At 35.2% G+C, this 72,089-nt stretch overlaps 1 protein-coding gene across 1 annotated transcript; it reads left to right on the top strand.

Moving 5' to 3' along the window:
• Positions 1 to 22,818: 22,818 nt before the first annotated feature.
• On the top strand, positions 22,819 to 23,673 carry LOC131876213 (uncharacterized). Its single transcript, XM_059221061.1, has one exon. It carries the CDS (start codon positions 22,819 to 22,821, stop codon positions 23,671 to 23,673), a length of 855 nt encoding a protein of 284 aa, XP_059077044.1.
• Positions 23,674 to 72,089: the final 48,416 nt, after the last annotated feature.

Raw genomic sequence — 72,089 nt, forward strand, 5'->3', positions numbered from 1 at the left:
TGTCTTTTGGCAGGCCTCTCTTAAAAAGATAAAAATTTTGAGTGTTACTAACACTTTTCTCTTGCACCTAGGACCATGAAAGCCAAAGGAGAGGATAGTGTGTGTTAGAAGTAGGACCACTCGACCAATTTTTTGCACAAGTGTGCCAAGCACGAAAACACTTGTTCTTTTTAACTTGCCATTGCAATGTGATCTAACTATTTGGAGATGTTGCTCCAACATTCATGGTGTTCTTTTTAACTTCAAATGCAAAGGTTTGAGTAAACTAGAATTTTGAAAATCCTAGTCTATTGAAATTGAAGCACGTATGCATGAAGGAAAATCGCTTTGCAAAATTTTAAACAAGTTGATTGTGTATTTTATTTGCACCAAAAATTGAAGTGTGGATTGTAAATTCTTTAGTTTGATGCAAGAAAGAAATTTGCCTTGTTGATTTTAAGCACCAAATAAAGTGTGTTTCCTAACTTGCAAGAAAACAAATTTTGTTTTGTTCAGTTTTAAGGCACCAAAAACAAGTGATCCTAACTGGAAAGCAAGGGAAAGTTTGTTTGTTCAATTTTTAAAACACCAAAATAAAGTTTTTGATTTTAAAGAGGTGAGTTTTTAAACCTGCACAAACAATAACCAGTTAGTAAAATTCATACCTAAGGGGGGCTTCCACAAGCCTAAAATATTTTAATTTTTTTTATTACAAGGCCTTCCTTACAACATTATGTTATAATAGCGCTAGTCTGTGTGAAAACAGAAGCGCTATTTAACACAAAACACACTTAAAGAAGAAAAATGACAGGGAAGGGAAAAGCGCTCAAACATGATCAGTAGCGCCAAAACAGGGTCAAAAGCGCTCAAACAATGTCAATAGTTCTAAACTTGATACAATAGCACTATTGTAAGAACAATAGCGCTAGAACAACAAGTTTCAATAGAGCTACAATGTGATCAATAGTGCTAAAGCGCAACCTGTGTGACAATTTCAACATTCAAACATGTTATTGGTCAAAAATAAATAGTTTTTTGGGTGTTTGGATTCACGTCGGGTTCACCAAATGATGCTCTACAAAAAGGGAAGGTTAGTCAATGATAAATAACACACAACACACAAGAAACCGTTAGTGTTAATCAACCAAAAACTAATCTAAACAGACATATCAAAAGAGATATCAAAAGCATGACAAAATATCTAACTAAGAAGATAAATATGATGAGGCATCTCCAAATGCCTCCTAACATGCTCTTGGTTTCTTCTCTTTTGCTCCTCTCCTCTCCAAGTTCCAAAATAGTGTAGCTCTCAGCAACTTTTTGCACTGTGGATGCTTATGGAGAATTGAGATTGAAGTATTTTGCTCTAAATGTGAATAAAAAAGCTAATACTAAATGCGATTGATGCTAAAATGATTTATTTTATCCAAGATGACAAGATATTAGTGGTTTATGCTAAATGCTCTCTAGAATTCACTATAGCTTAAATGCATACAAGTTTTCAGGATCCAGATTATGAAGAAATGGGCTCTATTTATAGGAAAAATGGAGCAATGGATGGTTGAGATTGAGCAATCTCAACAAGGGGCAGGATTGAATGATTTTCAATCCATGTGAGGGCTTTCAACCCAATCCCAGGATGACAAGTGTCAATGTGAGATAGGTTGAGAGGAGAGGGAATAAGCACTAAATGCTTGACATGACCTTGAGAGTTAAGGTCAAGGTTAGTTGAATGAATAAACTCTTTATTCAAAGAATAAAGCTTTTATCCAATGGATAAACTCTTGTGCAAAGGCAAAAGGGATAAACATGGTCAAAGCAATAAATGCTTGAGGAGACAAGTTGAATTAACCATAAATGGTTATGTAAGAGCCATTAATGGTCATGTAAGAGCCATTAGTGGTTTTGGAAGACTGTGGAGGTTAAATTGTTGAACACACAAAGCATTAAATGCTTTTCAAAGACTTTGAAGTTTTTGAGAAGTGACTCCATGTTGCTTAGGAATGTGACAATAATTAGGGAATGGATTAGGCTAATTAGGAAGGGGTTAGAAGAATCTAGAAGGAGATTAGAATTGCAAGTGGGTTTGGTGGGTGAGGGAAAATAGGATTTTTATTAAAATAAAATTCATTTATTTCAATAAATGTGTGCAAGTTGCATTTGTAGGAAAATGCAAGTGGGGGGATACATTATTTAAATAAATGTTAATTTATTTAAAAGAGGAAAAAAGGGGATTTAATTAAATAAATAGATTTTATTCATTTAATTGATTTGAATTTGGTTTAATGAATTAATTAAAATAAATTGAATAATTTATTTAATTAATAGGAGAATGTTTGAAGATGAATTAATTAAATATTAATTTAATTAACTATTGGCTAGTGGATTTTTAATCAAATAAATAGCAATTATTTATTTAATTAAGCTGGACAGATTTATGTGACTACACATGCCAACCTTCATTCTTCAACAAAATCATTCCTACCTCAGTTCAACCAACATTAGAGTCATGTCACCCTTCTTTCAACCCAACATATCTATCATACCAATCATATCAACCAAAATCAAACCCCTTTGAACCAAAACCAAACCTTTTTCAACCAAAATCAAATCTCTTTCAACCAAAATCAAACCCCATTCAACCAAAGTCCAAATCAAATTCCATTCAACCAAAATCAAATATCTTTCACCCAAAATCATACTCCTTTCAACCAAAATCAAATCTCTTTCAACCAAAGTCCAAATAAACCATATTCATCCACCATTTCATCATCCCCTGAAGTCGCACAAGACGAATCCACGCCATCTCTATCTAATAACACAATCTCCCAAGGGCTATCCATCGTACAAATCCAATTCAATTCAAGTCATGATTAAGAGGATCTCATTCACAATCCTTCCTCATCATGCCAAAGTTTTGGAACCTTCCAAAAATCTCCCATGCAAACTCCTCTATGTCAGGAGGACAATCCAAAATCAAAAGAAATCAGTCATGAAACAAATCAAGATCAGGAACAAACCCTTCCATCCCACCCAAATTTTGATCAAGATCCCACCAACCAAGAGTCTTATGATGATCCCCTCATTCTCTTCTATTTCACTCATATTGATCCCTTTCTATCTCAAGAGAAAAGTGTTCTTTCAAGTCCCATCCAACATCCACCTCCTAAGCAAGATCAGGATAGCCCTTCTATCCTTCATAATAATCCCTTTCCAAGCCAAGATCAAAGCATACATTTACCTTCATGTCCTAAACAAGATCTCATTATTTCTCCAAATTCTTGTCAAGATCCCTCCATCCCATCATTTACATGTCATAATCCTCTATGTCTCTCACAAGATTCCATCTCAGCAAATGAATCTACCATATCTCCTAGTCTCCCTCATGATCCCAATGTCTCTATATAAGTTGTTCATGAACCCCTTACCAATGGAATCACCAATCCAGATCATACTACACAAGACAACTTGTCAACAATTGTATATGCACCATTATGATATGTCAAAGTGGTGTCAGAAACAAGCATGGCACTAGCTAATGAAATCAACACCCAAATTGTTACATCATCTTCTTCAAGCACAAGCATAACATCAACTAATGAGATCAACACCTAGTTGGCTTCATCATCCTCTTCAAGTGCATTAATCAAAACAAGCATAACACCCGCTCATGTCACAACTTCGAAACCAAAATCTATTTTCCTCATACATCCACACTTGAAAGACTGGGGGTAAGAAGATTTACCACAACTGAATTGGTTTGAAAATAAGGAGGCTATAGCGGAAATTGTACATGAAATACTCCCAGCTGAATATCCTATTGAAAAAGACAAGTTCATCCAACTCTTCAAGCAAAGACCAATGAATTATCTACACAAAGTTCATACCAACTCAATAACAACATGCACCTAAAAAGATACTACATCTAAGGGTGGGTTCATTTCAATTTTCAGTTCTGCATTGCATATCTCCATTTTCGAGTGCATCATAGTTGCTTGCATATCACCATTGCACAACATATAGCTGCATATCATTATTGCTTTCTCATATAGTTGCATCAATAAAACATGACGATTGTCTGAGTTATTCACTTATATGCACTGAAAGGAATGAAGGTTGTCTCATTTCCTAGATACTCGTTCATGAAGTCTTTAGGAGGCCTTTAGTCATTCATCTTCAATGTCACATTGTGATTAAGCTTTATCCTTGGTTGGGTAGAAGTTTCACTATCAAGTCTTGTTACCCAAAATCTATCAATTGATATATCTCACACATTAATCAAAATCTCTAAGTCATTATAGATACCTAGTTGGTCATGTGGCTAGTGAAAAATCCAATATTCTGCTTTAGTGTTGCTGTAATTGTCATACCCAAGTACGTTTCATTACTTACAAGTCAAGGCAAGAAAATAAAAGAAAAAAGTGTTATGTCAATCTCAAGTCAAAACAAAAAAAATGATATATTACTGAAATATCACGCATACAAGTGCGACAAAAACGGCTTGACTATGGGAACATGCAAGTAAGTCCATTAGGGCTATGGATGTCTACTGGCAATGGAGCAATGTTTGAGAGATTATAGTGCATAACCTGGCTGAAGCCCTAAAAGCTTGTTGGCAATGAGGCTCTATCCAGGTTGCTTTTGAAGTCAGAATAACTCACATAGCTAGCCACATAGGATTCCAAGGGTCTTTGATGGTTATAAATGTTGGATGAACTCAATTACACACACATGGGCAAAAGAAGATCAAAGTTTCAAGAATTGATCGAGAAGTTTTCTATGCCTCCATTCATAAATCTTGGTTACATAGTGTGTTAGGTTGGATGGTCAAAGGTTTTCTAATAACGGATTGAACTCCTATCTCTGAAACATTTCCTACCTTCAATTCAATTAATGCATTTCAGAATGAATGACACCCACACTCATCCTTGTTCGAATAGAATCTACATTTTTGTCATGCATCCTGCATTAGCATAACTCATATCAAAAATTCATTGTCTCCATACGCATCGCCTAAATCATGATGTCATCATAGGTCTGCATACTGGGGACATAACTGAAAAAGTAAAAAAATCACAAAATGTCTTTAAAAAGCCATAAAAATCAAAATCACAAAATTGAAAAATTGAAAATCAAAGCAAGAAAGCATGGACCATCCATCAAATCAGATCAACAACAGGTAAACTCTCAAAGTTTACAATCAAACTGATCACATGTCTTGTTAATCAATCTATCGATCAAACTCTATCAAACATCAAAATGTCTTATACAAGGAAGGGCACACTCAAAATTAGACAGATGGGTCTTACATGGGGTACTCACTCTTTGAAACCAGACATTCCTATCAATGAACATACAAATCAAAACAATGACATATATTAGTATGACTCAAGGATTTTGTCCAAGTTAGTCTTATCTTTATCAATTAATGGTAGGTCATGTTACATAAAAAAAAAAACATCAAAAAATTCAAAATCAAATAAAAACATTCAAATATCAAAATCAAATAAAAAACATCAAAAAACATCAAAATTAAATTAAAAACATTCAAATACCAATCCACAAAATCCAAAAACATTCAAATATTAATTAAAAAACTTGCAATAAATTGTCTTACAAGAATCCAACACCCTATCAGATATCCATCAAACACTTCGCATGAAGTTAAACAAAGAATACAACTATCTTGTCGAAACATTTACAATCAAGTTGATCAATTGTCTAATTAATCGTATCAACTATCCATATCAATGTGATCATTATCTTGTCTTAAACATAAGAGGATACACTCGAAACTAGTCAGATCAGTCTTAAGCGGGGTCCGCAACTTTCTGAAACCAGACATATCAACCATCATATCAAGCAATGACACGAAGACACAAATCATTATGGCTGTTGCATTTTGTTTTAGTTGGTTTTATCTTTTATCAATTGGTGAAGATCATGTTTCTAGCTACTCAAGGATGTCCAAAAGTGACTAGAGGAGCCGTGATGGGCATGATCCTTTTCTTTGTTTGCTATTTTTGGGTGTGAACCAATGAAGTTTTGGGGCAATAGTTCCCATGGGTGTCTGTGATTGGTACGTTCATTTGGCAAGTGTCCCATGAAGGATAACTATTTTTGTGACTACCGCACATACCTTGACCTCTGGTGCTATTCCCATAATGGAGGGTTCATTCCTTGTATGCTACATGTTTGTTTCTTTGCAATGAGATATATTTACATCTTGGTTCCTCATACCCTGATGTACAAAGCTTCATTATTGCATAGTAAGACTCAGTGATGAAAAAGTGTTGCACTATGAATAAAGACAAGAAGACTATTCATCATCAATCATATAATTTCATTTCTCTAATCTCATCATGTTGATTGTTTTAATCAAGATCATTCTCTCATCAAGCATCTTTTTGAATCGACCTTTTCAATTCTTCCAATCATTCTAACATGATCTCTCTCATCACTTAAGTCCAATCTTTTCATCTATAATTCTTTCATTTTCTCGCATCAACTATTCTATCATTTCCTCACCTTCATCATATTTTATCATTCATCCAATCTTGATCTATCATTTGTCTTGTACAGGATTTATCCTTCTTGAAACTAGACCTGCTCATCTATCTTTGTCTTATATAGGATGTATCCTTCCTGAAACCAGACATGATCATCTATCTTTGTTTTATATAGGATGTATCCTTCTTGAAACCAGACGTTTTGATCATTTTTTTCTTATACAAGATGCGTCCTTCCTGAAACCAGACTTTATCTTTATTAGATCAATCAGATCAATCCTATCAAATCATTCAATCTACAAATCACTTCAACCATTTCTTTTCTATAATCAAACTCATTCCTATCATCATGTTAACCATTCTTCCATCTCTCATCTAACATCCTTCTTCTTTCAAGAGATCGTTCATGTCGTCAATGCACAAACAATCTCTCGAGTGGGCATTATACCCTAGTGTCACCGAGGCATATTGGGGCAGAAATTTTTTTCGTTTTCTTTGAAACAACGTCGCTTCGACATTGTCTCAAAGAGGGGCAAATGTAGACACCTAAAAATGTCTCTTTCATCCTACAGTAATTTTTCATCTATTTAATTAAGTAATTCTTTAATTATTTGATTAAATTAATTATTTCTTCTAATCATCACATTCAACATTGCTAATCATTCAATTTCTATTCTCAAATCATTTTATTCAATTAACCCTATCTTTAATATTAATTAAATATTATTTATTTAATTAATTATGACTTATTCCTTAGTTAAATAATCTTTATTATTTAAATTTTTTTTTTTTGATTAAATAATTTTATTTAAATTATTTAATTAGTTAATTAAATTCTTCCAAATCCCCAAATTAAAATTCCAATTAATTTCATCTAATGTCATTTCCTATTTTCTGAAATTCGAATTTCACCTAATTCCAATTAATTTCATTTCAAATTAACATTTCACCAAATGTGAATTTCATTGAATCTCATGTGCATTTCAGCATTCGAAAACCCAAATTCAAATGCAAATCAAAATGAAATTGAATTTCAAGTCAATCTCCTTCAACACATGTTGAAAATCTCAACTGGTTCATCAAATTAGTTAACTCAATGAACTCTCCAATCTCCTATTTTCACTCTCAATCATCTTTTCTGACTAACCAGTTATCTCTCAATCAATTTAGTCATCTAATTCATCATCTCAGTCAACTAGCTAATCTATTCAGTTCACTAGCCTATCTATTTAGTTGACTCCCCAATCAAATGAGTTAACAAATCAATCAACTCTGTTAACCGATCAATCTAAATTAGTTGACTATCAATCAACACTTGAGTTCTATTTCTCACCTCCTTTGTGTTGAAAATATATAAATTCAACCTCTTTTCTCAATTCAATCTAGAATCACAGAATCCAGAATAGAGAATCACAGTCTTCAAAATTGTTGTCCATCTTATGCAGGAAATCAAGTGCAATCCCTAAGAGCCACCTACATCAACAACAATGGAGAAGAGCAATGGAAGACTTGCTATGTCAATTGGGGGAGTTTTAGATAGATCTTCATTTCATTTCAATTGATTTTGCATTATTCCATTGTAATTTAGGAGTAATATTAATTAGATTAAAGTTGTGATTCTCTCTTATAATCTAATTAATTATGATGATTTTAACCCTCAGTACATAAAGATTCTTCAAAGATGCATTCATTTTATAGCTCAGATGCAAGTACATGGACCATTTGGACACAAGAATTGGTTTATTTTTGCTAGAGTTGTGTTCAGTGTGATTGGGATCAGTGCGAGTCAAGTGAGTGGGTTTGTTGGATATTAGAGTTGTTGGAATGTGTTGTTGTCATTGATGTCAACATAGTCATGTATTCTTGTGCTTCGGTGTTGCAAAGAGTTGGTTTGGTTGCAGATGTCCTGATGCAGATTAATGGGTTTTGAGATAGTTATCTCTAGTTGATTCAGTATGAGTTTTAGTGTTTCAAAAGGTGATTTGATCGAGTTATGTGATCCGGTGTGATGATTGGTTTTTCTGTTGGTTTTGTATTGCAGAATTGTGATTTCTGGTTTGTACTACTCCAAAATTGATTCTTTATGTTGTGCGGATTTTGGAGAGTGTTTGGGATGTTCATGTGTGTCCTCAGTTGAGTAGACATATGAAACCAAGATCTCCTTGGTGGGAAATAAGGACAATTTATTAATTTTCCTATGCCAATAAACAACTGTATCAATTCTTGCTCAAGAGTCATGAAGAGGACCAAATTTGGTTTCCATGCAAGATGCAAGCCCAAAATAATGGCTCAACATATTAAGGCATTGGAATAGTTTAAAGCCAAATATTCCAAATACAAAGTATAGTTGAACCGGTTATGGTTTTAATTTTATTTTATTTCCAATAATAAGCATATCTTTCTACAAAATGAGAAGGCATAAATAAAAATAAAATTTATCATCATTGAAGAAGGCATTACTTTACATAGAAAGCACCAGAAGGGAAAAGTAAAATTACAGTCTAAATACTACCTATATCAGTTTGATTCTTCAGTAACCTCTCTTTAATGTGCAACCACAAGGTTGTTTCAGAGCAGTTGTAGTAGTGACAAAGATGATAGTCATCAGCATCTTTCAGACATGGTTTTCCTTCAACCAAGAGAAAGCCTTCCAAGGCAACAATAGAGTCAAAAGGCTTCTTCAACACATCAAGAGCTTCACAGAACTGCCCAAACTAATTCATGGATCAATACTAACCCCAAACAACCACTCCCTGAGGGAGAGAACAATCCAAATTTCCCGCTGCAAACAAATTATGCGCTACTCCAACATGAGTGACTTAACAAATAAATTGTTCTTTTTCTTAGTATCGAATCCTCAACAAACACTTTCTCAAGCTTCATCCTATCAAGACACCACCATTATGAGAGATTTCAGCATGGAAACCTTTCAGAAAGGAAAAAATGCTTCAATTTAAACCAAGAAAATACATGGACAACTAGCTGATAGGGGGAACTTGCTTGTTAAAAAATAATACCGAGTCGTGCCTGAAGATAAGATGCCTCCCCCTTAAAAAAATAGATTTCCCATCAAATGTAAAAGAATTCCGACCCCCCCCCCCCCAAAAAAAAAAAAAAACTCTTTGCTTTCCCCAACTCCCAAAACATATATGTGGTGTGTCTTTTTTAATCTTTGCCTCCATTCAATGTTAAATGGTAATGACACGATAGACATGCATGCAAATGTGAAAGCATTTCTAAGGCACGTGGGATGTGGAAGGACTGACATCCTTATTGTTTTTTATTTTATTTTGTTCCTTATAAATATATATTATATATCTTTTTAATCCTTGTGTTTTATCAAATAAATAAAATATAACAATAGCATTACATACGCATATACATATATTAAGCATGATAATAAGAATTTTATTTCTTACTATATAAAATTAACATTAAAATAAAAAGTTATCTACTATTATCATTTATATTTTATTATTATAACAACAACACATTGGCTTATTACCCAATGTTTATTCGAGCTCTCCATATTACTTATTTAATATAGATTTAGATAAGGAAGTTTTACTTCTGTGCAATCAATTATTGCCTTTACTTAAGGTTTCAACATTTTGGACATGGAACCATACACATAGCATCAATGGTGTTTTCTAGCACAACCTAACTACATAATTATAAGTGTGTGTATACTTGATTCCATCATGACAAGTTGCCTCTGTCATCTAGAGCCTTCTCCTTGATGATACTCTCTCTTACCTAAGAAACTAGTTCCTATAAGACTAGCATAATCAACTATCACCATCATGATGATTCCTCAAAAGATAATTACATAATCAAAACATCTTGCCTAATTATTCTCTATTAAACAATTAATACACAATAATTGAGCAATCAAGCTAAGCTATTAAATGGGATGTGACAGTATTCTTGGTGTTATATGACTTTCTGGCTGACCCGATGGTTGTTGCGTGTTGCGGATGATCTTGGTGAGATATTTGATGGTGTTGCATTTTCGAGGTTTTGATTTGGGTCCATGCTATGTCCTTGCTAACATTGTATTGGTCCGCATATTGATTTATGTATCATGTGATATAATTTTGTAATTAGGTCTTATGTGTTGAGCCAACCTTGAGGTTAATGTTGATGAATTGTATAAATACATGTAATATTCATTTGAGAGAGGTATTTGCATGTGCGAATATTGTTTTGATCCTTCACTAGCAGAGGAGATAAGAAAAGAAGTGGGAAGGAGTGTGAAAAAGTGTGAAGAGCAGAGTTTGAGTACATGTTCTTAACAAGAACCGTGATCAGGCATTTGGAGATGCTATTCTTTCAATTCATGTAATCTGGATTGTTGTCTGATCTTTGTAAGGCAATGAGCCTTCCCAAGGTTGTAGCCCTTTGTTGATTTTGAGCCGTGAGCTCTAGATAGTGTACCTAAATGCATGTGCATTCCCCATTGTAAATTTACACATACTACTACAGAGTATCATCATATTGTTATTAGGTTCCCACCGCGGTTTTTGCCTTAACTAGGTTTTCCACGTCAAAAAATTGTGTGTTATGTGTGTTGTTGATGTGGTGTTTATCTTTGCTATTGTTGTTCTTGATCAGATCTGAAGTTGAGATTAAATTATTTAAGTTTGGTGAAAACTGATTCACCCCCCTCTCTCAGTTTTCTAGTATTGTTGTTGCCAATAGGGTTGATACGTGGGTTCCACAATATCTAACTCCTTTATCTCAAACAATATCCATGTCAAATGATGACATGGAAAGTTCAGTTGAGTATGACCGTCTTTCATATCTTATACAACCAGGACATGTTTTTGTGGTGGTTGAACCATAGGGTAATGACGAGAGATCAGACTGTTGGTTGGCACAGTGTGTATAGGGAAAGCAAAAGCTAACACACCCGATGACAGATGATGATGGGCTTGCGTATCCTACAAGTTCAGTTGTTGTTGCAGGAACTTGGTTGCGAACATACATGATTAGAAAGAATGGCATACCTGCATTTGAAGACTACGAGAGGCACAAAACCATTCTCATGTATTCACACCTTATTATAGATACAAATGTCAAGTTGTTGAAGCATCAATCAAGACTGAAGACAAAAGAACTATGGACAGTGACTAGTGTTGATCATGAAGCAATGATGGATACTCTTAAGCTAAGAGATGACCCTTCCGACACACTTGAGTAGTAGGTCTTTATTATCTCTTATTTTTTTTTATCATGCATTTCATCTCAAATAATGATCAGAAAACCTTTATGTTCAAGTTTTTTACATGTATATTAAGGATTTTAAAAAATGCAGGTCCTTTTTGATGAACAATACTATTGCATCATGATTTTTGTATCAACGTAGTGGGTACACTCGATATAATTCATATAATCCTACCTCTTCGTTAATCCGACCTCTTCGTTTATTATCATGCTTTTCATTTCAAACAATGATCATAAAACCTTTATGTTTATGCTTTTTTATATGTAGCATTAGCAATTCTTAAAAATGCAGGTCTTTTTGATGATATACAATACTAATGCATCAACATAGTGGGTACATTCGATATAATTCAAAGGGATGTATCTTCACGATAAATAATCCCACCTCTCCATTTATTATCATGCATTTCATTTCAAATAATGATCATAAAACATTTATGTTCATACTTTTTATGTGAAGATTAACAATTCTTAAAAATCCAGGTCTTTTTATTTACAATACTATTGCATCACAATTTTTTCATCAACATATTGGGTACACTCGATATAATCCCACCTCTCCATTTATTATCATGTTTTTTAATGTGTAGATTAACAATTCTTAAAAATGTAGGTCTTTTTGATGTTGTTCACATTGCTTATGTTGGTCTTCATTTATATGTAGGCATTGCTCTACGTAATCTTTGCTCTTAAGACATGAGGATAACTGATGCATATGAAGTGGGATGTTGTATTTATATATGAGTACATTGATGCAACTTTGTTACGATGATATATGATATATTTGTACATGACTACAAATATATACAATGTATTTGCACATTAGCACACAGGTGTAGTTGTATTGATGATATATAATGTATTTATAGATGAGTAAACTGGTTTAGTTGTATTCATGATATACAATGTATTTGTACACGAGTACATTGGTGTAGTTATAATGATAATAATGAAAAAAGTTGCATACACTAACAGATCTTATGTGTATGGCCCACTTATGTATGTTCATGGATGTCACATGTAAGTCTAATGGTAATTATGTGTGTACAATATATGCAAATATTGATGATCATGATCATTATTGCTTTCCTAAATTCATTACAACTTAATAGAGGCTTGTTAGTCTATATTTATCCTTTTCATCCTCATTATCATTTAATATAGGCTTGTTTGACAATTTTTTGCACTTAGGACGTTCAAGGGACGAGGCCAGTAGGGTATGGCCTTGAGTGTTTGATCGAGTGGGAGGGTAAAATAGGAGCATGCCTAGGGTAAGAATGCCTAATTGGACATTTTGGGACTGACAGTTTGCGCTCACGACAAGCAGAATGATAAATTGGCTCCGTGGTAACTTTTCATTGAATGCAACTGACAATTTTTTTTGTCAACTGAAAAAACGTTGCCCTATGAAAACCACTTTGAATCTTGAAAATTTGAGACAGACACTTGTAGGTTGTCCTCATGTGACCTTGTAGGTTCAAACAGATCATTCATAGGTGCCACAATTTTTGAGATACAGCCTGTCAAATTTTGACAAATTTTTGCACTTAGGACTCTTAAGGGATGACACGAATAGGGTATGGCCCTAAGCGTTTGACCGGCGGGGGAGGGGGGGTATAAAATAGGAGCATGCCTAGGGTAAGAATGCCTAACTAGAGGTGTTGGGACCGACGGTTCGTTCTCACGACGAGCAGTATGAGAAATTGGATCCGTGGCAACTTTTCATGGAATGAAACTGATGATTTTTTTGTCAACTAAAAAAATGTTGCCCTACAAAAACCGCTCTGAATCTTGAAAATCCGATATAGGCTATTGTAGGAAGCACTCATGTGAACAAGAAATTGGCTCTATGACAACTTTTCATTGAATGAAATTGACGATTTTTTTGTCAACTAAATTTTTTTTGCCCTACGAAAACCTCTCCGAATCTTGAAAATTCGAGATAGGCTATTGTAGGTATCCCTCGTGTGACCATGTAGGTTCAAATAGATCATTCGTAGGTGCCACGATTTTTGAGATACAACTTGTCAAATTTTGACAATTTTTCGCATTTAGGGCGCTTAAGGGATGACACTGGTAAGGTATGGCCCTGAGCGTTTAACCGAGGGAGGGGGGGTAAAATAGGAGCATGCCTAGGGTAAGAATGCCTAATTGAAGGTGTTGGGACTGACAGTTCGCGCCCATGATGAGCAAAACGATAAATTGTCTCCATGACAACGTTTCATTGAATGCAACTGATAATTTTTTCGTCACTAAAAAAATGTTGCCCTACGAAAACCGCTCCAAATCTTGAAAATATGAGATAGACTATTGTAGGCAGCCCTCACATGACCCTGTAGGTTCAAATGAATCATTTGTAGGTAACACGGTTTCCGAGATACAACTTGTCAAATTTTGACATTTTTTTGTACTTAGGGGGCTTAAGGGACGACGTTGGTAGGGTATGGCCCTAACCATTCGACCGAGGAGGGGGGATAAAACAAGAGTATGCCTAGGGTAAGAATTCCTAACCAGAGGTGTTGGGACCGACGGTTCGTTCCCACGATGAGCAAAACAAGAAATTGGCTTCGTGGCAACTTTTCATTGAATGAAACTAACAATTTTTTCGTCAATTGGAAAAATGTTGCCCTACAAAAACCACTCCGAATCTTGAAAATACGAGACAAGTGATTGTAGGCAGCCCTCACATGACCTTGTAGGTTCAAACAGATCATTCTCAAGTGCCACAGCTTCTGAGATACAATCTGTTAAATTTTGATAATTTTTCGCACTCAGGGCACTCAAGGGACGACGTCGATAGGGTATGGCCCTAAGCATTCGACCGAAGGGGGGGAGTAAAACAAGAGCATGCCTAACCAGAGGTGTTGGGATCGATGGTTCGTTCTCACAATGAGAAGAACGAGAAATTGGCTTTGTACCAACTTTTTATTGAATGAAACTGACAACTTTTTTGTCAGTTGAAAAAACGTCGCCTTATGAAAAACTATTCAGAATCTTGAAAATCTCAGACATGCTATTGTAGGCAGCCCTCACATGACCCTATAGGTTCAAACACATCATTCCTAAGTGCCACTATTTTCGAGATACAACCTATCAAATTTTGATATTTTTTTTTGCACTTAAGACACTCAAGAGACGATGCCAACAGGGTATGGCCTTGAGCGTTCAACCGGGGGGGGGGTTGTAAAACAGGAGCATGCCTAGGGTAAGAATACCTAACTGAAGGTGTTGGGACCGATGTTACAATGAATTATGAGGCACAATATGTCTACATTCAGTGGGGGTGGTGATATTTTTCACGCGACAGTAAAAGAAAGGAAGGTAAAATTTGTATCTTTCACTAGCTGAATGACAAAACAAGTTGATGTTTAGAGTTCATATATTCAGGTATATGTTTATGTATGTCCATATACAAAATATACATGCCAACTAGACATGTAAGTATCCCAAAATGTTCTATCACATCCTAAACTACTGACGGATCATTAGAATCAGTCCTCTTCACAACATTGCTCATCTATGAAGGATCCTGCACAAGAAAAATCAAACCACAATTAAGATTAGTTATATTATATAATTTACATTCAAAAAGTTGGCATAAAAATCAATATACATTGAACTATAATTGAACTCTAAAATTTAATTCTTGATTACCTCATCTCCACGTTTCCTCTTCATCTTAGGAGGAGTCCTGGAATATGTCATAGGGAGAGCAGGTATGCCATCAAGATTTTCATAAACAACCTATATATGTTCACAAACATAACATTTCAATACAAGTTAGAATATAATTGTGGATGATAGGAACAAATTATATCTTCTACACACAAAATAAAATAAACAAATGTACCCGAGGCATCTCTTCTATTTCTTTGGGTATAGTGGCTGTAGTCAACAATGATGTGAAGCCAAGAATTCCTTGTATATAAAGATGACAAGTATGTGAAACTATCAATCTATGTAGACATGTATAATCATTATAAGTTATTTAAACTCTTAATTCAATCATGTTTGTATTCAATTACCTTTCCCTTGTCTCAGACTGCACTACCAGAGCCCAAATCGCACGACATCGCACTCGCGCTACTTGTGTCCTACAAGAGTAAAATAAGATAAACATGCAAGTTACTATATAATTCAATTAATGACAATTTAAATGACAAGCATGTATGTACAATAAAACATCTAAACGACTAGGTGCAATAATATATGTACCGTATAGCTGTCAAGGCCAAATGAAATGACCGTCAAGGTGCTATCATGGACTTGTGTTAACTCCTCCTCAGTCATTAGCTGCTAAATAGACCATGTATATAAACATTAGTACTTAATACTATCTCTTATAAATATTCATTTAAAAGAAAATGCACTATGAAATTATAAGTCTTAGCAACGTATGATGAAGGTACCTCCTCACCTCTAGCATACGAGGACTCTCCAAGGTATCCTACAGTCCCCGCCGTCACATCTAGTGCATCAGGCATATCATGCACCTCATAATCAATAGTGTCCGTGGGAGGATCAACATGCTCTCCAAGAGGACCTAAGCATGGTTTCCCACACATAACACAAGTATGTGACACACAAATATGTGGAGCCAAAGAGGACGTGTTAGCGCCACCAGATCCACCACTAGCATCACTAAAAGGCTGAGCTAGTGCCCCAGCCTGAGAAACCAAAAGGCTACTTAGAGAGTGAATAGCCGAAATAGTTTGTGACACTGCCTCAACAATGATATTTGGATGCTGTATTGGAGGTGGGGGATCAATGGGAGGAGGGGGAACATATGGGCCCTCTAATACTCAAACTACCTCAAGTCTATCTTGAGGCATACCTTAACCCACACCCTGGAAAGGCTTGATGTCAAAGCCGTTGACATGCTTTCCTAAACAAACTCAACATATAATTTTTTAATGAAATAAAACGAGACATCAAGATTGTTGTTGGGTGGTCTATCAAAAACCATCCACCAATGGTCCCAAAAGTTATTTACAATATCATCGTTTGTACACCATTTGATGGAAAGTTTTGCTTTTTTCACATCTACGGGTTGTCTAGTGCGGGGATTGACAAACAATGCGGCAATATCAAATTTTGAAAACTCAACCTCCTTGACCTGATCATAGGTCAATCCACTCACATATCTAGCCCTCATGGAATCTCGCCACAAAAAATGCAACATTATGCTCTGTGGTCACAGTTTCTACATTGTTTATAATGACATTCAACATTGGGGTTAGACGAGGGATTCGACTATAGACATTTGCAATGCCCCTCAATTGGTTCAAACTTTGACCAATTAAATCTTGAATTGAGGGGGGGGGGTTTGATAATGGAAGGTTTGCTAACATAGGGTTTGGTGGTCGTGGCTGTTTAGGATTATCATTATTATCCCCCATTTAACTTGATTGAATTCAAAAATTTGAATTTAATCAATAAATTTGAAAGAACAATGTATTTCAAATGAAAAACCTAGTTTCTATAAAAATAAAATAAAATAAAAAATGCAAAAAAAATTGACAAAAAACAACAAAAGTGCAATCAAATCATACCTTAGATGACAAATTCACAAAAAAAAGGTGCCCAAATCGGATATCTGATCAAATCCGATATCAAATTTCTATCTTTTGCGCTGCCCCTAGGTGAAAAATGACCCATGGGCTGTCATAGTGGGTATAAAAATACCCACGAGAATCGGATATCCAATTCCTAAAAATTAATATATAATATATTATATGCATCCACACGTTTTAGATTATATATAATATAATATATAATACATTATATATAATATATACTATATATTATATATTATTCATTTATAATATATAATATATTATTCATTTATAATATATTATATATTATACTTAATATAATATAATATATATTATATATTATATAATATATAATATAATATATATTTTTTAATATAATATTTTGTTAATATCGAATATCTGATTTGATTGGGTTTTTGCCATGGTCAGATGTACTGACATCCAAGCCAAGCAAAAAGTCAACACGGATTTTCACGTTTTTAGGTGAGTGGAGAAGGCCATTTTTTTCACATCGCCATTTTTTGGCCCCTCATGATCTTGCAAATATCCACTCTTAGTTGGAGAAAGATTACCCATGAATCTAATACACAAATTGTGATGGATGTGTTAAATAAGCAATAGGTGGAGACAACAAACTAACAACTCACTTTGCTGGTCAATCAAATTGTGAGAATTTGTAGATCCTTTTACTCTATTACCTTCTGTCACATTCCATTTGATGAGCTCAAAATGTGATACTTTTAATTACAATTTATGCTTAAAAACTTTTAATACTTTGTGAGCTAATGTGCTTGGCGGTAGACTTTATGCATGCATGCTTATTTCTTTTTACTAGTATACTCTGCTAATTAGAAGGTATATTAGAAATAATATTTTGTGATTAAATGTATTACTTTTGGTGTTTATCAATGATGAATGGTCAAATATTAAGGATTGTTCTCGTTATAGTTTGTTCTATTTTCTTGGATACATTTGAAAGTTACCAACAGACAAGGAGTTATGAACTTCATGATCAGCCTGCGTAGGAATGTCAATCACTCCTGACCGCTTCAGTTGGAAAGATACTCTCGATTTTCTCTGAGTTTGTTTCATCACTTGTTCCTTAAACTCCAACTACCATTTGAAGTAATTAAATGCAGTGTAAGTTAATGGTCATTACTTGATTAAGTGAGTAATTTTTTATTTGAATTCATATAAGGATATGCATATATATCCCATCACTTTCAACAGAAAGCTGGTTAGATAGTCAGTAAGTTAGCCAACAATTTAAAGTCTTTTGATTCTAGTTTCAAACTTGTTTTACATCCTTTCAGAAGTTACTTGCAATGGAAATTTGAGTTGATCTGAAATATCTGTGTCACGGATCCCACTAGAGGAAGAGCAAGTACCGCTTGACCAAAGGGAGGTGATTCTCATTTAATTTTGTTTTTGTTTCAATTTTGAATGTTAATTCTATTACAATCCTTTCTGCAAGTTTATGGTAATCCTTCAAAATTGAAAATCATTTGCAATTTGTAGTCATTTATTTGCATGTAATAACTCTTTGGAAAATGAAGGCATTAGCGTAAATTTCAGTTCAGAGTTTAGTAGTTCAGTTAAAGTTCATCAGTTAATGGATTTTAGTTGCATGTTATTTTCTAATGGCAATGGTGATTAAGGCAAAGATAAGGACAAAAGCGTTATCAGATCTACTCATGGGATTTAGTTTGTTTTAATTGCTTAGTAGAATAGATTTCTGGTTTACTGAAAATGTAAAATAGGTTTTGATGCTCTGCAAAAAGGATGTTAGAATATGTTAGGAAGACAAACACAAACACACAAGAAACAATCCAAGTGTTAGTGTTAGAAATCAAAAATCAAAGACTATCCTAAGAAAGCATATCAAGAGAGACACAAAACACAAAATAGAAACCTTAACCAAACTAAGAAATGCAATAAAACATCTCCAAATGCCCTCCACCATGTTTGTAGCTACTCCTCCCTTGTTCCTCTCCTCTCCAAGTTCCAAATGAGTGTAGCTCTCAGTGGCTTTTTGCACTATTCTGGATGTCTTATGGAGATTCAAGATTGAAATGATTAATTATGCCAATGCAAGTGTAAATCAAACTAAATATGAGATGTTATCTAATTAGCTAATGTTAATTTTACCCAAAAGACAACATGAACTATTATGCTAAAATGCTCTCTAAAATTCACTATAACTTAGATGCATACAAGATTTATAGGATCTCGATTATGAAGAAATGAGCTCTATTTATAGGTAAAATGGAGCAATGGAGGGTTGAGATTGAGTAATCTCAACAAGGGTCAGGATTGATGGGTTTATGATCCATGTGGGGGCTTTCAATCCAATCTCAAGATGAGAAATGTCAACATGAGATGGGTTGAGAGGAGAGGGAATAAGCATTAAATGCTTGACATGACTTGAAGGTTAACTTGGGAGGTGAGGTTAATGTTGAGTTGAATGAATAAAACCATTATCCAATAAATAATGCCTTTATCCAATGGATAAACTCTTGTGCAAGAGTTAGTGAGGATAACCATGGTCAAAGCAATAAATGCTTGAAGAGACCCATGAGTCAAATGAGGGCTGAGTTAGAGGGAAAGTCTCTAACCATGTGGGTGAGTTGAGTTAACCATAAATGGTTATGTAAGAGCCATTAGTGGTTTGGAAGACTTTAGGGGTTGGCTTGTTGAACACATAAAACATTAAATGCTTTTCAAAGACTTTGAGGCTTTGAGAAGTGACTTCAAGTTGCTTAGGAATGTGACAATATTTAGGAGATGGATTAGGCTAATTAGGAGTGGTTAGAAGAACTTAGAAAGTGGTTAGAAGAGTCTAGAAGGGGATTTAGGATTGAAAGTGGGTTTGGTGGGTGAGGGAAAATAGGATTTTAATTAAAATAAAATTAATTTATTTCAATTGTGGTTGCAACTTGTATTTGTAGGAGAATGCAAGTGGGGGGTAGTTTTAGGGATTTAAATAAATATTTAATTATTTATTTAAAAGAAGAAAGTGGTTTAAATTAAATAAATATGGTTTATTCATTTAATTGATTTAGAGGCGTGGTTTAATGAATTAATTTAAATAAATTGAACAATTTATTTAATTAATAGGAGAAGGATTTGAGGATGAATTAATTAAACATTAATTTAATTAACTGGTGATTGATGGTTAGATAATCAAATAAATAGTAAATATTCATTTAATTAAATGGACAGATTTATGTGACTACATGTTTTATTTTCTTGCAAGTAATATTAGATTTACTTTTACAATAGTTAAAATAGGATTTGAATTCATAGAAAGTTAAATGTGTTTTAGTTATAAATAGATGATTCCATGAGAAATTCGTGATTAAGTTCTGTCTAAACCTCACCGAAAACACCAGAGCCCTCTTTAGGATAGAGTTAGTCTTCTTGATTTTTAAGATTAGGTAATATCATTAGTATATAATTTAATCTTAGAAGGAGATCTTGAGAGCTCTTGATGGAGCATGACCGAAACAAAAGTCATCGTTTTCAGTGCAAGAACCCCCAATGTTGACCCGTCCTTATCGCATACAACTCTAAGATACACCCAGTTCAATATAAAAGGAATTAAATGGTGTGAGTTGTGACACCAACAACCTCACGCACCATTTTTGGCACTGTTGTCGGGGATTAAAAGATCTGGCTACCGAAGTTAAAGCCTTAGTGTTGATAAGGAAAGAGTTGAGCAGTTGATGAGAAGATCTAGAGATCAGTTTGGAAGATTTCTTCCAAGACATTATAATCTTGATCAATTGCAAGAAGAACAACAAAACGATTTTGAAGAACAAGCTGAACAATTTAAACACCTACAACAAGAAATGGGTGATCAAGTAGTAGCTGAGGATCCCCCACCCAACATGACATTTTCATATCTTATTAATTTGAATGTATGTGATCATGAGCTTCCTATAAAAAATATTTCATTCGCGGTATTACCAACTTTTAGAGGAAAAACTTTTGAAGATCCTAGTGATCAGTTTCTCTTTGACTTTAAAGGCCTTTGTCAGACTTATGATCACACATTTGATAATCAGAAGTTGAAGTTATTTCCTTCGACCTTAAAATAATCAAAATTACGATGGTTTATGGGTTTATGAGTTGGTTTTATCTCAACATGGCAAGAAATGGAAACTGTATTCTTGGATAAGTACCAAGATTATTGTCGAGTAAGAGATAGGAAAGAATAATTGTTTCAAATGAAGCAAATGGAAGATGAAAGTTTGGAAGATTATGCTGATAGGTTTATGTTTGTATAAAAAAGATGTGTTGAGGGGCTTGATGATGATATTAGTAGGATAATTTTCTTAAGGGGAATTGATGATAGGTCTAGATAAGCTTTAAATTTGATGGGAAAAGGTGATATCAATAAAATTTCTTTGGAAGAAATTATTGGTGTATGCAAAAATTACTCTAGGACAAGAGTAAGGATTAGGGATTCTAGAAGAAACAAAGATTTAGGACATGATGTATCCCAAGTAATGGAGGAACTAACAAACCTGAAAACTAACATACTTCTTCATCTTAATACTCAGGTAGAGAAGATAAACACTGAGCCCTTAGCCATTTATTATTCAAGATGTAGGGGAAAACATATATTGAGGGAATGCCCATTGAATCAAGTTGATCTTTGTGAAATTTTGTGAAAAGAATCATGCAACATGCTCTTATAATCACTTACCAAAGATTAAGAACCATTTAAAGAAACCTCCTATGGTAGAAGAAGAGCAAGTAACTATGTTGGACAAAGATCACATAATTCAGGATTCAATACCTATTCAGGACAATGTGGTCCTAGAAATAATTAGAATTCAAATCAGTGGCAAAATTCTAATCAATGGACCCTTCCTTATGAAATGCATCCACCTCCTACATCTTGGGGGCCTCCAGAGTGGGTTAGTCCACAATGGAACCAACCATAGTGGAAACCAAACCTACCACAGTGGCAACCAAAGCAACCACAATGGCAACCAAACCAAACACTGTGGCAACAAAATCAATCCCAATTTCAACCTTGGAAAAATAAAGGTCCAAAATGACCTTGGGGACAACCACCACCTCCTATTACTAGACCAAATACTGCTAATGAGAAAGTGAATCAACCTTAGATACCAGCTTAGCCTGTCCCAAATCCTAAGAACAATCATCCATAGAAAATATTTAATGTTGATTCCAATCCTCCTGGTCTAAATGTTATAGAAGTCAATGGTATCCAACTAAGTAATCACAATGTTCCTTCAAAATATGATATTTTAGAAAAGGAGGGAGAGAATAATGAGAAAGCTCAAGGAAAAGATCAGAATTATGATAAAGCAAAGGAACTAACTAGTGATGCACCTTGTCCATAACATTTTTAAACTACACAAGTAGCTCCTGATGCCTCCCAACCTGATCATATGGACATAGCAGATTATCCACTTCTCCAAGAATTGGAAAAAATTAATATTGAGATCCCTCTATTACAAACTACTAAGGATATACTAGAACTAATTCAACTTATTAAGTCACTCTATATAAAAATGCCTGGAACAAAAAGGAAGTTTCCTTCCACAATCCAAGTAGGAACTAAGCTCACTGATATATTATCAGGAAGATTTCTTCCTCAAAAATACAATGACCCTGGGAGTCTTGTAATTACTTTGAGCATAGGAGGAGTTGAGATACCCAGTGTGTTGATTGATTTAGGGGCAGCTATGAATGTTATTACTACTGATACTATAGAAATACTAAGAATACCAAGAATTCAACCCACAACAACTATGCTTCAGTTGGCAAATCAATCTACTGCCAAACGCGAGGGTGTTTTGAAAGATGTAACAGTCACAATTTATGCATGGGATTATCCAGTAGACTTCTTGGTACTCAAAGCTAGGAAGAAGGCATCAAGATATCCAATCATACTAGGAAGACCTTGTCTAGAGACTACATTGGCATTGATAGATTGCAAATTTGATAGTATGACTATTTCTAATTGTAAAAGGCAAAAAGAGTTGACACTTTACCCTCTAGCTAAACCAACATTTCATTCTGACACTCAATATTGGGTTGATGAGGAGATAGATTCAGAAGGGGATGGAGTGGTTGAGTTAGCCATGGTTACCTTATCAGAACATGTTGAGGAGTATGAAGAATATGTGGAACAGGGAGAAGACCTTAATTATAGATGTGGTGATTTTAATCAGAAAAATGAGGAATGTCCTCATGAAGAAATTAAAATGGAAAGTCACAAGGAAGTTCTACATCATGATAAATTGCATCCTTGTCCCCTTGATACACTTATAGGAGATCCATTTGAAGGGAGAAGTGACACAAAAGAAATTACAGTCTCATCGGATAAACCTCTCTTCATTAATTCATCTTTGCTTCCGACATAAGAAGAGAAATTAAAACTCACTTTAGGAAAACATATAGAAGCATTCGCTTGGGAGTATAAGGATATGAGAGGAATACACCCTTCTATTTGTACACATCATATTTACACTGAAGATGTTAAACCTGTGAGATAAGGGCAGATAAGAATTAAAACCCAGCTCTGGGAGATTTTGTTAAACAAGAAATAAAAAAATTGTTGCAAGTAGGGTTTATTTACCCAATTCTGGATAGTCAATGGGTTTCATCGCTGATTATTGTGCTGAAGAAAAATGGTAAGTGGCGTGTTTGTGTTGATTATAGAGAATTGAATAGAGCCACTAAAAAAGATTATTTTCCTTTACCATTTATTGATCAAGTTCTTGATAACCTGGCTGGAAGTAATTAGTTCTCTTTCTTAGATGGTTTTAGTGGTTACAACTAGATACAAGTGGCTCTTGAGGATTAAGATAAGACAACATTTACATGCCCTTGGGGAACTTATACATATAGAGTTTTACTATTTGGACTCTGTAATGCACCAACCACTTTCCAAAGAGTTGTTTTAGCTATTTTTGTGGATTTGACTACTTCATGTGTTGAGGAGTATATGGATGATTTCACAGTCCATGGAAAAACATTTGATGAAGCACTAGAAAGTTTGAATAAAGTGTTGCAGAGATGTAAAGATCAAAGATTATCATTGAATCATGAAAAATGTTCCCTTATGATGATCGAAGGGATTGTTTTGGGACATCATATTTCTAAAGACGACATCAAAGTTGACCCAAAGAAAGTAGAAGTTATTCAACAAATTGAAGTCCTAAGAACTCAAACTGACATTAGAAGCTTTTTTGGACATGCGGGATATTACAAAAGATTCATTGAAAGGTTTAGTAAAATTATTGAACCATTGTTTACATTTCTCAAAAAGGATGGAGTTTTTATGGACATCTGATTGCCAAAAATATTTTGAAGCTATTAAACATGCCCTAACTACTTCCCCTATTATTAAAGGACCTGGTTGGGGAGAACCATTTCACATCCATGCAAATGCTTCCAATTTAGCCATTGAAGCAGTCTTAGAATAGAAAGATGAGAATTGAGCAATGCATGCAATTTATTATATCAACATTTGAATCCTACAAAGAGGAACTACACAACTAAGAAGGAATTTTTAGTTGTAGTGTATGCAATTAATAAATTCAGACATTATATTACTGGCTACAAAGTTTTTGTTCACACAGATCATGCAACCATTTAGTATTTAATGAACAAAGTTGTTGTAGGAGGCCGAATAATAAGGTGGTTGTTGCTTTTGTAAGAATTTGATATTACCATTGTGGATAAACTAGGTAAAGATAACGTTGTTGATTTTCTCTCTAGAATGGTTTTGTAGGGCCATAATGAACCAGTGGATGATAAATTTCTAGATGAACACTTATTTGCAATATTTATCCACTCTCCATAGTTTTCTGACATTGCCAATTATCTTGTTATAGGGAAGTGCACGAATCATTTTACTTCTAAGCAGAGGAAATGACTTATTCGTGACATTTCTAGATTCAAATGGATCAATGGTCTTTTGTTTAGAATGTGTCCTAATCATATTCTTTGCAGGTGTGTGTAAAATATGTAGTCACATAAATCTGTCCACTTAATTAAATGAATATTTAGTATATATTTGATTATTTAACCATCAATCAATAATTAATTAAATTAATATTTAATTAATTCATCTTAACCCCCTTCTCTTATTAATTAAATAAATCATTCAATTTATTTGATTTAATTCACTTAACCAAATTCAGACCATTAATTAAATAAATAAATCATATTTGTTTAATCTAATCTTCTCTCACATTTAAATAAATTAATATTTATTTAAATCCTCCAAAACCCCATCTCTCACATTTAAATAAATTAACATTTATTTAAATCACCTTTATCCTCCACCCACTTGTATTTTCTTACAAATGCAAGTTGCATAGCTATTTTAAATATTTATTTAAAATCCTATTTATCCTCACCCACTTGAAACCTTTAATGGTTTCCCTTAAAGTCTTCGAACTTAATGGCTTCCTTTTAGAGTCTTCTCAAGCCTTTAATGGTTTCCCTTAAAATTTTCAAACTCAATGGCTTCCTTCTAGAGTCTTCTTAAGCTTTTAATGGTTTCTCTCAAAGTCTTCAAGCATTTAATGCTTTATCTTCTTTTTTCTCATGTAAATAAATTAAGATTTATCTAAATAAAATCCAAAATTCACATTCACATTTAAATAAATTAATATTTATTTAAATATCTATCCAAATGCAAATTACACCATTTAATTGAAATAAATGATTTTATTTTAATTAAAAATCCCAAAATTCCCCCCACTTGTATTCTCCTACAAAATCCACTTGCATGCCTAAATCCCTTCTAGATTCTTCTAACTCCTTCTAATTAGCCTAATCCTATCCTAATCATTGTCACATTCCTAAATAAAAGTAAGTCACTTCTCAAAAACCTCCAAAGTCTTCAATAACCATTAAAGGCTTTATGTCTTCAAATGGTTAACCTCTAAAGTCTTCCAAACCATTAAAGGCTCTTACATAACTATTTATGGTTAACTCACCTTTTACCTTTGGTTAGAGACTTTCCTCTAACTTAACCATCCTTTTGACTCATGGGTCTCTTCAAAACATTTATTTCTTTGACTAAGGTAACCATTTAACCCTTGGATAAAAGGAATATCCATTAACCTAACCCTAACCCAACCCCCTAGGGTAACCATCATGTCCCCTGAAGCATTTAATGCTCCTTATCTCTCCTCTCAAGCCTCCTCATGGTGACACTTGTCAACATGGGGTTTGGTTGAAAGTTTCACATGGATTGAATATCTTTCAATCCTAACCCTTGTTAAGATTGCTCAATCTTAACCCTTCATTTCCCCATTTCTTCTATAAATAGAATCCTTCTCCTCAAGCAAAGAAGGAAGCATTAGAGTATTATTGATATACTGGTATTAGCATAGGGATTTTTCATAGCATCACTACCTACACTTGCATAGCATTTATTTATTACATCCAACCATCTTGAATCTCCATATGGCATCCATGGTTAGTGCTAAAAGCTGAGAGCTACACTCATTTGGGACTAGGAGAGGGGAGAAACAAGGGAGAAGCATCAAAAGGCATCATGGAAGCATCTTAAGGAGGCTCTTCTCCTTTCTTTTGTTTTGTTAAACTTCTTTCATGCTTTTTGAAATCTCTTTTGATATGTTTGGAATGGTTTTTAGTTCTTTGTTTTGGTTTTATGGTTGAAACTAGCTTATTAACATTGAACTTTGTTGTTGCCTTGTCCCCATTTCCATGACATCATTTGGTGAACCCGACGTGAATCCAACACTTTTGTAAATTCAAAGACATTTTTTTAGGCTTGTGAGCCCACCATGTGCACTAACTTTTTTTGAATGTTTTAGTTGCAGATTTTTTAATATTTTTTTTTTGTGCATGTTTTGGAAGGAGTTAGTTTAAAACATTTTAATTTATTTGGTTTAAAACTTCATCTTTCTTGTTTTTCACAAAGGGATAAAAATAACTTCACATTTTCTATTTGGTGCAACTAAAACAAACTCAACTTTTTCATTTGGTGCATAAAAAAAGAACTTCATCTTTCTTGTTTTCACAAAGGGATAAAATGAACTTCACATTTTCTATTTAGTGCAGCTAAAACAAACTCAAGTTTTGATTTGGTGCATAACAAAAAAATTCATCTTTCTTGTTTTTCACAAATGGATAAAAAAAACTTCACATTTTCTATTTGGTGCAACTAAAACAAACTCAAATTTTCATTTGGTGCATAAAAAAGAACCTCACATTTACCTTTTTTGCTACAAAGGCTACACGACTTTATTTTTGTTGACCAGGTTTTGCTTTCCAAAAGTTTGTCAAGTGTCAAACATTTTGATATCTTGGTTAAAATGATCATCATGATTGTTGGAGCAACATCTCCAAATAGTTAGATCACATTGCAATGAAAATCAGTTAAAAAGAACAAGTGCTTTTTGTGATTGGCACACTTGTGCAAAGTTTGTCGAGTAGTCCTACTTCTAACACACACTATCCTCTCCCTTGACTTTCGTGGTCCTAGGTGCAAGAGAAAAGTGTTAGTAACACTCAAAATTTTATCTTTTTAAGAGAGGCCTGCCAAGAGACACATCACTCTTGGGAACGACCTCGCGCGGTAAATCCTTCGAGCTACTATAGAAATCAAGTGTGAGCGAAAGCAGTAGCCTTGGGTATAGTTGTTCCTATAGTGTAACTTGCCGAAAGGACAAATGGGCCCCACCACAAGTTACAAGGCTCTTAAGTGAGTCACTACAGAATGAACTTATGTCCAAAAACATCAAAAATTACTAAACACCTTTATGTAGTAGCCCACCCGTTCTATTGATTGAGGATATTTGTGAGAAGTTCAGTGCAAGAGCATATAAGGTTTTGCTCCCAAGATATTCACCATACATATTTCCTTGAGTAGAAACATAGCTTTTTGAAAGGCTACTTGTAGCTTAATGAAAGTGGTGACTCCCCCATCATAGGGATCATTTATTTGTTATACTCGTGCAAGACTTAGTATATCACATCCTTACCTGCCACGACAGGATTCATAAGGTATGTAGTACCAAAGTTTGAAATGTCTTCGTTTTTGTGTCAAGACCAGTGATAAACTGAGCCGACTTTAGGCTTTTTGGAAAAACATACTCAAAAACATTTGGCAAGAAAGGGTCATAAAAAGTCCAAAGATTGGGTTGATCTCGACCCACACTTATTTGTGTCTTTTGAGGCAACATTCTTGTGTTTGTGTGCTTACTTTATTTTCTTGTCAAAGAAAAAATCAAAAATCAATTCCACAACAAGTATTCATCCAACACAAAATTTTCAAAACACCAACACTTGGCAAAGATAAAAAACAAAGTGCAACAACAAAGTATCAAACTATATGACCATTCTTCACATTTTGAGAAAGAAGAATATTCATCAACATATCAATTTGAAGAAAAGACCACTGAGTTCAAAGACTTTCATCAAAAGAAGGAAATTCTTCTATCTTAATAAACAAATCTTTGTCTCACATAGAACCTTCTTACGTCATATGCGTCTATATCTTTAAGAAAATCCAACAAGTTTGATCAAGAGTCTTTAAACCACAGAGCTTTTACTCAATATAGAGCTTTGAGTTATCATAAAAACAAGGGAGGCAAAATCAATCCCGCTTTCTTTCTAGACATTTGTATCACATATAACTCAGCCAGGGAAGAACCACCAACCCCTGAAAGAGAAGAGGAAGAGTTTGTTCCTTTTGTAACACAGAGTTTCTATTGAAGTTAACATTTCATTCATTCTCACATTCACCCATCACCAATCCATTCCAAACCTCGAAACATAAAGAGATCTGGTCCTAATTTCTTTTTTGATATTGCTTAAATCAAACACACCACATCACTTTTTAGAGTGTCTCTACATCTAGGATAAACTCATCCTAAGAGACATTTCTACGTAGGTTAAAACTAGTCTATGAGTGCATCCTCTCATTACTAAGTAGTGGGATTTGTAACACATCTCAGGCCTCTCTAAACCTTATCATATCAAACATTGTCAACCAAACACAAGCAGCGATTCAAGGAGGGACTTTTGGTAACATCTACCTTTAGTGTTAGAGATCCATATGCAAAACACTTCACCAAACATATATCTCTCATTCCATCACCAACTCATCATCATTTTCACCAAACTTCAACAAAAAATTGTAAACAAAATGGCTCAAACCAGATCAAGGTCTAGACAACTAGAAATTGAAGAGGAAGAGGAGGAAAATCTCAATGAATTCCAAGAAGCCATTGGAGGAAACACAAACGATGAAAATCCAAGTACTCCTACTCCTGCAACAATAGAAAGGGCACAACACAACCCTCTCTTCAATTGACTTTTTGATGAAATACTCAGGAGCAACGCTAATGCTCGCTTTTTAAGACTTGCCCAAGAGGGAGCTAAACTCCCCCCTGATTTTGATATTGCATAACTAAGGCAAGCATCAGAACACCAGAGTTGTATTGAGGATGGAAGAGGTCAAGATCACATCAGATATAACATTCCTCAAGGAAATCCCCCCCCTCCTCCTCCTCCAAATGACATGGACATGTTGCGGCAACAAGTTGAGAATCTCGCCCAACAACTCCACAATGGTGTGAAACCAAACCAGTTTTCACTTAGTGATATTTGTCCATATCCCTTTGATAGGAATCTACATATGCCACCTTTTCCACGAGGGTTTGAAACACCTAAGTTTGAAAAGTATCGAGGAAAAGGAAACCCTCGCCATCATGTTAGAGAATTTCATTCAACTTGCCTAGAAGTGGCATATGAGGACACATACCTAATGTGACTCTTTCCTCAAAGTTTGGCAGGGACAACCACGCAATGGTTTTCCTAACTAGCAGGTGGTATTAGGACATTCGAAGAATTGGTCCAGAAATTCCTTGCACATTACTCACACAACATTGAACGCGATATCACCATGGCTGATCTATGTAACACTAAGAAAAAACCAGTGGAGCTATTTTTCAGCTTTCCTGCAATGATGGCGACAAATGTCTAGCAGACGTTCCCTTCAGCTACCTGAAAGAGAGCTAGTGGAAATATTTATTTCCAACTTAAACGAAGAAATGGAATTTCATTTAGACATGAAAGGTATAGAGTCCTTTAATGACATGATCACCCAGGGTTTAAAATGTGAACGGGCCCTCATAAAAAAGGGGCTTATCAAAATATACAATGAACCCAAAGATGCCCCTCGCCCGCGATTCAACAATGATAAACCTAACTTTTGGAATAAAAACAAAAATATCGTCAATGATGGGGTGGTAGATGCAATGACTATTAAGAGTGCACAACCTGTGGTCTGATTTGTAGGGCAAAACCCCCACCCAAAAATAACATGGTTGTTCCCCCAAACCAAGGACGCAATGTGCCTCAAGAGGAACCAAGACAACGCCAACAAAATTATAAACCAAAACGAACGTACACTCCCTTAGGGGAACCTATTGAAACAGTGTTATGCCGGTTGGTCTCTTCAAATCTGGTGACCCTACCAAAGACGTCCAATTACGAACCTTAGGTTAAACCTTCATGATGGAGGGATAATGAACATTGCGAATTCCATCAAGGGAAAGGGCATAAAACAAGCAATTGTCACAGATTGAAAGATCTTGTTCAGGATCTTATTGACCGAGGCGAGATTGAAATTGAAGGACATGACCCAAAAACCACAAATAATGATCATCTTATGTTTAAGAATCCACTTCCATCACAAGATCAAAGGGGTCCTTCCACTTCAGGGCAAAACACAGATACAACTGATTATACACGAGCCACCTATAATTACACTGTGAATCACCTATATGATGCCAATGAACAAATTTTAACCATTACCATCAAAAATCCAAACTCTACTTGCAATGTTGTTACACGTCGCAACAAGATCACCATTAAAGCATCTCCACAAGGCACCCCCTACATCCAAAAGTAGTATAATCTTGTGGAACAGTTAGATAAGACACCTGCACTTATCTCCATCTTAGAGACTTTGCACCTATCCTCATCTCATAAAACAATCTTGGATCAAGCTCTCCAAGAGGCGTCAGTCCCTGCAAATCTAAATATAGATCAATTCCAAGCTATGGTTAGAAATCTAAGGTCATCACCATGTCTCACTTTCTTTGAAAGTGACAATACGTCCTTCCAGCAACCTCACAATGCCTCACTCCATATTGAAGGATTTATCAACCAACATAGGATCAAGCGAGTCTTGATCGACAATGGAGCAGACCTAAATATATGTACACTACAATTGGTCACAACATTGGGGTATGCAGTTGAATCAATGGATCCCCGCAAAAGGATAACCATAAAAGCTTATGATGATGCAAAGCGTTCATCCAAAGGAGCAGTTGTGTTACCAATCCGAGTGGGCCTAGTGGTGAAGCACATCATATGTCAAGTTCTGGACCTTCCTCCGCTGTATAATTTATTGTTAGGAAGACCTTGGATACACGCCATGCAAGCCATTCCATCCACCTACCACTAGTGTATCGATTTTCCTCATAATGGTGTAGAAATTACAATCCTGGGTGATGCAAATCCATTTGCATATTGTAACAATATCAACCATCAACCAGAGATTATCATTCCCAACAACAGAGAAGCTATCCCATCCACATCATATGTAAGTCCAGCCTCTCTTTCCAATTCAAATGCCACTATACCCAAACAAGAGAAGCTAAAGATGAAAATGGCAGAGGAAGGTCCTGGGGAGTATAATCTAAGTCAACTCTTTTGCGTTGGGCAACTACCCACTTCTCCTAGAACTCATGGTAAACTTCAACGATTACTTCAAGCACCACTGGTCAAGCCGGCATACACTTTGATGCCTTTCATCCTTGGAAAGAGTCAAGAAGAAGAGACCAGAGATGAGGACTTACCAGAATGGATCTATAAAGATCCTATCACCATGGACATCTCCAAAGATAAGCTTCCCACAGATCAATATGGAAAAGGCCTTCTCATTATGCAAAGAATGGGTTATGATGGTCAAAGTGCTTTGGGACCTTGCAAGCAAGGACGACATGAGCCATTGCAGCCAGAATTAAAGCCTAAAGATAACACGAGATTACGCTTTCAAAAGGAGATTCTTCCTAAACTCATATTCAAAGGGAAACCCAACAAACCTCTATATCAGCCTAAAATTCTAAAGCGGTCACCCTTGAATATATTAGCAGCACCCAACACCATACCAACTACCCCACTGAGGCTAAAAATCCCAGCACTATCATCCACAACACCAATCATCCCACCAATCAAACCAACAACCCTATCAATAGCAGGAACCACATCAATAACACCATTAGCAGTATCAGAACCCCCATCAATATCAACAACACTAACAATTCCATCAGAAACAACAGATTCAACAACGTCGATACTCCCTGTATCAGATTCACTGATCCCAATAATCCTTCCTACAACACCAATCATTTCATCTGCCAAGGTACATCAGCTGATCACACCTGTAGTGTTTAACTCAAAGGATATCCCAGTATGGTATAGTAATTGGATACTGGAAAGCTACTCAGAGACTGACTCACATGAGTGGGAATTTGATTCAGTACATCTCAATACTTTAGATGATGAAGACACATCACCCCCTCCACCTCACAAAGAAATCCTTGTTTATGGAGAAGCACAGATTAAAACCTCTTGGGTTCCTGAACTGGAAACATCTTCCACAAACCCTACGTCACATCCTACGCCCGATTCTGATAGGGAAAGTACCATCAATGACCTTCACCACAACGTCTTAACCCTCATTAACACCTCTTATGAACTTAACCTGATCGATGAGGTAATGCCTATTAAACATTCTGAACTCATCGAATGGAACCAATCTAATCCCCCATGCCTCGACCACTTCCAAAACGATGAGGCGATCATTGAATTTTTGGAATTACGGGATAACTTACCAAGCGGGGATCACAAAGCTGGATTCACCATTGAACTTAATAGCGCAACCTACTTCGGGGCGGATGCCAAACTTTTCAGCTGCAAAAATATAACAATAAAACATGGATCTTCCAGTGAAAACCACACTGTGGCACTATTTGATCCCCAAAAAGTAAAAAGAAAGAGCGTATCCAATGGTGAAAACCTCTCGGAGGCGCTTGAGGATGAAAGGTTTGACATCCTCCCCTCTAGTACACATCATGAACAATCAACAATCCTTATTGAAGAGACAAAAGAATACAGTGTGGGGACTCCTAAAACTCCTCACCACATACATCTGGCATCTCTTTTAACTTCAGAGGAACAACCTAAATTTGTCAATTTTTTCCAAAAACGCTAGATCAACTTTGCATGGCCATATGCAGACATGCCTAGGTTTGATCCTGATTTAGTCATGCATTACCTCACCGTAGCAGAAGGAGTTAAGCCTGTCAAGCAGAAGCTTCGCAAGATGCACCTGCAGATTGAGGTACTAGTCAAAGTAGAACTTAAGAAACTCCTAGATGTTGGTTTTATTCGACCAATTGATTATGCAGATTGGATCTCCAACATTGTACCTGTCGGCAAACCAAATGGGGGCATCTGTATATGTACTGACTTCAGAGATCTAAACAAGGCATGTCCTAAAGATGACTTCCCCCTACCAAACATTGACATGATCATAGACCTAACAACACGACATGCCATGCTCTCTCTCATGGATGGTTTTTTAGGGTACAATCAGATAAAGATCATACCAGATGATCGACATGAGATGACCTTCACATGTCCATGGGGAACATACTGCTGGAATGTAATGCCTTTCGGTCTGAATAATGCAAGAGAAACCTATCAAAGAGCAAGGAATACCATCTTTCATGATATGATGCATACCATAATGGAAGATTATGTTGATGACTTATTGGCAAAATCACTAACAAGAGAAGGTCATCTAGTAATATTAGAGAAAATCTTTGACAGACTAGAACAATATCATGTTCGACTTAACCCAAAGAAATGTGTCTTTGGAGTAACCTCAGGGAAACTTCTAGGATACATTGTCTCAAGCAAAGGTATTGAGGTTGATCCTGCAAAGGTCAAAGCAATCATGGACATGCCACCTCCAAAGAACATCAATCAACTAAGGACATTACAAGGGCGGCTACAATCCATCTGAAGATTCATTGCACAACTAGCAGATAAGTGCCATCCTTTTACATATTTGTTACATAAAAACATCTAATTTCAGTGGGATACTAGATGCCAACAAGCATTCTAGATGCTTAAAGACTACCTCATGAATACACCATTGTTGATCCCACCAGATCCGAGTAAGCCTTTATTACTCTATATCTCAGCAACAAATACAACATTAGGAGTGCTCTTGGCTCAACACAACGCAGAAGGGAAAGAGTGTGCTTTTTACTATATCTCTCGCACACTGGTCAACTATGAACTCAATTACACACCTATTGAGCGAGCTTGCCTAGAAGTCATCTTGGCAGCCACTAAACTGAGGCACCATCTGTTAACACATAAAGTACAACTCATTGCCAAGATCGATCCACTAAAATACTTACTCAATAGAGCAACATTGACTGGCCGCTTGGCTAAATGGGTGATGATTCTAAGTGAATTTGACATCAAGTATGTGGACCATAAGGCTATCAAGGGGCAAGTTATTGCAGATCAGTTGGCCGATGGACCCCTCATAGGAGATCATCCTCTCATTTCCAATTTTCCAGATGAAGAGATATTCATGATCACAACAACACAGCCATGGAAACTATACTTTGATGGTTCATACACTAGGCATGGCTCGGGGGTAGGCATTCTGTTTATCACACCTCAAGGTGACAACATCCTGAAGTCTTACAGGCTCACATTTCCATGCACGAACAACATAGTAGAATACGAGGCCTTGATCATAGGACTCAAACTAGCCATACAATGGAAATTGAAAGAGCTACAGATATATGGTGACTCCCAACTGGTCATCCGACAAGTAACCGATGAATATCAAACCAAGGATGATAAGCTTATGCCGTGCAAGCAAATGGTGGACAATTTAAAAGCATCATTTACTACTATCACCTTTGAGAAGATACCCAAATATCATAATCGAGCTGCTGACACTATGGCTACCATTGCATCTCTCCTAGATCTTCCTCAAAATTCAACATGCTACGAGTTCTTGGTAGAATAGCTTTGGATTCCCGCTTATGATATCCCCAAATTTGAGATGATATATCGCCTTGTCAATTCCGAATCCCCATGGTACAGTGAGTTTTCTATCTCCATGATCACACACTTCCTCCTAACCAATCGAATAACCAACATAAAACCTTCATTTGCCAATCCGCTCGATATATCATTATTGCTGAAATCCTATATCAATGCAGTCTTGATGGTACTCTCCTTCGATGTTTGGAATAGGATGAGATAACAAAGGCCTTGGAAGAGGTACATGAAGGAATTTGTGGAACTCATGCAAGCGGTCCTTCACTAGCCAAGAAGATCATACGCCCTGGATACTATTGGCCATCAATGGAAAAGGACTCATACTACTTTGTCAGAAAATGCAAGAAGTGCCAAGTTCACGGAGACCTAATACATGCACCAACATAGGAATTGCAACCAATCACAACACCATGGCCATTTTGTCAATGGGGACTTGACCTTGTGGGTAAAATTCATCCATCTTCATCCAACGACCACAAATTCATTATTACCGCCACTGAATATTTCACAAAATGGATCAAAGTTGTTCCACTTACCCAAGTCACCAGCAAGTAGATCACCTCATTCATTCTAAATTACATCATCTACTGGTATGGTGTACCCATGTCCATCATCACAGATAATGGTCTTCCTTTAAAAAATCAGGATGTCTGTGAGCTCTGTGAGAAATTTTACATCCAACATCACTTTTCCACTCCCTATTACCCACAAGGAAATGTTCAGGTCAAAGCATCAAACAAAAACATATTGAGAATCCTCAAGAAGAGAGTCAATGATGTCGACTGTGATTGACACGTTCAATTAAATCCAACACTATGGGCATATTGAACTAGCATTCGAACCCCTACAGGCGCAACTCCCTACTCACTAGTCTATGGAGCAGAAGCTATCTTACCTATTGAGGTTGAGATACCATCTCTACCTCACTCCTTGCATAATATCATAGATGATGAAGCATATAGAGTATCACGTCTTCAAGACTTGGAACTACTTGATGAGAAATGACAAGCTGCATACAATCACCTCAAAGCCTATCAACAATGCATGAGCAGAAGCTATAATCATTGAGTTAGACCTCGTACATTTGAGGAAGGTGATCTTGTTCTTCAAGAGAATCCTTGTAACCAACCTAATAGAGAACATAAAGGAAAGTTTGAATCAAACTGGTTGGGTCCATATATTACCACTGCTGTATTTGGGTCCGAGGCATATCAGTTGGCTACTTCAGAAGGAGAACCGCTAGCAGATTCGATCAACAACATGCACCTTAAACGGTTTTATACATAAGCTGTATAGAGCATCAGGCTCCCATTCATACTAGAAAACATCAAAAACATTCAGATAAATGTCCTAAAGAAAATACAAAAAATAAATAAAATCAAAATAGTAAAGAAAATTCATGCATCCAAACGGTGAACAACCACTTTGGTGGCACCTTGGGTAAGTGCGATGGTGAAAACCTGGCAAACAGGCGCTACTCATAAAAGCTATGGCTCCATTGTCTTTCAGACTTGTTGTGATCACATTCATAGCATCCACTCATCCATCATTCAAACCATGGCTTGTTATTGATATGCAATCAAGGATAGTACTTCAGGCATCTTGCATCTCGCTTTTTCATAATCATGTCTAAAACTGGGGGCAATGCCCTTAACCTATTGATGGAAGTGAATTTTGCATTACTTGTGATTCATTGGGTTCTTCATTCAAAACTGTCTCACAAAATACCAAAAATATTCGAAAAACTGTCTCACCAAATACCAAAAACATTCGGAAAACAATCACAAAATTCCAAAAAAATTCAAAAACAATCACAAAATCCAAAAACATTTTAAAACATCAAATATCAATCAAAAACATGGCAACGCTTTTGTACATACACATCCAAGCAGATACCAAACACACATTCTGAAATACTCAAACGATGACCACTTATCATATCAACCAAACAATCAACATCAACCTGCAAATTCTCTTAGCAAGGATGCATCCTTCCTTACCAAAACAAAGACATGATAACATTTTCTTTGACAAGAAAATTTTGTTTAAGCTATCAAATACTTGGTTGATTTGTAGGTTATTTATTCATTTATATCAGGTTCCTACGCTACTCCGGAATATCCACAAATGATTAGAGTAGCCAGGATGGTTCCTAAGTATCATTTTGTTTGTTGTCTGTGAATTATTCCAATGAAGTTCCGAGGCATGCAATAATGGTGTCTACATGGGAAGTTCACTAAGCTACGTGATCTTATGCAAAATATAGCCATAGATCACTATGGCTTGCTGACTATAGCATATACTTCGACCATATGAGCATGAACCATTATGGAGGGTCCATATTCTTTATTCTTTATTTATGCTACTTGTTTGCATGTACAATGCTCCATCCTTGGTCCCTACTGCCTTGTCCAAGATTGATACTACCATGCTCAATGATGAAAAATAAAAGCACTATTGATCATCATTCCATCTCATCTGTATATATTGCATTCTGTTGCATTCCATCCATCCATCCATACATTCATAATAGATGCATATCATGCATACATAGTAATGACAATGGATACTCTATTTTCCTCTTCTTCCATAGGAATGAGTCATAGGTCCTCCATTTCTTCTATCTAACATCGAACCCCCCTCACCCTCCCCATCTTGATAATCAACATCGCATACCCTACATCATTTCCCATCAACCCAATCAAGCAAGTTACCCTATCTGCACAAGTACATCGACTCCCACACACCTAGACTATCAATAGATACTCTGATCAAGTATCTTCGGGTCTTAACAGGTAATCAATCATGGTAATCGTAGACTACATTAGGCATTTATCATAATGACCTAGTCTCAATGGGGCTGCTATGATTCACCACAACCATCCATCACAATGCACACACTATCAATTGATCAACCAATCAAACACAATCCAAATGGACAATTACATCAATTGTCTAAGTCTCAACGAGTATTTTTCTTCATATACCTTGACCTCATCGGGAAATTACATCAATTGTCTAAGTCACAACAAGTCCCTTTGAATCACTTACTCAGACTTTATCCTGTCCAATCGAACAACTGACATCAATTGTCACACTTTGAATCGACCGGGGCAATTTAACCAATTGCACCAGATTGTCCAACCATTTTGATCAATTATATAGCATCAATCAAAAGCACAACACCACATTTTCACCGTATCTCCTGCATAACCTACGAGTACTCACTGGCTTGCCATTTCTCCATATTCACTCTGTTTTCTTCCATTCTTTCATCATTATTGCTAATTTCTTCTATTCTACTTCCCCTCCACTTCTCATTCTTTTTCGAGAGATCGCCCAATTTTTTAAAAAATTTCGGCCCATCTCTTGAGGGGGCATACTCTGACTCTCGTGCAAAAGACGTGATAAAACCGCACCGTCTCAAAGAGGGGCAAATGTAGTCACATAAATTTGTCCACTTAATTAAATGAATATTTAGTATTTATTTGATTATTTAACCATCAATCAATAATATTTAATTAATTCATCTTAACCCTCTTCTCCTATTAATTAAATAAATTATTCAATTTATTTGATTTAATTCACTTAACCAAATTCAAACCATTAATTAAATAAATAAATTATATTTGTTTAATTTAATCTTCTCTCACATTTAAAATTTATTTAAATCCTCCAAAATCCCATCTCTCACATTTAAATAAATTGACATTTATTTAAATCACCTTTATCCTCCACCCACTTGTATTTTCCTACAAATGCAAGTTGCATAACTATTTTAAATAAATAAATTATTTATTTAAAATCCTATTTATCCTCACCCGCTTCAAACCTTTAATGGTTTCCCTAAAAGTCTTCAAACTTAATGGCTTCCATCTAGAGTCTTCTTAGGCCTTTAATGGTTTCCCTTAAAGTCTTCAAACTCAATGGCTTCCTTCTAGAGTCTTCTTAAGCCTTTAATGGTTTCCCTCAAAGTCTTCAAGCATTTAATGCTTTATCTTCCTTTTTCTCATGTAAACAAATTAAGATTTATTTAAATAAAATCCAAAATTCACATTCACATTTAAATAAATTAATATTTATTTAAATATCTATCCAAATGCAAATTACACCATATAATTGAAATAAATGATTTTTTTAAAATTAAAAATCCCAAAATTCCTCCCACTTGCATGCCTAAATCCCTTCTAGATTCTTCTAACTTCTTCTAATTAGCCTAATCCTATCCTAATCATTGTCACATTCCTAAATAAAAGTAAGTCACTTCTCAAAAACCTCCAAAGTCTTCAATAACCATTAAAGGCTTTATGTCTTCAAATGGTTAACCTCTAAAGTCTTCCAAACCATTAAAGGCTCTTATATAACCATTTATGGTTAACTCACCTTTTACCTTTGGTTAGAGACTTTCCTCTAACTTAACCATCCTTTTGACTCATGGGTCTCTTCAAAGCATTTATTTCTTTGACTAAGGTAACCATTTAACCCTTACACATTCATTTATCCCTTGGATAAAAGGAATATCCATTAACCTAACCCTAACCCAACCCCCTAGGGTAACCATCATGTCCCCTCAATCGATGTTCCTGGTTCTTCATCATGTAGTTCTTGTTGGCCGTTCTTTTCAGTGTACTTGTCCCTCTCCCTTTTCAACATTATGGGGAGGTTTGTCCTATTGTTTTAATGCTTCCTTGGTTCGATTGATCAACTTTTCAGGCTTTGGTGTCTCATGCTATCTGTATCTTCGAGTTTAGTTGTTTGCCCTTGTTTGCCATCTGATTCGAGTAGTGTCATTTGATGGCACTCATGCAGATTACACTCTTCTCTACCTGGTCATGTTCTATTTCAGTGGAGGTTCTTTAGATCAGTAGTTACTCTTCGACAGTGTTTGCAGCTATTTTATGCTTCAGTGGTGTTCTTCATGATCTTCTCTTGTTCCCATCTTTTTGGAACATTCTTGTTTGGAGGCTTCTTCAGTCCTTCACTTGCTTTTTCCATCTCTTTTTGGAATAGAGTTTTTTTCCCACGTGGTTTTCTCTATTTCTTCGATTAATAGAGATTTGGTTGTGATTGGGTACCTCATCAAGCCTTGTTGCCGGGACCCAATTTTTTTTTTGCTTCATGTATTTAGTTTCTTAGCTACTCCCTAAGTTCATCTTAAGGGGGGGTGTTAGAGTTATCTTGTATTAGCTAATAATTATTTATTTAATTATTAGTCTATTATACTCTACGCTTAAGCTAAACTTAGGCATTTAATAATATTATAGGTAATTATTCTAATTATTAAATACTCTTTATCTCTTTACGGTTGCACATCTTTAGGGTTTTTAATTCTCCTGTCTTAAGGATTGTATTGTAACTTTATTTTTCATTCCCTCTCTGAATGATAATCTTTTTTTCAGAGCCTTTATTGTGTTTCTATCTCCAATCTTCTCTTGTGACAGGTATTTTGCTAACAAGTGTTCTTGGGATCTCTGAAGTTGTATTTTCTCAACTTCTTCAGAAACTTGGTTCAAGTGCTTAGCAATATATGACACATTTACTATAAAATGGGATTGAAAAGTCAACAAAAGATATGTATCAATAGACTGATGGAGATTATATGTATAATTTTGCTATGCATTTAGTTAGTACTTTGTTATTCAATTAAACTAAACATCATAAAAAAACATCTCTATTTTTTCATAACGTTAATCGTGATAGTAGGAATCTAAATTTTGATGTTTCGATTTTTCTTTATTCTCTTTGACGTTGAGATGAAGTCTCTTTCTTGTTTTGGGCACCTTGAGTTAATGTTTTTCTTATCTAATCAATTTTTCATGGAATCTTTGTGAATACAAGATACAATAAAATTATGTTAATACACATTAACCTCACCATTATCGGTGTTCCTCGATTCCAATGATGACATTGTTGGATAATGACAACAATTATTGGATAATGGCAATAATAGAAGAAAATAGAAATTTCAAATTTAGTCTTACCCTTAGAATAATAGTATTTCCTTGTGAGAAAGTTATCTAATCTCATTAATGCAATTAAGGAGGCCTTATGGAAATGTTCATAATTTCATTAATGGAATAAAGAAGGTTATATCTATGTTGGATGTTGATTCTAATTTAGAGATGATCTATATGAGGCAAAGTTAATGTTGTAATATGAATTGTAGAATGCAAGAAAAATTGGTGTGGATTGTAGATTGCAAGAGCAATTATTAAGACGTTGTTGTGAATTACAAATTCAATTTGTAAAAGTGATAGCAACATTTGATAGCGATAACTAGCTATGGAGTTTGTAATTGTTTTTTCCTAGCAATAAGAATACCAATATGAATATTTCCTTGACATTTTGTTAAGGTTTTACCACGTAAATCAACATCTATGTGTTATTCTATTATTTAATTTAATTCTCTTTATGATTTATTTGTAACTAGTTTGTACTGCAATATTTAATTTTCTAGTTTTATGCTTTCGCTTCCACAAAAACTTGAATTTACTATGGCAAATTCTAATCATTTTTGTAGAACGATGTTCACACAACCTTGAGAATTTTGGCTCCTTTTCACACCATGCATATCCCCATTTCCCACCCACACAATTCTATTGCATGTAGACATGCCTACAAGGGTAAAGGAAAAGGTGATGTTTAAATTCAGGTCCTCGCAGCTTGAAATGCCTTTTCTGCATTTGAGACGTAACCCTCCTGCTAGAGGCAAGGTACATTTTCTCACATGACGTTGTATGTCCTTAGGCTTTGATGGTGCAGGAGCACCTAACCCAAACATACACCGGGAGGTTAAAGATCATGCCATGAATAATTTCACTCATATTTGAGTTTATATGGTCATTTTAATGTATTTTGAGTCATTATGAGATCATATGTAAGGCTAAAAGAGCCAATTGTAATGAGTTGCCCAAGTTGTCCTAATAAGGTCTTGATTGGGTTTATGATGTCAAATTTGTATAAACGAATCATGAAAGGGTAAAGAGGTTGTAAAAAGGTCATTTGAAGTCCATTTTGATGTATTTGGAAGGTTCATGTGAAGTCTTACAAGTCTGGAGTTCATATTCATCAAAGTTGTCGTTTGTGGCATTAAATGTTGTGAAGCAAAAAACTCATGTTTTGCAAAGTTGTAAAAGGGTTGTTGATTGGTCTAAAGGTGCCTGGGAAGTTGTAACTTCCATATGGATGTGTGGAGGTTATAAAATCCATCATTTGGTCGAATCCAATGGGGGCGTGTATGATTGCAGAAAGGAAATGAATAACATTTGAAGTTTTTATACACTCCACATTGTTTTTTGGGTATTGCAGTATGATCATTTACGTTTTTCTTTATTAAAAATAATTTATATCCATTGGAAATATATTGGATATGATAATGGCATGAGTTAACTTAGTTTTCCCTTTGGTTTCATTTAATTTCAATCACTTTGAAGCAAGTTATGCAAGTTTTGGTGAAAACTGTCAAAAAACCCTCCAAATTGGGGTTTGTGGAGAGTTTCACTAAATCCTTTTGATTGCACCATTGGAAATTGTTGTAACTTTGGTATTTTCTATAGGTTTGAATTATCTTTCAAATGAATTCAGTTTCAATGTAATTGGTTAAGTATTTTATGAGATATTTGATGCCCTAGGCGGACTAGGAATGTAGATTTCTTGTTTTTTTTTGTTTTTTTTTGTAACAGTCAAAACAGTCTTGGTGCAAAGACCATAACTCTTAACTCCACCATTGGATTGTTCTCAATTTTGGATATGGTTTTAGAAACCTAATTTTTTATAGCCTCATCGAAGAGATCTTCAAAATATTGTTGCGTTTGAAAGTTATTAATAATAGAGTACGGGTCTATCAGACTGCCATTAACTGGGACAGCATAATGTATTGTTTGGGTCTTGAATAATGTTTAAAGGGTTATAAATGATATGAAAGATTTGATATTGGATTGGTTGGTTGATAGTAATATTTCTATATGCCTCAAACATATCAAGGTTGCAGATTGATGATATTTTGGTTCATTGAGCACCCTAGGATTGGGACTCCATGGTTGATTTGGGGTTCTTGGTTGGTTTTTCATGATGCTCCGCATCATTTGATCTCATAACAAAGCTTGGTAGCAAAACAAGCATGGCCAAATCACCAACATCATGACTTCTTTTCAACATTTTCTCATATTCTATTTTTTTTAGTCCTTAGGCATTGAGCTCATAACTAAGCTTGAATGACCAAATCATCTAGAAGTTCCTTGTTTTGGGATTTCATGTTCTTTTCTTTCTTGTTTGATTGTGTTCCACAAAGATTTTGATGTCACATTGTTTTCTGGTTTCATTTAAAAGTGTATAGTGTGAGAAAGAAATTATGGAGTGCCTTATAAAGGAATTTAGTCATGCAGTGAAATAAACTTGACAATTTGAACAAAAAGAAATCTATCATTCTGAGATTAAAACTGTGTAGTCTGGAATAAAAAAAATTGATCATGTTGATTAGAGTAAAATTGTGTAGATTGAAATAAATGATATTGATCGCCCTGAAAAATAAATCATGTAGTCTAGAAAAAAGAAATTGATCATGCTAGGATCGAAAATGTGTAATCTAAAACCAAAAAAAATCTGAGAAAGAAACAATAGAGAGAAAAAAATTCATAAAATTGAGAAAGAAGCTGTTGGGAATGTGAAGTCCAACAGTCACATGACCCTATGGCTTCTCCCATGATAATTTGGCTTCTACATGTGAATGTATAAATAGCTATGTACTAGTGTATTGATATAACAATTAATGAAGAGTTTTCACTTATTGAGAGTGGAAGTAGTTTTTATGGTGAACTACTATAAATTCGTGTCTTGCGTCTTGTTCTTTAATTCTGTTTTTCTTTCGCTGTTTTATGTTTTGTTTGCTCATTTCTAATTAACAATTGGTATCAGATCTTGACGAGTGATTGAGAAGAGATGAAAGAAGATGATGAAGTTGATTCTGTCCTCGAAGAATATCTTGACAACTTAGATTTGGCAAAGACTGATGCTGAAGCGAGTGAAAATGAACTTGAAGAAGATGAGACCGAGAACAGGGAGAACTATCAAGAAGCTGAAGGAAGAGAATCTGTTTCTCACAGATCGATTGATTTTTATGGAAGGTACAATAGAGAAGAATTTGATTTCAATAGCTCGTGAAGTTGAGAAACTTAGAGTAGAACTTACGAATTCAAAGCAAAGAGCCTGGGGTGGGCCATTCAGTTCAAAATCTGGCCATGAGAGTTTGGACGAATTGGGTCTTCAGTCAATGGATGCAGAGCATAAATTAGACCATGCGGGGGTAGAGCAAGAGTCGATCTATTATAGATATGGAATTCGAGGTAGAGGCAAATTGTTTTTCCTTTAACTTCCAGGAGAAGCAAGAAGGCCAGAATCTCACGGTCGCCATGTTTCCAAAGGTGTTTAGGCATCCTAGGGAATTTGCAATTGAATCCATTGTGGAGTTTGGCTCCCAAAATGAGGAGGATGCAGTCTGGAGCGCTGCGGAGGAGGCACAGAGTTATGGCCCTGCGAAGCTTGGCAATGATAATGAGAATGTTTCTATCGATGAAGACAATGATTTTGACAGAGAAGTGGAAGCTATTGGAAAGGTAGATGCGTTTGATGAGTTCGAAGAGTTTGAAGGAAAAGAATTTGAGGCGGCTGCAGCTGCAGCTGCGTCTATGTCTCCTGGAGGTTTCAGATCATCGAGTGATGAGGTCTATTCTCTGCATAAGTATTTGCCGTCAAATAATAAAGATGACGTGTCTTTGGCCGTGCTGGGGGTGTAGGATTTTATGGAAAAAAGTGAGTAAGGGAGTCGTAGAGAAAGAGGAAACATTTAGGTCTGAGAGCTTTGTGCCTGCGTTGGATACCTTGCTGCAGTTGGCCAGGCAAGAGCAAGAGTTTCGTAATATTTTGGATTAGGAGAGTGGAATTTCCTCTCTACGGCTAGAGGACAGTAATAATGAAATTTTTAATGTTCGACCTTCATCATCGTGGTCTGTTGTTCACATGCCAATGGATAGTGATAGTAGAAATTGTTTTATGAATTCAATCGATGGTCAATACAATCGGACCCCAATACCGGCTAGTCTTGGCATAAAAAAAGTTTTTCCCAACCTTTTTAACATTCCCCTACGTCCGCTGAGGGGTCTGGGTTTGAGAGTGAATTAAATATTCAACAATCCTTTTACAGTGGCATCTCGACCAAACGTGGATCTAAGGAAGCCGTGGGACGCTATGGAATACAAAGATGCTCTTCTTCTGCGAGTGTCCATGCCCGAACTTAGCACAGATGATGTCAGGATTAATGCCAAGTTTGCTGAAGATATGGCGGTTGAGAAGGATGCCAATGGCATTGTCATTACTCACATGATTGTATCTAAAAAGGAGGAGGATCAGACACCAAATCTCATCACAACTCCTCATAGTTCCAAGGCTGAAAGTCGAAGGCATTTAGATGATAAGCCTAAGGTAGAGGACCTAGGTTTGAATTTCTCTTCTTCTGGTAGTGATGATATGTTTGGGAGTTTTGGGATTGATGAGCAAAGAATTGCAAACAGCTATGTTACTGCTATTGGTTGCTCTAGAATGGATGAAGCATGCAGACAAAAGCTTCACCAGTTAGAGGCCATAACAATAGAGTATCGTGAAACACTTGAAGAGTGTGGGACTAGAAGTGTTGAAAATCCCAGGGAAGATGAAACCATAGTTGAAGAAGAGGAAGGGGCCAACGAGAATGAAAAGAGCGGTAGGATTATGCATTGTTTTTTTGGACACGGTAGTCCGTGGGAGCAAGAAAACAGAGAACTACAGATACTCTTGAATGTTGCAAAAATTGAAAGAAAGGATAGGTCAAAGTAAGTCCAAACATCCAAACATGGCACCAAAGAAGGTAGCGGGCGGAGTAAATATGTTGGTGTAGAGGAGGTCATACGTGAAAGATCGCTCAAGGACTCCTGCGAATGGAATTACTCAAAAGCTAATGAGTTTAGAGCTGGTCGTGGAGATGAAGTGTTGTTGGAGGAAGGATGGATTGAGGGGTTTCACGTTCCTCCGGATGCTGAAGCACACGCAGCAGGTTTTTCAGAAGAGAGTGGATTGCTTGGTAAGATTATTCACATTATATCTAGGAGTGACCATGCATTACTATTGATATATGATGCCGTACAGGCAGATGTTTATCAGCAGAAATTTCTGCGATGGAACCAAAGAACATCCTTGGTCTTTCACATGAGTTTTTACTTGGACATCTAAAGTCCAGCAATGTTGATCCCCAAAGGACATATAGCTGTCTGTTCCAAGAGAATGGGTTCATTTGTGAGGCAGTTGTATGGGCAGAGCAAAGAGATCAATGGTGCAGGAATAAACTCTAGTTTTGTTGTCCATCATGATGATGATGGGAGAGCAACCGATGTTTCTTTAATTAAATTGATTCTAAAATATAAAAAAAAATATACATTGATTTGAAAATATAAATTCTATAAAATGATTTTACAATAGATGAAAACAATTAACTTAACAAATTGATTACATTGAATACGTTCGCTATTGAGTACTGATTTTTCTTATTTGTCTCTACAGTGGTTAAATATTTTTTTTATAAGAATCCTAGGAATCCTAAGCATTGCATGTATGATGTATGATAAATGTAACAATTTGTGAAAAATCATTTCTTATGCAAGAGACATATCTATGCACATATGTTATTTATGAGTTTAATAATGAACAAGATCAATTAACTTGCTCAATCACTTGGCTCAGCAGGATTTTCAGCACCAGATCACAAAACATATCTTTCCTAGCACGCCCATGTCCAGTCCATCGGTGATACATTGTATACCTAGTCCAGTTCACCAATGGAATTGAATACAAGTGTATGCACAATATTTATACATTGAATATCAAAATGTATATTGAATGATCCTTCTTATCATCGCGCATTAATTGCATCAACATTGTAATTGAATGTAAATGTATGGACAACATTAATATAGTGAAATATCCCTTGTTACCTAGCGCAGCCCATCAAGACTCCAAGTTTCCTGTTAAAAAAATGGTGCGGGACTCTAGTTTGAGTACAGACATGGACTTCAACATCCACAATAATGCCACAACAAATTCCATGTCAATTCATAGCAATTTCCAATTTCCATGGTGAATGAAACTCTAGCCTACCCACCCCAGTCCATCAACAGAAGCGGTTGCTTTATACACATAATGATTGCATGACATGAAAGTAGAGATTTTGGGAAGGTCAGAATTTTTTTTAATGAAATATAGTTGTACATATGTTTAAGATATGATATTTAGAAAAAAATAAGATTGACAATTTTAAATGGATAGTGAGACTTTAGGAAGGTTAAAATTTTGAGCAAATTTTTAACAGGATCCCAACTTGATCTTTTTATATCATATTTTGAACATTTAAATCTTGATAGACGGTGCAAAGAAGATACATACTTTTACCCTTCATTAGTTTTGCCAATCAAATGTATCTACCAAACATGATGCAGCAGGAGACCTTCTGATATCATTAAAAAATTCACCACACTTAGATGTTGAAGATAGATATTGACGTGCATAGTTTTATTGATAGAGGTAAATAGAGCAGATATATTCTTGTGTGATCTACAGGTGCCAAGCAAACATATCCACACAACCACATCAGGCTTGACTGGCATTTTGATGATAATGTTTAGGGTTATCTCGAAATAGCCAGCACTGAAAAGAAGGTTAATTACGGATACATAATGGGTCATCATAGGCATAATTATGCCGAGAGGCATCTACAATGACATCAAAATGTCTGTAAACAAAAATTCAATTTTGAAACAATTTGACATGCAAATGATGGGTAAATGCATGAAATATGCCATCTTTGGTTTTTGTGGAGGTGTTATTTTACTACTCCAAATAAAATAGAACCCTCGCCACTTGTCACCAACCATATGAAACCGTTACATTCAAATGATAGTGGAAGAGTGTCATACTTAAGCAACTAAATTATTATCCATATTTTTGAAACTCTTATATACTACTAATACTCTTGCAATCGTCAGATTTCCTTCTATTATAAGATATCTCTCGGCATAATTTACCTATATTTTTTAAATATAAATATACTAGTTAAATAAGAGGTACTCATATACTTCACGTATATGCAGCCACCATCCACTAGACCAGCATGGCTGTACACAAATAAAATACAAAGAAAACTTACTCGGTCGGGGATGGTTCCTGAGACCTTCATTAGTTCAAAGAGTTCAAAGGTGTCCTTGCTATAGCCATGCATTGCATATCCCGCTATCATTGCATTCCACGATACTACACCTGGGTTATTCATTTTATCAAACAGTTCACGAGCTCTCTGTATGCTTCAACATTTTGCACAAATGTCAATTACGGCAATTGCAACTTTAGCAGACCAAAAACCATTCTGAATTAATTTTTACTCAATCTCGATCCCTTGTTTCAGAGCTCCATGTTTAGTACATACTGCGAGGATGCTGGAAAAGTTTGATGAGTCAAGCGTTACACCAACAAATTGCATTTGTTTACAAATCTCCAAGACTTTCTCAACAAGCCCACTTTGTATACATCCAGCAATGATTGTGGTCCATGAGACTACGTCATGCTGAGGCATTTTACCAAACAGATAATGTGCCTTTTCTATGCTTCCACATTTTGCATGTTTATAAGGGCATTTGTAGCCATTATATACGACACATTTTGGCTTTCAATTAGTTTTCAATGAATCTCCGTACCCATCTAAAAATCTCCAATTTTCGCACAAGCTGGGAGGATGCTCAAAAAAGTTGCGTAGTCTGGCTTTACGCCTGACAATTGCATTTCCTAATAAACTTCCAAAGCTTTGTCAACAAACTCGTTTTGCACATACCCAGCAATAATTGCAGTCTAGGAGACCACATTCCCTACAGGCATTTCTTTGAAAAGTCTTAAAGCCTCTTCAAGACTACCACTTCGTGCATATTCTGTAATCATCGCATTCCAAGAAACCACACGTCTGCATTATACATTTTGTCAAACAATTGGCGGCTCTTTGATATTCTCCAACATTTTGCAGACATGTCTATTTACAAATTGGGAACACACAAATTATACACAACACAGTATTTAACGTGGTTCACCAATTTGGCTACATCCACCAAAAGCAGAGCAGAGATTCTATTAGTATTCTTTCAGTTTACATACACAGGGCTTTGCCCTTATTTATATACAATAGCCTTCAAGAGAAGATGAAGGGACAAAGATGGGGAAGATGAAATGAAGAGTCAGACTTCACATCACAACAATCTCCCACTTGAAGTTTGACTCACGCTGCGACTTCACATCTAAACAACCTCCCACTTGAAGTATATCCTCTGCTTTCCATTCTCAACCAATATCCAAGTGCAATCACGAAATCCCAGGGTAATAAATAGGTTGAGAATCAATTACCATAGTTGGAATAGCAACCACAACTAATTGCTAATCACATCCAACTAGCCATCCAACATCAATAAAATCATGCCAACATATCCAGCCCATACAACAATTTGTGTAATCCCATCTTCCAACAAAACACACCAAAAACCGTTGATGTGAAAAAAACTAGAAGACACTTATATAGTAGTCCACATGTTGCATGAGCAATGTTAACCAAAAAAATAACTCAAATCTACCAATCAACACATAAAAGGTGTGGCAATAATCAAATGCAACCTGCTGCAAAAACTCACTTGACATCCTCCAAGTCCTCATGGAAACCACATATTGCTGTTAAAAAATTATAAAGTACAACAACAATAGATGACTTCAAAAACTCTAGGAAGAAACATCCATGCAAACCAAATCTCATCCTTCTACCAACACCACCAAGTGCTCAACTGTGCCAAGTATGATCTCCTTTACCTCCCCAAATGAAAGTATTAACAACACCCAACCAACATGGATGTAAGCTCCTGTAATCAAGGAAGATCAAACTCAATATCATTTAGGAACCATCTCCTCCAAGGAGATAAATCTGCCGAGTAGACCAAGAGTGGGGACTAAGAATGCTCCTCGAGGATACACCAAGTCACAATGACTCCATCTAAGAACAATCTCCTCTAGGTCCATAATGAACTCACGTCCATCGCTAGGTGTAGGCTCCTCGGTCTTCTTGCTGAAACCTCTAAAGAGATACTGTCTCAACAAATGTTCTCTAATCCCAAGAGAACTCTAGCCTCACCCAAGCCTCTTAGCTTTCAAAAACACCTCCATGGTCAATCCGCCAATGTGCTTGATACTAAGAGCACTAACAAGACCAATGTCAAAACTCCCACTGCACGTCTGCATTACCTGGGAACACAACATGACAACTTGATCTTACATCTTCACAAATGAAGACCACATGCTCCAATAAGCATAACTTGCCAAGAGAACCTATATCATGCCAACGCTCTAATCTAGAATCAAGAGCCTACCATGACATAATAAAAAATACCAACATCTCCAAACACATGAAGACAACCAACTCCTGACAGCAAAACCTCTTACTACCAAAAACAAAATCCCACTATAGTGTGACACACAACTACTCATGGTATCATATCAAGCATGCTACAAGTCCAGCGGAGACACCCTAATTATCTATTTAGATAATCTGTAGGCTTAAAGACTTAAACACCAGATCCACGATCCAATTTGCCAATCTACAATGAGTAGTCAGGTTCATAGACATCATAAACAAAATCTATAACATGATACCAACATCATACTGAGATTAAACTTATAGTTGCAATTGCTTCAGACCCTACAAAAATAGGACCAAATCTAGCATGTTCCCACAGGTCCATAACTACCTCCATCTATCAGGAAATGCTTGTTAACAAGACACCTCATGCAAACCATCACTGTGGTCGTCTGCCCCAGGTTCTTGATTCATTTAATCTCTGTGCAATCCTGCTATCACCAGCTACTATCTCTTCAACCAAATCAGCATCATAGGGAACAAAAACTACAATCATCTTTCTCTTCTTTTTCCTTTTGCTCTTTCCCTTTGCACGCCTGGTAACAACCACATCCCCCTCCATTGCAACCTCCATTGCCTAGTCAACCACATGTGGAAACACACACGCATCTACTATACCGGTCACCATTGCAACCTTCCATGAACCTTGCCTTCATCTTCACTTGACTCCGCGGCTTCCTCCTTCAATAATTCTCTAGGGCTGCTCCCATCCAAAGGAATATAATCAACAGGCATAGCCCAGGCCTACCTAAGCCTCTCCTTCTTTTCCCTAATAGCATTTATAGGCCCCTGGTTCGGAATGCTGATGCTCGCTGAGGGTTCAATTCCAACCGCCCCCAACCTCTTCTCCACATCCTCCTTGCCCCGCCTAATTACATCCACCTCTAAATTATCTTCCTCCTCGATCGAGGGTTTAACCAAACCCTTCAAAACAATAACCGTTTCTGGAGGAGGCTTGTCCGTCGGAGGTGGGGCTTCAAGCCCCCTAGACTCTTGGTGTTCTTCTATAGCTCGAGAAGCTTCTCTTTCGTGTACTCGTCTGGCTGGGGTTGAACATTCGAAGAGGGAAGAGTTGCAGTTTTTTCGCTACAGATATTTTGTGACCCAAGTGTCTCTCAAGGTTCACTTTTTTTCTTTTTTTTTTCTTATTCCATTTCATCTACCTGCCAAAAATTTTAAGATTCGTGGCAATTTTCTTCTGCATACTATTAAGAATTCTTGATAGGTATTCGACCACATAGATTTCTATCCACTGATTGCAGTTAATGATTCACAATACACTTTTAATATCACTAAACAATTAAAGCCTGCATCATCCAATTCAATACTCATAATATCCATGTTAGACATGAACACTTAAATAAGCACACCCCCTTCTGCATGTCCATTCTTCCCGAGTGACTCTATTCAACTATTGTTAACATTCATTATTTCACTTGCTTTCTCTTTTGATTCTTAAAGAAAAAGAAAAAAACGACTGCAAACTAGAGAGACATTTGTCAAACTGCATAGATGGCCTATAGGGACCAATCAACTGAATATGACAACCATAGATTCGATGGACTTAGTAACACATGGAAGCACTGCCTTAGCATGGTTACTGTCTGCACTGTTCTGAATTCTCTGCCCTTAAAATCTGCTCTCTTGGATCTTGTAACCTACTCTGATACCAATTGTTAAAATAGAAGACAAATTGCGAACACACAAATTATACACAACACAGTATTTAACGTGGTTCACCAATTTGGCTACATCCACCAGAAAGCAGAGCAGAGATTCTATTAGTATTCTTTCAGCTTACATACACAGGGCTTTGCCCTTATTTATATACAATAGCCTTCAAGAGAAGACGAAGGGACAAAGATGGGGAAGACGAAATGAAGAGTCAGACTTCACATCCCAACACTATTAGGGTATTCATCACAATACCATCGGATAGAAATCCACATCGAATGATTTTTCCATGTATCTGTAGACGGCCATGTTTTATCGATGCCACATTGGCACATGATGACGAATGAATATTGGAGAAGGTGAACTGATTAGGTTAAATAGATGTTCGTTGCATTTTGTAAAAGAGAGTCAATGCTTCTTGAGGAAGCTCGTGCCTTTTGTAAGTTAAAATTATCATATTCCATGAGATCACATCTGGTTTAGTCATGTCATGGAAAACTTTACGAGCAATCGCCAAACTGCCACATTTGTCATACATGTTGAAAAGTTTATTTTGTGAATGTCTGTGTCGAGTAAATGCAAGTCCCATGCCATTGATATGAGAGTGGATTTGCTTGCCCTCTGAAAGTGCTTTCTCGGCAATGCAGGCTTGCAATAGATGCAGATATGTAAAAATTTCTATGGGAGCATTGTGGATGGTGAGCAAAATGTGTAGAGCTTTTTTCAGGCAACTCTCAGTACAAAGTGCTCTAATATTTCAATTGAGATTAGTTACAAATGACATCATATGAACATGGTTATACAAGGTTTTTTAACTCTTTTCCATATAGATACAGAGGGAAGTCAAAAAGCGAAAACCAACATCGTCAAAGGAAAACTGACAACGACACTTAAAAAACCCGACATGAGATTTGGCTCCAAAACGATAGTACGGATTGACTAACATGCATGTTATTCGTGCTTTTTACACCGTCGATTTTACAATAAATGGTTGCGATTGACTAGCACGTCGCTATCATGCTGTATGAAAGGCCTGTTTGGGAGCCAGAACAGCTTTGACCTTTTCGATGGGAAGTTTCTCATATAATAGTCTATTGGCTAAATATTTTGAATTTTTTGAGTTTCTATGTCTAGTTCAAAATAAAGATTTATTTATAAAAGGTGAAAATAGTCTCATGTCAACTAAATATATTTTAATAATTTAATAAAAAATTATATATATTATATATTTGTCTTATATATTTATTATAAAATTATCATTAAAAATTAGAGATAAATAGTGTAATTAATATGTTTCAATTTTTGAATAATTATAACAATTAAACAAAAAATCTTGTTATATAGAAGTTTACTTTATCTTTGAGCAGAAAAAAGGTATAAATATGCATTTATTGTTAGTTGAAGCTACATTCAAAATTATCATCCATGTCAATAGGCCTTTGGTCTACAGGTGAAGTTGAATGTCTCCAAATGAATAAGTCTTGTTGAGTGCATGACTCCGAATTTGTTATAATATGAAATGGCTTGATTTCAAGTAGACAGTAAGTATGGAAATGATAATGCAAGGCTCTGATATCACAAGGGATTAAGTGATGAGGTCAGGATCATGCCCCCGATGACTTGTTCTAAGTTGAAGCTTGGAAATGTTCATTTCTATTGTGTTCAACATTAGTTCTAATATGGAATGGCTTGATTTCAAAAAGACACTAAGTATGGAAATGATAGTAATGAACATCTAAACTATACATCATTTATATATATATATATAAAATACAATCAACATATATATTTCATCATCTTTAGTGCAAATGCTAGTAAATATAATTGTATATTAAATAATACTTAAATTAAATCATTTGTAATTAATTTTTAATTGAGATTATAAAAAATAAATAACAACATCATTCAAGTGAGGGAAAGAAAGTTTAGAGAAAACATGGTTTTCTTGTTGGTTATTTTAGTGAGCTCTACCTGTGTTTCATTTGCATGCCCACAATATGAAAGAAATTCTCTCTTAGATTTGAAGGGGATGTTCACAAATACTTACAAGTGAGACGGTGTTGTATAGACATATTTATGTAATATAAATATGATTTAGTTTTAATTCATATAATTATATTGAAAAATATAAAATGTCTAATAAAAAGGATTGTATATATATGTGTGTGTGTGTGTGTGCGTGTGTATACATGTAAATGTACATATGTGTATATATATAAATGTACATACATGTATATATATAAATGTATATAAATATACATATATACATGTATGTATATATATACATACATGTATGTATATATGTATATATATATATATACATGTATATATGTAAATGTACATACATACATATATATGTATATATGTGTGTGTGTGTGTGTGTGTGTGTGTGTGTGTGTGTGTGTACACCCACACACACACGCACACACACACACACACATACATATACATATATACATACATACATGTATACATATGTATATGTATGTATGTATGTACACACACACACACACACACACACACACACACACACACACACACACACACACACACACACACACATATAATTTGTCATCAATATGACATTTTATAAAAATCAAACATAGCAATTTTAAATATAAATTTTTTATTTTCTTTGTTGCATATAAACATGTTTTGATATTTACATTTTTACTTTGCAAAATATGGAAATCTTACATTTATAAATGTCAGTGCCTACATTTAAGTAATAAAATGTTTTATAGTTTCTATATTAAAAACATGCATAAATTCTATTGCTTATACAAATCCATCTCTATATGAAAACACACACACACACACACACACCTTTTAATTTCAACCATTGACTCAAAAGTTTGAAAAAACCTTCCTAAATCAATTTTACCAACAAAAAATAAATATTGTTGGAACTACAAAGTTATTATCATTTCTATCTACCTTTGTGCTTCTTGGTCCACTTTCACGCCATCTTCATGTAATTCAAAACCAAAACCATGCATTATTTAACTATCTCAAACTAAATTTTAAATATTGCAAATAAAATAAAGGGCTATTTTTTTTTCATACATTTGGTATGTTTTGTGATTGCATTAAAACTAGTATACTTAGATTTTAAAAAATTAAGTAAAAGATGCCAAGAGATATTAAATTTAGAAATTATTTAACATTGGTAAACATTTGATTCTTCCCTAACATCGTCTAATGATAAATTACCTATTTCCACAACAAAGTATGGTTGGTTGCATTGATTTGTAAAGTTTCTCTTGTGACATACAAAGAATATCAAGATATATCTTTTTTGAAGATCTTATTTTTTAATCTAAATAATTTATAAATATTCTAAAATAATTTAAGATTAATTGTTAAACACAAATCTAAAAAAATATTTATCATAAAATTTATTTAAACTCAAAATAAAATATATCTTTTCATATTTGAAGTTAATTAAAAAGACCAAATATTTGAAAGCTTTGTTTTTTTTGTCTTTGTTTACTCTAAACTACTATTTCCATAATTAAATAAGATATGTTTCGGTGGAAGATACTAATTAAATGCATTACATACTAAATTGCTAGTTAGATTCATAGTCTTAATAGCAATTAAAACATATTTTTGTGAAAAGATATCTATACTTACTTTTTAGAATAAGCTTATAGTTGTAAAGACATCTTGATATATTTAATAAAGCAAAAAATTAATGCTATATTGATCTCTAACAATTAATTGGTTGACATAAAATCTTTTTATATATTAATTATTTATATTTAAATATAAATCTTATTATGAAATTGTCTGGCACATTTGTTATTCCTTTCTCCAAATTAGATGGTCTTCAACTTCTTTCCCGTTGTAAGAACATGCCATGTGACTTGTTTTCTGTACTTTTTATTTGTCTTAGTTATTGTTGTGATGGTTTCTTATTTAAACTTGATAGAATTTTAAAAAATGCAAATGCAATGTAAAGACTAAGTATTATATACACAGCTTCAAAAGAACATATGATTGCTGCTATAATTAACTTTTCTCATAAAAATATTAATTCAATATTTATTCTAATTTTTTTTTCAGTTTTATAAGTATTTAAGTCAAGTTTTCTTATAAAATTCTTTGGCGAATTTCATTTCAAAAGAATAAGTTTGTGAAGGACAAACAGATAAATTTTATTTCATTAAATGAGAAATCAAAAAAGCTCTTCAATTTTAAATAATCTTATGGTATACAACACTTTTCACAAGCACCAGGTACAACTCTAAATCAAACAAAAGAATCAGTTTTTGCATACATAAGACCTATATTTGGATAAAGTCATCAATGTGCTCTAAATTTTAGCCTTCATTTTTTCAAGACCCATTCTATTCACACTAGTTCTTTTATTTCTCCCTATACAATGGCATTGGATAGACATAGATTTCATAGCAATCAAGATCACAAATTGAAGCCAACTAATCATATGTTCCATCTAAATCATATCGCATTGCTCAGTGTGTTTTTCACTATTCATAACATTATATATATAGAACTAAATTTAAAAGTTCTCAGAAGCCGACCAAGGTTTAGCATATACGAAAAAGGGTCAAAATATAAGTTTGACACACATAACTGTTAGCACTTTTGTTGGGTATGATTTGCAGGTGATATCATGAAAAAGAGGTCATAGACATGAGAAGGCCACCATTTCCATGCTATACAACATATAGAATCAAAATGATGACCTTCTTGCAATGTTCTTTGCATATGTTGTGCGCCGCCATCAAAGCTAATAGCTTTTACTCAATGTATTATTTTACTGTGGCAATACCATTTGTGATCACTTGCTTTATCTTATGCCATTTTCAAAGAAGTAAATAATTATATCCATCTTCTATTCTCATAATCATTCTATATCATTCTACTGTAAATATGAACTATAAAATAAATATGAATTACAAATTATGACGACAATGGATTGAAATGTCAAGAAAACAAAGCCAAACATTTTGTAAAATGAGAACCTAAAGCGCAATACAAAAAGGTTTTTTTGTTCATCAATTCAGTAAGAAAGATTTGTGTAGGGTATAGAAACAAATTCCATAATCCTTATACAGAGTACAAGAAAAAAAGATTTGAGTATACAAAAATTCAAGCAAATGAAAGTAACAATCAAAAGCATTTCTAATCTGTTTGTGTGTAAAGAGATATGAGATGATGTAGGGTGGTGCACCAAAGCAGTCAGTAAAAACATTTTAAACATGCTCTTTTTAATAAAGTATTCCCTAGAGAAGATGGCGGGAATTATAGCGAGTTATCAATATGATACAGAGACTTGTAGATGACTGAGCATATCTGCGAGTAAGAGCAGCGGGAAGGAGACATTTCACCTCAGAAGACATGGTTTTTCTTTGATCAAAATTAACAAGAATCAAAAGTAAGATTATATAGAAGCGTAGTGGAGAATGAAGAGGTGCAACCAAAGTAACAAATTTTTTTTTAGCCACTAGTGATTCCTCACCAGCATGCAATGCATAACAGTTCACACTCAGCAGAAGGGATGCAATTTACTATTATTGGGTTATTCTACTGTTGGACACGTCTAGGAGTTTCTAGATGTTTCGTGCAACCTATAGAAATTTTAAGTTTTAATATGCATCGTTTGCAGCCGTTACAGATTTCAATGGTTGATTATTAAATATTCCATGCAGAGATGTGCTTCGATTTCTAGAAGTTGCAGATTTTAATGGTTTATTATTAAAAATCAAAAGATAACATATTTCATGCATTTACCTGTCATTTGCATGTCAAATTCTTTCAAAAATGGGTTTTTGTTTACAAACATTTTGATGTCATTGTAGATGCCTCTCGACATAAATATAACTTTTAGTAACAAATTAATTTAGTTTTTTCAATTAAAATTAATTTTACTAATGTTCAAATTAAGCCAAAACAAGTGTCAGAGTAAGAAGATAAATATTTATGAATTAGATGTTTTAAAAATCATCCCAATAATTGGGAAAGTACATTTATAGCTTTAAAATTAAGATAACTTCATTAAAAATTATAACCTTAAAAAAAGTGATATCAATTTCTATAACTATATGATATGATAAAAATAATTTTAATCAAGGTTTATATCAATCTTCACCAAACCGACATCTTGATTTGATTATTTTGGTCTACTTTTTTAATTCAAACTCATGACCTCGTACTTCACCACTAGAAGCTCTCGCCAATCGAGCTAGGCCCACAACCCTTTACATAGAATAATTAAAATATTTGAATTCATAATAAAATATTTTATTGTATAATACATTTTTTTTAATGTGATCTATTGATTGGTGAAAAGGAAGAGAATTTTCTTCTTTTTAATTTCCCAAGTATTACATTTTTATAATTTTTACTATATATATATATATATATATATATATATATTTGGAATAAAGGGGTAAAAACTTTATTGAAAATCGGACACAAGAATTACAAAGAGAACCAGAGCCCCAAGGCTTCAAAAAAGAAGCACCAAACCAGCCCCAGATCATCCAGCTTCATAACCATCCATGTCCTCAGTAAAAATCTTCTGCAAGTCTTGACAGTAATCCGCAGAGAGATGCTCCCAACCTTCAACTTTCCAATCACTACCATGTTTCGAGGCCCACTTGGCCAAACAATCAGCTACTCTATTCCATTCATGAGGGATGTGGATGAAAGACACCTGCTCCATTAAAGAACTATTGGAGAATCTGTTGAATAATCCCTGCCAACTGCCACTGAATCCCACTCACCTTTTGCTCAGTCAACAAGTTAACAACAATCTGTGAATCCGATTCACAAATTACCTTCCTTCGTCCCAACTCCCAAGTACGCTCTAGGGTATAGAGAATCACAAATCCCTCCATAAAATTATTAGACTGCCACCCTTTATGCACCGAAAAGAGGAAAACTACCTCCTCCGTGCTATTCCTGCCAACACCACCAACTCCAGTAGGGCCTGGGTTACCCCTAGATGAGCCATTGGTGTTAATCTTGATAAATTCATCCTGAGGGGGTATCCACCTTCCCACCCTTTGCACCTTCTTCATAGCTCGTCTACCTCTCCTGACACAAGCTGAGGCAGGAGACAACTCCTGCAGACCAAACCTACTCACAATATCTGTCTTATCTCTACCCAGAGGAAAATTCACCTCACATTTAGCTTCCACTATCTCCCGGATCATAGCAATGATCCTATTCCAAACTTGTTGAACAAATAATTTGACCTCACGAAAGATCCTCTTGTTCCTCTCGAGCCAGATCTGCCATAGAATGAAGATGGGCCCAATATACTAGACAATTTGGAGGAAGGAGGACAAGATAGGAGGTCTGCCCAAACTGCTCCAGAATTCCACCAGAGAATCTGCGTGGACACAAGGATGCTTCCACACCCCCCACCAATAATGCCAAATAAGCATAGAGAAGGGGCATCTGAAGAACAGGTGTGAGGAATCTTCCTCCCCATTACCACACAAAACACAGATAGAAGGCCCCAAGAATCCCCGCTTGCGGATATCGTCCCAAGTTAGGCATCTATTCAAAGCCAAAGTCCAAGCAAAGTAGTTACACTTCGGCCAAGAAACATTATTCCACACCTGTTTCCAACTGTTCACCTCTCTTCCCACAAGTCTTCGGTTCAACAGTTCTTGGTATCCACTAGCTACAGTAAAAATGCCCTTAGGATTTGGAGACCAAGCAAGCCCATCCCTACCCTTGAGGGAGCTACAGTGTATACTCGCCAAAATACCATGCAACTTAGCACACTCTTCCTCCATCCCAGGAACCGGCCACTCATTAGGAGCCTTCCACCGCTCCAAATCCAACCACCCACACCTATAAACAACCTTGAAGTCACTCACCCTTGACCATCCCGCCTCCAAAAACCTCTGGCATAGATTCCCAAGGTTAGGAAATTGATCAAGGATGGGAGGATATCCATCCCAAGAGTCGTTCCAGAAAAGGACCTCTTCCCCCCTCCAGCAAATCCAAAAGAGTCTTGCCTTAATGAGAGAAGCCCCCCTCTTGAGAGTATACCAGATCGTTGAGCCCTTTCCCTCAAGCGGATATCTAGGGATTTCCTCCATCGGGATCCTCTGCATATATTTGTTGGCCAAAATCCTAGCCCAGCCTCGATCTTGCTCAACACACCACCTCCAGTACAATTTAGTTGCCAGAGCTTCCCCAAATAGAATAGACTGCTTTAAACCAAGCCCCCCCCCCCTGACTGCTTCGGGCTGCACACCAAGTCCCAATTGACAAGACTCCATTTGGAAGAGGAAAGATTGCTTACCCATAAGAATTGCCTTGCTAGAGAATCCAAACCCTTCAAGAACCACTTAGGAGCCACATGAAGCATACATCGATAGATCGGAAGAGCCTGAACCATCTACTGAATTAGTTGAACCCTCCCAACAAAGGATAGCCATCTATGAGTCCAGTGTTCAACCTTCGTGTGAAATTTATCCAAGATACCCTGCCATGACTCCCTAGGAGGGTTACCAGGAGAAATAGGAATACCCAAATAATTCAAGGGCAAGGAGCCAACTTGGAATCTCAAGATAAGAGAAATCCTCCTTTAAATAGTTTCAGGACTGTTGAAAAAGAGGATAGAAGATTTATCCTCATTGATCAACTGGCCCGAGGCTGCAAGATAAACATCCAAAACCTTACACAAATTAATAGCTTCTCTTATCTGAGCAAGTCCCATAGGGTCGTGTCATCCACAAACTGCAAATGAGACTGCGGCCGTAAGTCATTACCTCATCTCCAACCCTGAATAAAACCTAGACCCACATTATGCTTAATCAGCCTCCCTAGACCCTCAGCCAGAAGAATGAATAAATATGGGGAGAGGGGTCCCCCTGGCGGAGACCCCTAGAAGCCCCAAACAACTCAATATGGTCTCCATTGATAAGCACGGAGAAAGAAGTAGACGTAACACAACTCATAACCCATTGGATCCACTCATTAGCAAAACCAAAAGCCCTGAATATCTTCTGAAGGAAGGACCGCCAAACTCTATCGTAAGCCTTAGCCATATCCAGCTTGATAAACATAAGTTTTTCCTTGGAGGTTGCCATAGAATGAATGGTCTCCGTAGCAATGACCACACCATCCAAAATTTGGCGCCCTTCCAAAAACCCACTCTGCTCCTCAGAGATAACATTCCCCAGTCACTTCTTCAACCTATTCGCTATTAGCTTAGAGATGATCTTATAAATCACATTGCAGAGAGAGATGGGGTGAAACTGGCCTAACTAGTCGGCCCCATCACACTTGGGGATTAGAGCAATGAAAGTCGCATTCAAAGCCCGAAGCATCTACTTATTCCTCTGGGATTCCTGGACTACTTCTAGTAAATCCATTTTGATAATATCCTAGAACTCTTGAAAGAATTCAACCGGGAACCCATCTAGTCCAGGAGATTTTCCTTTCCTCATGTGAAAAACAATCCTCTCAAGTTCTTCCAACAAAATAGGACCCAAAAGCTGCTCATTCATCTCCCCTGTGACAAGAGAAGGAATGCAAGCAAGAACTTAATTCTCCTCCACTGTTTCCCCCTAAGAGTCCTCCCTAAAGAGGGACCGAAAAAAACTGTAACGACTCCCTAGATATCTCCTGCAAGGATAGACACTGCTTACCTCTATCATTAATAGAGCAGGGATGAAATTACCATGTCTTCTTGCTTTCACCAAGTTGAAGAAGAAAACAGTGTTCTTGTCCCCCGCCTGCAGCCAATTAATACGAGCTCTCTGCTTCCAGTATATTTCTTCCCTAAGCTCCCATTCCTCTACCACCTTGACAACCTTGTCTTCCTCCCTAAGCAAGGCCTCAAACAAACCATGCTCTTTGATTTCACTAGTGATCCCATTCAGCACAATTTGAGCAGCTTTCTTAGCATGAAAAATGTTCCCGAAACCCTGGCGGTTCCACTGTTTAAGCTGAAACTTAACAAATTGCAGCTGCTTGGCAAAAGTGTACATGGTAGTGCCAAAGGCCGACCTCCCTTTCCTCCACCACTACGCTACAAGAACCTGCAAAGTAGGATCCCGAAGCCACATAAGTTGGAATTTGAATGAAGGCGAGCGAGCTACCCAAGCCAAAGAAGAAATCAGCTTGATGGGCCAATGATCTGACCCTCTCCAGTCAAGAATCTCAGAACTTGTGGACCACCCCCACCAATCCAAAAACTAGAAACCAAAAAATGATCCAACCTCTCTACAATCCAATACTCTCCCACCCTCCTATTGTTCCAAGTGAACAAACCATTACCAGGCTCAATGTCAACAAGCTGCAACAAAGATATACTATCCTAAAAAAAGGAAAGAAGAAGGTTCCAACCGCATAACACCCCCCTTCTTTTCACTCAGCTCAAGGATGACATTGAAGTCTCTTGCCATAATCCAAGGATGAAAAGGGGCCAGCCTTCGCATACATGAAATATGAGACCATAAGTTTGCTTACCCTGAAGATCAGTAGGGGCATAGATGTTAGAAAACAAGATGAATTCCCTAGTCTCAAGACTAGAGACAATCCTGGATGACGAAGATCTGGAGGCAACCCACCAGACAGGGCGAAACCTTAAAGGGTTCCAAAAACAGGCCACCCCTCTAGAGGAACCAGCTACCCCAATACACTGACACTTGCCTCGCCCCCACAATTTCGGCACTAGACCCATCATACTTTCCACCAAAAGTTTAGTTTCTTGCAAGAATAGGACATCAGGTGAATGATTCCTAATCAAATCCTGAACAACTTTTTGTCTAGGGCCATTGTTCAAGCCCCTCACATTCCAAGAAAGCACAATCATTTTGGAGGATTGGAAAAGTGAGAATTCAAAGTCTTTATTGACCCTGACTCAACCAAATTCTTCCCCATCAATTTGATCTTATCCAAATCCTTCTTTTTGCCAACCTTTGAGCTTTTCTCTGAAGCATTTTTCTTAATATCTTTATGATGCAGCCCCAGGTGAACAGAGGACTTATTACTTTTAACCCCAGTCGGTTCCAATTTCAAAGCTATCGGAGAACCCTCCCCCTCAACCAAATTCACCTCCAAACCAGTAGTGAGTCCCAACTGGACCCCTACTGGCTGATCCATCTCCATCTGTTGGCTTCCAACCATTAGAAGGGCCTGGGTAGAGTCCTTAATTACTCTTTCTGGAGCCCCCCCTTATGCACCTTGATCCAAAGGGGTTAACCCCGGATTTGCTTCCTGATGGCTAAGGTCATCCAAGGCCTCAAATCTATTAAAGGTATCCTCCTCCTGTCTCTCCTATAAGGGCCTCTTTTGTCTTCAGTTCCTGTTCTTTGTCTTAACTAAGACAAAACCATCAACACCCTCAACCTCGACCGACATAGCAACTTTCCCTTTATCAGCCCAATCTAGGCTCGGGTCCGATTGCTAAGGTTGGCGCACCACCGGTTTATATCTAGGGCACTTACGCTGTAAATGACCATACTCATGACATAGACGACAGCGAAATGGTAAAGTCTCATAATCTAACTGCTGAACCCAAAAATAAGAGCCTGTGCACAAATCTATAGCATCTGACAAAGGTTTACTAAGATCAATTTCAACACAGATACGCGCAAAGGTCATTACCTTTCTCCCCGAGGTTTGCGTTGAAGATCCCACTGGCTTCCCAAGCAGAGCGGCAAGCATCCGTAGCACAATATTCTAACAACATTCCACTAGAAAACGTGGTAAATGAAACCACACTAGAACCCTATTCGGGAGCTCCTCCGAAGGGTTAAACCCCGCATGTCAAGGTTTGATAAACAATCCCACCTGGTTGTAAAAATACGGGCCTCCTTCAAAGACCCTATTGCGATCCTCCATGCAGTTGAAAGTAACCATGAAGTAGTTGTTTGCCAGCAACATAATCTCCATTTCCCCTTCCGGAGCCCAAGTCCTCTACGCCCAGTTTTCCAAAAATTGCAAAGAAACCTCATCCCCAAAAACTTGCAATATAGCGAGTGTTTTGAAAAGTATTCAACGTCTTCGACTATCATCTTAGGAGGAATAACCAGCTTTGGCCACTCACTGCATCTCTCCAAATGACCATTAATCTTCATAATGCGAGAGCTACCAACACTCCCAGACCTCGATTCAGAGGAGAAAAGATTATTGTTAAAAGTCTTCATAGTAAGGGATGGTGACTTTGAGCCCACTGCGACACAAAAATCCATGGCGAGAGGTGCCTTCGAGGCCTCACCACCATTACCCAACATTGGATCTCAAAAAAAACAATAAAAAATAATGAGCCCACCCCCCAAAGGGCCACACGAGAAGGTACGACACCCAAGACCTCACCCCTCCCAAACACCACCGAGAGAAATAACCAGCTGAAGCCCCTTGCCCCACTGGAAACCCTCGGCCTGTAGCCAAACCGGACCGCCCATCCCCTCCCCACCACCCTCGCCCCCCCTAACGCACAGGAAACCCCCACCCGCAAACCACTGCTTCACCCCACACCCCCTCGGCCGCTCCCTACCTTGCACCGACCTCCACTTCCCTCCCCCGATGCACCTGCACACGCATCCACCCACGGGCTAGGGCATCGATGCCCTAGCTCGGCAGCCCGCAGACCCTCGCACGCACGACGCCATCCTTTTCTTTTCTAGTGTTCCATATTCAAAATTTTCCATTTTTACTTATATTTAATTGTATTAAGATAGGTTTAAAATAATATATCTTTTACAAACAACTTTTTTGAAATACAACTTAAATTTTTCCTTCTGTTATCCCGGTGGATAGAAGGTCTACAGTAGAATTCTTTTCTGTTTTGGGAGAACAATTCTAACTTCAGACTGCAAACATCAAACCAGCTGCTCATTATGTTTTGGGAGAACAAGTCATAATGGAGTTACAAGTCTGATGTTATTTTACACTAATTATGTTTCAAAATCTGGGCCCTCTCATTAGCATGTTCAGTGCTCTACCTTTGAGTTTGGAGTGTCGATTGCTCTTCCAACAACGTCCGAAGTACTGGATGTTTCAACAGGTAAATGAAATGTAATATATTTTAAATCAATTTACGCACATAGTGTCTTTGGATGGAATTATAAGAGAATATAAAACACATAAAATTCTTTTTTATAAATTCAGATCCTGTTGAATCTATGAAACCACAAATTGCATGCACAATTTGATTGGAAATGTTAGTAGATGAACTGCTTTGAACTTCATAGATACTTAAAAGCACGCATGTAATGGTTAGAAGTTAGAACGTTGTTAATGTAAGTAACTACCTAGCTGTTTGAGAGGAAAACAGAGCAAATTTTGTAAGAGTTCATATCTATGATGGTACTATAATTTTTTTCCTCAACATCTGCGAGGCTAAATTACCATGAGTTTAGTTGAAGTCTTATTCCTACCCATGACATCATTTTCTTGTATTTCTGTATTCCTCACATTGTCTTCATCTATTTTCTATGATTGTCAAACAGTACAAAAGCTAAGTGTACGCTTCCACATTCTGAAAGCATGTCTACCAGGGCATTTGCAACTGGAAAATCTGACAAACATTTTCTTTGAATGATGCTCTGGTGGATGTCTACACTCTGTTCTAAAGCTCCTATTTTGGCAGAAACTGGGAGGATGCTGGCAAAGGTTGTGGAGGGGAGTAGTTGGGAGAATGCCGACAAAGGTTGTGGAGTTCGGATTTAGACCTATCAATTGCATTTCTTTAAAAGTTTCCAACGCTTTTTCGGCAAACCCATTTTGGGCGTCCATGAAACCACATCTCTGTGAGGCATTTCTTCGAAGAGCTTTAAAGCCCCATCAGGAACACCATTTTGCACATATCCTGTAATCACAGTAATTCGTGAAACACCATTTTCGCGAGGCATTTTGTCAAACAATTCACGTTCTGTATGTATGCTTCCAAACCGCATACATATCTACAAGGGCACTTGCAACTGCAACATCTGATAAAGATCCAGTTTCGATTATAGCTTGGTGGATTTCTATACCCTGTTTTAAATTCCCCATTCTAATACACGCTGAAAGGACGCTGGCAAACGCTGCGGAATCTGGCTTTACATCTGTCTGTTGTAATTGTTTAAAATTTTCCAAGGCATTCTCAGCATATCCATTTTGTGCAGTATCAAGAGACAAGAAAATAGTAATCATTAAACTCTAAAACAACAAAGCATGTGAACAGATACATCGCAGAGCAAACTTCCAAAAGCTTGTTAAAGTAACTAAATTTACGGATAATTGTTATGTATTTCTTAATATTTTATAAATGATTTATTAAAGTAATTAAATTTTAGTTTATTAAAGTAATAGATTATAGTTTTAAGTATATATATAAAAAAATAGTGTTTATTTTAATGTATTCATTTGTTCTAGGTTTAAGTTTTAACTTGATTTGTTTTGTGTGCAAAAATTAATGTATAAATTATAATCTTGAGGAAAGGAATGAATGTATGTAAGTGGGATGTAGAAGGGTGTAATCATGGTTAGTAGATGAATGTATGAAGACAAGTGTAGATGTGAATAGGATGGATATGGTAGGGATTAGCTTATGAGTCAAACCTAGTACAATATTTGAAACTTTCATTTATTTTTATAAAAAATTAACATAATAATTTATTACAGTTGAAGAACTAGTAATAGTGTGGGATCTCTATGTAAGCATGTAGCAATTTTATTGTAGGACATGCATTTTGTTTAGAAAACAAATTTAAGAATATTTTAATTTTTTGGTAGATATCATATTTAAGAAAAAACATTAGAAATCACCTATCAATAACAAGATTCACTACTTAGTAATCCACCTTTATTTCTAAAGAAACAACTTTCATATTAGAAGTACAATGAAGAATCACAACTTAGGGTTCTATGAAGAATTGAATTTGGGTCTTCATAATGGAAGCACAATGTTTTAACCAATCAAGATCAAACATTTTTACTATTAATAATTAATAAGTTAATTTTATATTTTATATATAAATAATTTTATATAAGAACTAAATTTTATTTTTAATGTAATTATAATTAGAAGTATTTTATTCAATTATACAATAACACTAGTTTCAATTAAATATTATTCTAATTTATGAATACTTGATCATTTTAACTATATAATTATTAATTAAGATTATTATATTATTATTGTAGACATATAAATCTGACCACTTTCCTAAATAAATATTTAATATTTATTTTAACCCCATTCCTCCTATTAATTAATTTATTCACATTCATCTATTTGATTAAATGAATTACTCAGTTTATTTTAATTAAATTCACCTAAACCTTTTCTAGCATTTGATTAAATGAATCATTTTATTTAATTAATTCCTCTTTCTCCCTTTTTAATTAAATTTACATTTAATTAAATTGATCCTTACAAATAAATAAATCTAATTTATTTATTTAAATCCCCCCACTTGTATTTATGCAAGTTGCATCTATTTTGTTGAAATAAAGTAATTTTATTTTAATTAAAATCCTCCTCCATCCACTTGCATTTTCCTACATCTCCCACTTGCCTCCTAACCCCTTCTAGATTCTTCTAATCACTTCCAATTTAGCCTAATTCATCTCCTAATTATTGTCACATCCTAAGCAAAGAGAAGTCACTTCTCAAAGCCTCCAAAGTCTTTGAAATGTATTAAAGGCTTTATGTCTGCAACAAGTTAACCCTCAAAGTCTTCCTAACTCAACCTTCTTGCATGGTTAGAGACTTTCCTCTAACTTAACCCTCATCTAACCCAAGGGTCTCATCAAGCATTCATGGCTTTAACCTTGGTTATCCTATTAACCCTTGCACAAGAGTTTACCCCTTGGGTAAAAGCTTTATCCATTGGATAACCCAAACCTAACCTTAACCCTTACCTCCTAGGGTAACCTTCATGTCTTCTCAAGCATTTAATGGTTATTACATCTCCTCTCAAGCAACCCTTTGTTGACAATTGTCACCATTTCATTGGTGAGAATTGTAAACATGGATTGATTAACTTTCAATCCTGGCCCTTGTTAAGATTATTCAATCTTGACCATCCATTGCCCTTTTTTCCCTATAAATAGAGCTCTCAGTCCTCATTTTTCATATCAACAATCTTTCATGCATCTACATTATAGTCTAAAATACTAAATATTTTAGCCTCTCTTTGTTTAAATCATCATAATAGCATTTAGAAACACTTTTATATCATAGAATATTCATGTTAGACTAAGTATATCATTGTTAGGATAAATTTGCTAATCCTTTATCATATCATCATCTTCATACTAGCTTAATCATCATAGTTCTAAACATCATATATATCTTAGAATGCATTCATGCATATAAATTAAACATCACTTGTTCTCAGAGTTGTCATTCCTAAGTCACTTTGCTCGATGATCTGAGAGCAAAAACATTGACTTTAGGGATCCTGTGAGATAGAGAAAAATGGGACACCCCTTGGGAAGTTGAACTGATTGAATCAACTCATATACTTGCACCAAGAGTCTCATTGGTGTGTGGGTCTTTTGAATCTGACTTGTTCGTTTTCGTCTCCGCATTTTCCCACATACAATTATAATATTAATTTTATATAATAGGGGTGACCCATGTAGTTTAGTGGTTAAAACACTTGCTTGGTGAAACCACCACCAAGGTTCAAATCCCCATTGGCCACCCTACTCATAGAGGCACCTTAAAAATATTAATTTAATATAATAATTTAATTAATATAGTTATAATTTTAGTTATTATTAATTATTATAGTTATGATTAAAATTAAAATCAAGATTAGATAATAATTATGGTTATAACTATTTAATAATTAACTTAAAATACAAAAAAGGTAAGTACTAACCACTAAATGACACTTGTTATAATTGTAAGAAACATAATGTGTTCATTACTTGCCGATTTAATATTGTAATAGAATTAATAAATATTAGTATTATATTATTATTGTGTTGTTATTTATTTATTTATTATTAAATAAATATTAGTATTATATTATTAATAAGGTTATTTTATTATATTATTAAATTGTATGGGAATTATTGATTTATATAATATAAAACTTTTATAAATGTAAATTCTAAATAATTTGTTAAATATTTGTTTATTGAATATGTAAAATAAATTTGAAAAGATAGCAATAACTTTAATACTATTGACTTGGGCAAATAATATAAGTCATTATATTAATAATGTATTGATATTCATACTATGGTAGAATTGATAATCTTGCTAGAATAGATGTAATATTATATTTTAAATTATATAATTTGCTTTTAGGGTTAAAAGTTAACTACCTCATTTAGGAACCAAACAAATGTGAGTGATAGCGTTGGTATCTCTAAGATAAAGAGAGAATATATATTTTTTTCTCCTTGAATTGATAAAATAAATTATATAATTGTATCCAATAATAATGCTAATATTGTTAAAATAACATTAAGACCTTGAGGTGAGTAAACTATTTAGTAACATTTTATTTGAAACATTTTTATTTGTAACTTCAAGGGGACAAATGATTTTGCAAATGAATAAATCATAATGAAATGATAAGATTTAAGATAGTAATAATAATTAATATAGTGTTAGTAAGGAAAAAAATAATAATACTATTAAAATGAAAATATAGAAAGTATATATATTCAGTGTGTTGGTTGTCATTCTTTTTTAAGCACAAATTGTACAATTTATCCTTCTCAGACACAAAAATTTAAACGTATTAAAGATTATGTACCTAAAATTTTGCCTAAAAAAATCATCTAGATATAAATTTTTTAGCCAATTAGATTGGAGAAAAATAATTTCTCTAATTTAGAAACTTAAAAATCATGCATCTAACTTTTTAAAAATTGAAAGAAAAATATGAAAAGGAAAAATTCATAATTCTCATTGGTAGAAAATAAAATAAATAATAACGAGTTAATGAAAATTAGTGCAACCGATTGCAATAGTACTAACCTAACTAACGACAAGTACTCATAACAAGATAAGCAATATAATATATGATATAATATAACCATATTAAATTTAATATATAATAATATTATTTTAAATAATTAAAGATTTATAAATGTATCAATAAAATTAAAATGATTCCACTTATAAGTGTTGTATAATCAACATAAATAGATCATATATTTAGTAGTAAATTGATGTCTATGTAAATTATTCATGTTCACTATGTAATAGAGAAATAGTTATGAAAATCAATTGAAATCATTATAATCAAATTGAAAAAAAAAATCACATTATATCAATAATACTCTATAACATTATTATCTAATAGAATAATAAATAAAGCTATTCATTATGTCGAAGGCATACCCTATAGGAAGGTTCAAAATTGATTAGAAGGATGCAAGACGATTGAATTGATCTCAATCGTATGTTTACATTAATAATAATTTTTTAAAATGATAAAAAAACAAAAAACCATATTTTAATATGATTATTTAGAAAAAGAATGTGTACAAAAGAAAAATCTACTATTTTCTGTTTTTAATAATAATATCTTTTAATGGTATCTTCTTTTATTTGAATATTCCATATTTTTTTAAAATTCAAAAGTGGAAAAGACAATTATTAAAAAAGAAAGAATTAGCTTTTTTCCCCACTTTTTAAAATTTTTACTTTTTCATTAAGTGAAAACCTTATTTTAATTATTTATTCTTTTTAATGAAATTACAAATAATAATTCAAAATTATTAGAATTCGTGTAATTTATAGTTATTTGTCTTAATTAAATTTTAATTATTGTAGATACTTATTTTTTGAATTAGAAATCTATCTTTTATTTCTATCTTATTTTGATAAGAATATAGTTTAATTTAATATTTTTTATTAGGATATTCTATCTTATTTTTTATTAAATTATTCTAATTATCATCCTCTTCTTTTAAGATTTAATTTACATTAAGTTAAAATTTAATATTAATAAGAGTGTCGAATTGAATAAAGAATTTGTGTGTATTCATAAGCCTATCTTTACATCAATTTTTATATTTTTTTTTCTATCTTAATATTAGCATTTGAACGTTTTGTGACCATTCTACAATGTGCGGGATTAATGTGGCACCAAACAAACCTAACACAAAATTTAAAAACTTAAAATTAAAGTATCTATATCTATTTCATTTAATTTTCCTATCTTAAAATGTAGTTATTCAACTCACCCATTCAAATGATTATTACTTTAATCTAAATTGATTTATTCTTTATGTGATGCCATGCATTGTTTAAAAATCAAGATTTAAATATATTAACAAAGTCACTTATTGTTAGATTAAATAAATAATTAGTTTGTAGTCAGTTTTTAGTAAGTAGTCCAAATAGTATTATGAAACTTTTATGAGAATGCAATTCTCTATAAAAATTTAGACATTGTACTTTACAAATCTTAAATGAGAATTAATAATATTAATATATATTTTTATATTCTTTATGAAAATATTATGGTTTAA

Source organism: Cryptomeria japonica, chromosome 5 (assembly GCF_030272615.1).
Source record: "Cryptomeria japonica chromosome 5, Sugi_1.0, whole genome shotgun sequence".
In the NCBI taxonomy this organism is placed as follows: Eukaryota; Viridiplantae; Streptophyta; class Pinopsida; order Cupressales; family Cupressaceae; genus Cryptomeria; species Cryptomeria japonica.

Excerpts from the sequence above, each read along its gene's own strand:
- LOC131876213 (XM_059221061.1), top strand. The coding sequence starts at position 22,819 with ATGCCTGGAACAAAAAGGAAGTTTCCTTCCACAATCCAAGTAGGAACT.